The following is a 72,089-nucleotide window of genomic DNA, read 5'->3' as shown; positions in this document are numbered from 1 at the left end:
TTTTAAGATGATTTTGTACAACCAACTCATCCTAGTGGCACAGACGGCCAATGCTAAATTGTGCCAAAGTTGTTGACATGTAAAATAACTAATAACTAATATAGAGTGATCCCTTAAAAAGTGCGTCGGGCACAAAAGAACCGCAATACATTGTGGGAATACTGTAAATAGTCATATCCAATCTAGCCAGCACTGCTGAGATTGAGCTCTGAATAGTGAGCTAACACAAAAGTATGAGTCATAAAATGGTTCACATCTCCATACCATTAACCTTCTGCTCCGTTATTTCTTATATGGACTCGTGATTCATGCATGGCTGTGGTCAAGTTGGAGGCTAACAAGCAGAGGCCACGGACATACGCACGCGCACGCACGCACACACGAGGCGAGGCGAGGATATGAATCACACTCCTGTTGAGAGGCAGCGTGGGCGTGATTCATCCACATCCTTGTGTGGCATTCAAGCAGAAGCTGTTACAGTGTTGAGTGGAGAGCCCAGCTTAAAAAATACAAAAACAAAAAACAATGCTGCCCATAGCTTCAAAATAAACCGTCATCTCTCTGTGACTGCTTGTGGGGTAATAACGTGAACCCAAAATGGCAGCAGTACGCAAGTGACGAGATTTATGTCATTATCGTCACGTGGTGATTGTCAATCGTCTGATACTGCAGAAGATAACCTATTTGAGTTCCATTTGAGTTCTTCAACATAAGAAGACAAAACCTGGATTCAAGAAAAATCACAATTTGGAAATTGACTGCCCATCTGAAAAATTCAAAAACACACAACCAAGGCGATGATATTGCTATCTCTAAACTGACATTCAGTTGAGTGATAATTTGACAAAATAAAAATCCTGCATCAACCCTTTTTTGTCAAGATCCATAATGATTTTTTTCTTCACGTATTTCTGCTAAGAAACAAACACAAAAAGAATAAGATGTGTTCATAAAAGTCTTGATCTGGAACGTACAGCACCAAACATTTCAATTTGGTAAGAAAAATGCCCATAACGTTAAAAACCTTTTTTTTTTATCCAGATCTGCAGCCAAACCTTACATATTCACACAGCTATGTAGAAAGCATATAGTAAAGATTTTTTATGTAATCCTGTTCCCAAACAAAACATCTTTATTTTAATAAGCATCAATGTAATTTGATAAGGAAAACAAACAGAATTTTACATCCACGCAAAATTTCACCGAACAACACAATAATCACAAAACTCGGTCACAGTTAATCTCTAATGCTACCAGGTGACATTTTACAGTACATTAAAATTGTGATTGTTTTACCACTGATGCTTTTCAGGTCTTTGTGTTAGACATTCTTTTTGTTCAATAGTTTTTGAAGCACTTATTAGACGATCGCACCGCAGTGCCTGCGAGCTTTGTCTTTTTTTTTGGTAGTTTGTTTTCCTCTTTTTGCTGAATGTGCATTTTGTTTACATGGATGGGAGTAAATAGAACATGTCATGTGACTCTTCACTGTGATTGTCTCTCATAGTACAGTATTAGAATTATTAATGACCACAAAGGGATATTTGTCACTGTACTGACACACTAATAATGTACAATGCTTTGTGTAAATGTGAATTTCTTAGAGTTGATATAAAAAAAATGTATACAGTGTGCTCATGAAATCTGAGATGTAGAATAAATAAAAAAAAGATGAGGTTCTTGCATAATGAGTCGGCTGTGTTTTTTTTTCGAAAGTGAAAAGTCGAGCCAACAATGGGATAAAAACACCATACACGCATTTTTCCTCCGTCTCGGCTTTTTGGGAGAATTCCCACAACCTCCGAGAGAGTCCGACGGGCCAAACCACAGTTCAAACGACAAACACGTGTTTAAAGGCCCAAAATATTAGAAACAGCTCTCCGTACTTAGCAATGGCGGTCATTAAATGCTGCAGATGTACTATTGAGGATTTTGCCACAAATTGCAGCTCTAAATTTGTGCAAAACCTCACAATTTGCAACTTTTGCTCAGACTGACAATCCAATTGAACTGACTAACTTGAGTTAGCATTAATCGGATCAATGACTCAAGTTAGGTTTGTGGAAACACATTGGACTCAGATGATTCAGGTGACTGAGTTGTTGAAACACTGCAGACTGAAGTGATTCAGTTGAATTGGCTGACTGATATAAGTTAGCGGACAGATCAGAAACACCACCGAATCAGATGATCTCTCGTAAAGTTCACTGATTCAGTTGACGATGGAAACACTATGGATTGGAAGACTGACTCAAGTTTGACAACTCCTGCAAAGCTGACTCTGGTGACTGATTCAAGAAACGACTCAGATGAGTTGGTTCACTAACTTGAGTTACAGTCCTGCCCGAAAACACCACTGACTCAGATGACTCTGTCGATTGGTTTGATTTAGCAGTACTCAAGAGACACAGTGGACTCAGATGATCCAGTTGAATCAGTTGCCTGACTCGAATTAGCGGACTCAACAAAAATACTGTCAACCCAGATGAGTCAGATGAATCAAACAGTCCTGTAACCATGTGCAAAGAGCTCTTCCGAGGCAACTCTGCTATTCTTCATCCTTGTCATGTTTTAACAAAATCATGTCCCACATTTCATATAGACACCTGGGAAGTGTTGTAATAAGAACTACAAATAACATGTCTTCTTTAAAACAAACTTATCCCTTCTTGAGGTAACCAAAGCCGATGTGCTGACACATCGTCAAAGCCTGTGTCAAGTTAGGGGACGGCACGGCAAATGGTTTCAATCAAGATGATGAAGCCACAAAGCAAGATGTCCTTCATCACACTGAGTCAGCATAATCCACCTCCACACACGCTGCATTCTTATCACAGTGGGAACATAGAACCTACGGGGTTGCAGATGTTTGGTCGGTTCCAAGTACATGTGAACCTGATCTCACCCGCCCAAATTGGAATGACATAAAAGCCGAGTACAACACACACGCTCACAACAGTGTGTAGTTCAGGTATAAGTACGTAAGCGTATATAATAGGCATTGTGGTGCGTATCAATACATCAACATCACATGTTGTGATTTGATGTTTCAGCAGAAACCAAAGAAAAAATATGTAGTTCAGATTAGAGGAAGAAAAATCCACACAAAATTTGGAGATGCGTGAAAAATCTAATGGTAGGTGTGTGTTTTCATATCAGGGAAAAAAATCAGTACTTAAAAATATGCAAAAAAACCTATATTATTAGAGCAAAATTACTTACACTTTTAGATGTATGATTTATTATTTGTTTGTGCTTTTACAAAAAACAGGTCGAAAATTGAAGATCAAGAAAAAATACATTCTCATTTCTAGGTAAAGAGAGGTCAGATTTTGTCAAAAGATGTGTGATTTATTATTTTTATATTTCCAGATAAGAAAAAAAAGCATGATATTTTTTTGGTTGTGGTAAAAAAGGTCTATTTTTGTATTTAAATGGATAGTTTAATTTTGTTTGTGCAAAAAGAACTGCCCCAACCAATATTTGGAGATATGTGGAAAAAATGTTTTTCAGGTGGCCCCATTTTTGTCTTTAGATGTACATTTATTTATATTTTGTGTTTTCATTAATATTTGGAGATATGCAAATAGCTACATTATATGTGTAGCCCATAGTCAGTATCTAATTTCGAAATGACTTAGTCAGAACCACCAAAAAGCCCAAAACGGGTCACAATACTGCCTACGGGTTAAAACTAACTCTATTTTTATAGTCAGGTATAAGATTTAGCAATTTCTTGTGTTTCCACATAGTAAAAAAAAACAAAACAAAAAAAAAACACAAACTCATCTCAACTCACATTTAAAGATATGCGAAAATGTTATCAATATAACTATTTTTTTTTTAAAATCCCATATTTGATTTATTATTTTTTTGAATGCGTTAAATTCAGCAAGCAAAAGTTACTGGCTTTGTGAAGCAGCATGTGGCTCCTCAATACCCGTTACAACTAAACAACCGGGTTTGTGATTACGGTGCATAACTGAAAATATTGACACATCATCAGCGCAAGATGCAAAACATGCACTCGAAGGAAGAAAAAGCAAAAGGCGCGATGGCGTCCAGCTGTGTGAAGCGCTGTCACACTTGAAGCGTGCGCTACAACAACAATCACACATGCTTTCATTTAGCGTGCTGACCTGCCTGTGCACTGACGCACAGAAAATTACTTTTTTTGGTAAACATGAGCCTCTTGTATCCCAAAGTATTCCCACCTTTGGACAAAGCCATTTAGCAGCTGCATAGAGCATGCCGAAGGACACCTTTACTACACCGTAATGTATCGGACAATTTAGCAAAATGTGGTGAACTACTGTCAAATCGGTTATAGCTCGTGGGAACACAAACATGCACATGCACAGCATGCAACTTACATTTCTGAGCCAACACTTTCATTGGATAATCCATTCATTTTCATAACCGCTTTTTCCTCACAAGGTCGCAGGGTGCTGGAGCCTATCCCAGCTGGCTTCGGGCAGTAGGTGGGATTTCACTGGAACGATATCAAATTAATTTGGGTCAAATTTAAATGGAATAAGTGGTGATACACAACATTTTGGTGTAAGGACGTCTGATTCAAAGCTTTTTTTGGGGGGGAATAAAAATAAATAAATTTTTTAAATTGTAATTTTTTTTTTTTAACTCATTCACTGCCTTTGACAAGTATACTTGTCAATTGTATTTTTTAGAGCGGTGCTAAATGGGGGCGAATCTGAGCATGCTCCACTGTAAATATCAAACTTGGAAACAACTTTACTGATGCCCAACCACCGGTAGATGACATCATTGCCCCATTTTATAGGAAATAAACACAGTTTCAGAGTCCATGGGAGAAATGGCTGTATTTTGGAAAACCAACATTTTTCTACTGTCAATTATAAAAGAACGGGACGGGACAAAAAGTAAGGAGTCTATTCTGTTATTTGGTAGATTCGGCTCATATATAATTATTGAATGTAATATTACGTGAGTATTGACAATTTTAAAATTTTCTAAAATGACTGGCAGTGAATGAGTTTTTTTAATATACAAAACTATTACCTTTATGGTATATTACAATTTATGTCCAGTTAAACTGGAAATCACATCTGGAGTAACATGGGACAAACAATGTTGTGGAGCGACTACATCTCATGGGCAATGATGTTTTGTAATAATATTAAACAATGTTAGGTGTATATTACAGTTCATGTCAAGTGGGACTAGAAACCGAAGAGTTCTGCGAAATACTATGGGCACATGCAACGTTATGGGGCGACAATATGTCAGACTCAATGTCTTAGTAATATTAAACAAATTTGGCAGCAAATTACGTTTTATGTCGCATGGAAGTGGAAACCATAAGTGGCAGAACAAAAACATGCACACACACCAAAAATTGTGGCGCAACTGCCAAATACCAGCACAACTAGAACTCGCTCTCTATTCTCTCTGTATTTACAAAGGCAGATATTTGCGTTGGCCATAATGGATGTTGTATTGCGCAGGTGTACCTAATAAAGTGTCCAGTGGGTGTATGCCACATATGGATCCTTTCGATGTGGATGTTTAGCACGTATTTATGACGAGTGGGTGATTAATGTCTTTTGAGGGTTTAGGCACAAAACCGTACTATTGAGGGAATGCTGGCGTGCTTATAAAGCATTACAGATGACCCATGCTGATGTATTCATTGGAAACAGATGGTGTGAACCACAGACACATACTTTAATTCTTCTTCGTTTATGTTGGTTAGTTTACATTTGGGTGGGTCTCAAATTACTATGCGGAGGACCGTGGATTATTTTTTATTTTTTTTCTGGGGTTGATTAGAATATTTGAGTGGTTGAAATACGTATGCGGATGATTGTCTTCTTTAATGCAAAACCTGTATTATCCGTCTGAGTTTATTATTATAATTATTATTATTGTTATTATTATTATAATATTTATTTTATTATATGTTTATATTTTTCTTACATTTATCCAGCATTACACATTTTTAATTGCATTATTTTTATTTATGGGGGACACACAGGATATAATTTATAATAATAATAATAATAATAATAATAATAATAATAATAATAATAATACATTGACATTATTTGGGGAGTACATATATCTGCTGTTTGAAAGCGCTATATAAATAAAGAAATTGTCTTGGGTTAGTTTTCTTTTTTGCAGGATTCATCTGACGATTTAAACGACCGCAGAGCTTCTGCTGCTGGATTAAGTCCGCTTTATGAATACTTTTGAGCATTGTTTGAAATAACTTTATCATTGTTTTGCAAGGCAAGGCAAATTTATTTGTATAGCACATTTCATACACAACACAATTCAATGTGCTTTACACAAGGAAAGACACATCAACAAAGATAGCCGTTAACAACACTACAGAAGAGGAAAAAAAGTAGGTTATAAAATGTACTAAAATAAAATACATTGACAATGTCAAAACATTATACAACAAACTTTTTAAAAAATTAGTGTAAGGAAGTTTTTTTAAAATAATAATAATAATAATAATAATAATAATTAAAAGGGAAAAAACATGATGAGGAAAAAAGCAAAGCTTTCAACCTGGATTTAAAAGCATTTACACTTTACAGCATTTCACTTCTGTTGGCAGCTTATTCCATTTATGTGCAGCATAACAGCTATATGCAGCTTCACCATGTTTGCTTCGAACTCGAGGTTCCACTAGTTGGCCCAAGTCTGTAGATCTCAACAGTATATGATGATCAATCGTGTCAAATGCTGCACTTTGGACTGAGCACTGAGGATGCTGCACCAAGACGAGCACCACTATTGCTCAATCTTATATCATTTGCGTCTTCTTGCCATCTGTAAACCCAGTTTTATACAACATTCCTCTTTATAAAAGTGGATGAAAGAGCCGGCTGGAGGGCTTATGGAACGTTTTGTTTGTCATGGCTGCTCTTCCATTGCACTTGAAAAGACACACAGTCTCACTTGGCGAAATCATCAGTTTCCTTCAGACTGCATTGATCCCATAATGAAACCTCGAAAAAAAGCCGACATCTGGATATGTGCTTGCTTGTCAAATCAAAGGCAAATGTTTGCAGTTTTGCCTAACAAGCAAGGCATTTATTGTGCTTAACCAATAGTCATTTGCCTCCCATCACATCACCCCCACCAGTCTTACTTCTTCACTGCCATGGGGGGGGGCAAAATGTACTGTCACTGAAACAAAGAACCATCTGCGTCGTTGACGTGACCTCATTAGAAACAGCACACAAGCACGCATGTTAGCAATATCGCTAGGCTTTGTTCATTAGCAGGTTGCTGACCCGAGGCCTCTCGAAAACTATTCTATTAAAAACATACTCGGTAGGGAGACATCTCTACGATAGCCACACGGTGCGTAGTGTGGAGCCACTTAAAGATTCCTAAAGATTTGATTGATTCCTACTTTGCAGCATCAATTTGCTCAGGAGGAGCCATTAGTCAAAATGGCATACAGACCAGACAGGACACTTGTAATGGATAATTACTGCGGGATAAAAACCACGTTTGCGTATTGTTGCAGAGATATTTCATAAGTCATTCTCCGCCCCAATCCTCTGCTGACCGCTCGCTGTTTGCTGACTCTTCTTAACGAGATAGAGTGGTGATTAAAGCTGAGGCAGGCTGCGGGCGCCATTAGATGGAGAAGCAGAACATGATGGTCTACATGCGGCAACTTTGAAAAGAAACTCCTCTCACTTTTACAAGTACATATTTTGTATTCTGTTGTGTGAGAAAATGCTGCGTTTCATCTTTCTAAATGCCGATAGTGTATATCGCTGATCCTGCAAGTCTCAAAAGACTTTGCAGTGGACCTAAAATGCTGCTCCTCGAGTGCTGACTACATCTTTTCACTACCTTTCACTAATTTAAACAGTAACTCCTCCAGAATTTAAAATACAAGTAAAAAGACTCCCAGAAGAACGTAGCTTTTGTGAAAATAAAAAGTTATTTCTATCCCAAAAGGCTGTCTAGGAACTAGATCATATTTCCCCCACACTAGCTTTACAGTACAGTGGTCGAAAGTTGAGGGCTGTGTAGAGGCAGAACTATACAACAGTGAGATCATGTTTTTTCAGTGATATCTTCTAGGGCAAGAAGATGGATAGACAAACAAATGGAAAGTTGTTCTATCAGGTGTTTAGAAACTAGTGTTGGCCCCCAAGACCACACTATCCTAGACCAAGACGTGTCTGAGACCAGAACTAACCGAGACCAAGACAAGAAAAAAAACTTTGAGGAGTCAAGGCTGAGTCGAGACCAAGGCTGAGACAAGCCGAGACCTTTAAAATTTGATCTCCAGTCTCAAGTGTTACAAGACTGTGTAAAAAACCCTCCAGTGAGTCTAAAATTCGACCTCTCCAGAGCTGACATTTTCCTAGTATTGTACTAGCCTCACTGGTAAGCAGTAGTAAATTGACTTATGGATAAGGAGTCACTCTCTCGTGGGTCCAAAATGCTGAGGTGTGCTGACGAGAAGAAGAAGATCATATTACTCCAGTTCAGCTTTGACTGACTGCGGGAGAAGATGAATGGCTGGATAAATGGAGAGTTGCTCTATTGAGTGGCAAACAACCCTCTAGCGCAGGGTTCACCAATTCCGGTCTTCGAGGTCCTGCAGGTTTTAGATGTTTCCACCCAATCAGCTCATCAGCATGCCTTTATAACAATCCTGATATTTAGTAACAGGTGTGTTGGTAGGCGGAAATATCTACTTGTAAAACTTGCAGGACTCCAGCCCTCGAAGACCGGAGTCTTGAACCCTGCTCCAGCAGGTACAAAATGCTGCTGCTCAATTGCTGACTAGCAGTAGGAAAATATTATTTTTCCAGTATTACCCATAAGCAGGAGAAAACGGAGTGGAAGAGAGAGCTGTTCCATCAAGATCTAAAATGCTTCTGCTCGAACCTTGACCAGAACCCAAGCTCATGCACATACTGCACACTTTTGAATTCTTAATCTTTGGACCTGTACAAGCCCATTTGTCGGTTGCGCTATTGCACCTGTGTTCATGTACATTTAAAACGCAAACATCTGCTTGAGCGTGCTCTACACTTACAGGATATGGCAAATTCCACCCAAGGGGATGCCGGCAAACTTGAGACGACCCACCTCAAAAAACAGAGGTGACTCCCGAGTCATCAATCAAAGCGTCAGTTATGAAGATGTGGGAGGCTGCGAAAAGCTGACATGAAAGTCATTACAAGCTGTTTTGCCGGCCCAAAAACCAAGTGGCTGCTCACCACATGCTGATAAGTGAGGCTCACATCTCAGGTAACGTTTTGGAGCTCAAGGAAGTGGACACAGGAGATAATACAGAGTTGGTGTGGAGTGTGTCATGTTAACTCCCACATGGAATCATCCATCAAGCCTCAGAGAAAGTCCCGACAGCCACTAATTAGGCTTGAAAGCTAATCCGACCTGGCGGAATCGCACTGTGAGTGAATTAGTGAATTTGCTTCCTTTTTCTGTCATGTCTTCTAGTGTTCCTTCACAAATCCGCAACCAGGCCCGGCTTCCCTGCGTGAGGCCTTTAACACATTTGTCGGGAGATGTTAGTTGGGCTGACCAAAGAATAGCATTCGATTAACAATCTGACTGGATGTTTCGTCAAGTCCTTTGAGACAGTGCCAATGTTGGTCTTTCTTTTGAATCAATTAAGCAACTGTATGATTAAGACAGCTAAACTTAATGATAAGATAAACTAGATTTCGACAGAACACTTTTTCTTCTTTTATTATCTTAACTTTCCTCTTATTATTGAAATAGCCCAGTATTTGTGATATTGTAACTAGTGTTGTTCCGATACCGTTTTTTGGCCCCCGATACCGATACCCAGCTTTGCAGTATAGGCCGATACCGATACCATACCGATACTTGAGTATTTTTTTCCTCAATATGAAAAAGCTGTCCTGCCATTGGTTCAGAGTATTCAAGGGCCAATAGGATATATTAGATCGGCATGCAGTGAACATATCAGTGAATGTCGTGCACCAGCAAGACACAAGATGCTGCAACCAAAATCCTATGTTAGTGTTGGAATTAATGGTATCGGCATGTTACTTGTGAGTAGTCACCGATACCGAGACCACTGTTTTAATGCAGTATCGGCACCTCGGACGATACCAGTATCGGTATCGGAACAACACTAATTGTAACCCTTGTAAAATAATTGCCTTTTTTTGTTTTTTGCCTAAATCATCTCCTCGTGATGCAAGTGGTTACATTTTTTGTGTTTCCTGAAAATCTGAAAAAACGACTTAAGGGATTTTTCAAGAAGGTATTCTATGTGTTTTTGTGACACTCATTTCACCGCAAAAAGTTGTTAAACCAGTGCGGAAAAGCAGATTAGACAATGTTTCATTCTGTAAAAGGTAAGTTAAAACTATAGGCATATAATGATTACATTTAACCTTTGACACCATGACAATGTAATTTTTTAAATGCAATATTAGGTGTTTTGCTGGCTAGTTTTCTAACCCGGAAGTCAAACACCCAGTTCAGTAAAACCCTGCCTCTCCCCCTTGTGATTGCCGTGCCCCTGGCGAGCCGACTGCAGACTGCTGTTGGAGACGTACATTGAGCACTGCTCTGAATGCAAGCCATCAATTCTTCTGCCGCGAAAAATTGTTGGAGGAGGAAGGGAAGACAGGGAAGAAGGGAGAGGAAAAAAACAACCAGAACTGGTCTTGTACCAGGGACTCGCTGCTTACAGAGGTAGCACACTAACCATTATACTATTCATTCAGGTGGTTTACAAGCAGTGTTTTAAGGATAAGAAAACCTTTTTTTCACATTTTGGTCAAATTTAGAAATGCTGGTACGTACTGTGACTGTGTGCTTAAAAAGACTGAATACTAAAATAGTGATGGACATTTTTTTTAATCAATGAAATATAATAGCTGATCTGTCCCCAATAAGAGCTACACTTCTGTTCCTAGATTGAGAGGATCACTTGTTTGATCTTTTTGCCATGAAAAAAGTCCAACATTTTAAAACTGTTACACATATTTCTAGCTCGTCTATCCCCAATTAGAACCTCGTTTCTGTGCTATTAAGAATATTAAAAACAAACAGAACACAGACTAGATATAGACAATATTTTGGCTGCAAAAAGTATTATCTAACCTACTCTGATGAAAGCTATATTTTGGTTACTTAGATTCTATTGGAATCAGTTGAGCAGTGGTGTAGTGATTAAAAACACTACAAATGAGCTGTGGAAAAATCATAAGAAATACTGGATACAGTCAACAACTAACTTTTTGCTGAAACTTTTGGTCTTTGATTCCATTTTCATCAACTGAGAAACGGTGCTATTAACATAGCTAATAAGTAGAAGAATAATGAGGAAAACTAGATACAGTATTGACATTTTTTATTTTTATTTTTTTTACTGCAAAAAGTAACAGCTACACAGCTAACCTGATCGAAACCACATTCGGACCACATTCTAGTCTTTGATTACATTGGAATCAATAGAGTAACACTGATAATTATGAGCGGGGGAATTTTTATGACTAAAAGTAGAAATCGATATATGACAAGTTGGATGGTCCATAATCTTGCCTTTCATCGAGTCTTTTCTCAGAAATCGATAACAGCTCACCTGCTTTGAACTGGCTATTATGCCATTTAAGGCCTCCTGAGCTATAAAGAAACAATTTTGCATCATTTTCTCTCATGTCACCATTTTATTTTATTTTTTCCCTTTTTTTTGTATTTTCATTCAGTTTTCATCAGTCTGACCGCAGGTTGTGCAGCCAGTCAGCAATTCAGTTTTCCATGGTAAACACAAGCCTCCTCCTGGATGCCAAACGCCTTTGGGAAGAAAGTGGAAGCTGAGCTTTCTTTCCGGAGATTTAGAAAAATTTGAAAGTTAATAATAATAACAACCCAGGAACATGCCTGACAATCATTACAAAATGAGCAGATGCAGCCTGCCTGGTGGGATGCTACTAAACCTTCATAGCATTGGGGGCATCCATTGTCCTTGTGATCAATGGGAGTTCATAACAAGCCTTACACTCAGGGGTCTTATTTCCTCCGCATTGAAGTTTATTGGAAGCCATTAGAGCAAGGGAGGGGGGGGGGGGGGACAACATAAACACTGGTAGATTTTTATTGTTGGAGTTAAACTAGCACTTTGAATCAACAACAACACACAGCAGGAAATTGATGTCAAAGAAAATGGCTTGGACGTCAAGGATGACGAAAACAAGTTGAGCTGAAATTTGTTGGTTTGTTTTCTTCTTATAAAGTGTTTGATTTGTAGCTAATGTCAGGCCTCATTTCTTTTTTTTTTTTCATGCTCCACTACTGCAGGGTTTGGTGCATTGCATAATTTCATTTGAGATAAAAACTCTGCGGTCATAAAAGCAGATGATAAACAGATTGTCCACTGCAGCGGATCCACACAGAGAAGCTTTTCCATACGGACACAGACCTATTATTAGAGTCTTTTGTACAACTGGGCATTTATAATTATACTTTTTGTAAGCAGCGCAACTTTTGGAGGTTTTACAGTAGTAATGTTTTAACCTGTGCAACTTTTGAGGAATTTAGTAATACATACACACCCCTACATCCCAGCTTGTGATTGGCTCTTCGACACATGATGATGTTGATTAGATTAGAACAATCTGGGAATATGAAGAAAATAGCCCATACACACCCGCGCAAGCGATAGGGTGGCCATCTTGCTCCTCCCATCTGGCAAGCAGAATACTGTATAGACTATACGGTATACGTACAGATTGGACATAGACCCGAATATTAGCTTTGGCAGATACATCTTTTGTTGAATTACATTTATTATTCTTTAATGAAAAAAAAAATACAAATTTCCCCCTGTAAACATCATTAAGCGTATAATTTATATATGTATTTAAGGAAAGTTGTAAAATGTCTGAAGTTCTCTTGTTTATGTTTAACAAATTTAAAACATCCTAAAGTACTGTCTCAAATGTTCTCCAATTTCGATACTGTAAATAAGTAAGATTGTATGCCAAAAAAAAACGTTTCTTGGGAGGAGCAACATGGCGGCCTCGTGGCTTCAAAAATCTTGGCCTATCGGCTATCCTGTCATATATTCACATCAGTGGCGCGGCCACTACAGAGGATAATTTGAATTGAGAAGAAGATTGCTGCTGACTGCCAGTCAACAATATAAAAGAAGGTTCAATATTGTCAGCGAGGAGTGGACCAGCAACATGAGCGAGTGATACTCAACACTGCGAACTTGACGCAGGGCAAGTCAGAGACAACTAACCAATGTATCCCCATTTTTGCTCCATTCGCTAATATCTTTCAAATTGACGCAGGAGGGAACATCCGGTAAAATACTTTTTACTTCTACTAGTCAAGTTCATTTCAGAGCCTGTACTTTAAAAAAAATAAATAAATAAATATTTGAGTAACTATTTGAGTGTGCACTTTTACCAAGGTTTTTTTTTTTTTTTTTTTTAACACAAGTAATTGTGCTTTTACTCAAGTAGAGAATATCGGTACCTTTTCCATCTCATCTTATTTTGACCTGCGCAACCTTTTTTGGATTTACGGCAGTCCTATTTCAAACTGCACAACTTTTGGGGGACTTTTTCCAGTAGTCTAACCTAAAGAACCTTGGGGGATTTATGCTAGTTGTATTTTAAATTGTTTTGGGGGCGTTACTAGGGTGATCAGATGTCTCAGTTTGACTGTGACAGTCCTGTTTTTGAGCGTTGGGTTCCGTGTCCCGGCAGATTTCACCAAATTCATTGTCCGGTCCCGTTTTTTTTTTTTTTTTTTTTGCCTTGTATATTATCACACAGTTGTCATAACGATTTATGCGATAAACGCATTAACTCATTTGGTCCCAAAAACAGGTGGCAGCAGAGTATAAGAGACCAACCAGGGCCATGTTGCAAAAGGCTCTTTTCCCCACTGTTTTAAACGGATTTGTGAATAATGGTGAAACTTAGCTATATTCTAATGCTAATTGCTGCAAAAGGGAACAGGTACAAATATATATTTTTTTCCTAATGAAAGAAGAGACTAATCTTTCTTTTGGTAGCTTCCATGTTTTGATATCAATATTCTGTGGGCCTTGCAAAATCACTCGAAATCCAGTAAAACAGTGAAGGGGGTTGCTTCAGTGAAAATGGTTGCGAGTGAATGAGTTAAAAGGAAATTTAACTTTTGAATTCCTTCCAATTTACTTCCAAATTCAAGTTTGCATTCTCATTCGCATCCGCATCTATATCAGTAGTAGGCCGGACTTACGTAGCAAGTGGAGAACTACTTCCTGCTTCTGCATCTAACAATCATGGGAAATGTAGTCCTCCTATCCAGTGCTGTTACCAGCCGCTTGTAAGCTGGGTTTTCTAGCGGTATATTTTCAGTGTTACAATGCGTGACCGGAGCGAGGTAAACAGCACAGCCAGCTTTCAATTGCTGTTAGGACGGGGCAAAAAAAAGGTTGCATAATGGTGAGTGTATTGACCTGCATAGCGCTGTTGAACAGTCAATCAAGAGTGCATTTAGCATTAGCGATTGATGCGCATGTCAGCCGTCAGCACTACATCGCAAACAAAGCAAACAAGGGCTTATTCACAATCCTAAAACAACAATATTCATTTATCATTCGGAAGCGAAGTACATAAAGTGACCTTCACGTGAGTCACCATCAGCTTCATTAATCCACTCCCTGCCTTTTCATTATCCAGGGGATTTATTGCGGCGGTCAGGCAGCCACTCGAGCATCCTCGTGGGGTGAGGAGCGAGTCACAATTGCTGTGTGGTGTGAGTACAAGGGCTCTCGGCTCATTCAAAAGAAGTTGCCCCCTCGCTTGGATGCATCCCTTAATTAAATGTACAATGACTAGATCATCTCTTTATAATACAGTATTTCTATGTCAAAATGACAAGAGTGGAGGGTGTTGCCACGGATGTATATCCATAAACTGTCATAAAAAATGTCCTTCTGTAGAAAGTAAAAAAAAAAAAATCCAATCTCCATCTGGTCGATAAGAGATACAATTGATGCAGTAGACACATTGAGACAGATTTAAAGTTGGGCTACAGGATGCACAAGTCATACCATATCAACAGAAAGCTAAAACAGCTGTAGATACAACTGATACAGATGGTGTATTATAGATACAACACAGAAGCTTAGTGTTTCAGTTGGCTAGCATAATGCTAATGCTAAACAGCATCACTGGTGCTTTAAGCCAGTGTTTCTCAGCCTTGGTCCTCGGGGCACACTATCCAGCCTGTTTTCCATGTCCCCCTATTCCAATGCAGCTGATTCCAATGACAGCTCTGTAGAAGCCTGATTACAATCCTCAGCTGCATTGGAATAGGGAGACATGGAAAACAGGCTGGATAGTGTGCCCCGAGGACGAGGGTTGAGAAACACTGCTTTAAGCAATGCAAGCAACATGTAGACAGTCAACAAAACAGTACTTGGTAGTCACATATTATTTATCCTCTGCGTAGAAAAAAAATGATATCAATGCTGTACTGACAAGCTGAGAAAGGAGTTGAGACATCTCAATGAACAGTATACCCATCTGTCAGTCATATACTTCTCTAAGGTGGCCAAGGTGGGCAAACCGAAAGCAATACAACAGCCATTTATTTGATACAGAGTTAAAAAAAATAAAATAAAATCATAACTTCTTCGCCATTCAATTTAATTATGTCATTATTAGTGTATTCTTTTATAAAGGAAAATATTATGGAGTGCTAAATTTGCAGACTCATTTATTAGTCTGTAACTGTATATAGATATTAATAGCTATAGATACAATAGAACAGGCAGACAGTTGGTAAACAGATACGAGCTTTGTATATAGATGCTTACTTGGATCTTTGTTGGCATGTATGCAGGATGTGAGTGTCTATTTTGCAGACAGGAATCCCATCATGGAATGTGTGTGTCTCATAAATATTTTACAATGATGAGATGACTTGTCTCAGTAAGTAAATGTGTATAAGTCATCTTTATGCGTGTTGCTCTTAACGCTTTAACACGTGTAGACGCGGTTTCACTGAGCAAACTCACACAGGTGCTCTCGTAAAAAAGACTAACCGGCAGCTGTGGTGTCCACTTGTTGACCTCGCTCGCCGGCGCCTCCATTAGCCAGAACACTGCGCTGTGATTTCATTACATCAGACCTAATTGTGTTCACGGCGGGGCGGAGTGGATGGCCGGGCTTCTGCACGCCGGATTTAGAAAACAACGAGGCTTGCTGAAGCCAAACGTCAACATCCGAGGAAACAAACCCACAACAACAACAACGACCAGCAAGTCCGTCATTGCGTTCATTTCTTTGCTTTTAAAACTCAGCAAATATCATCTGTCAGAGTCGTGATGATATCACAGATCAAACATGTGGACCACTTTTAAGCAGACAGTAAAAAAGTGATGTTTTGGAAGTCATTGTCTGCTTTCCGGTCTTCAAATGTACCGTTTTACGTCTTTCCACAAAACAAGCCATGTGGTCTGGAACACAAAAGGAACGCTAGCCGGGATCACACAACAGAATCAGATTGGATGCAACCTCATTAGTTTTGATGTTACTTTTATTATCAACATCTTGATCCCTAAACTAGATAAAGCTTCCTCTTTGCTTCACTTGGAATATACGTTTAGTACCCGAACCCTGCATGCTGAATAAAGATGTCGACTTCATGTTGTCTTGAGTTACATACCAGGCGAGCAGACGGCGAAGAAGAGGGCGGAAGCGTGTCCTGTAAATCAGCCGGCTAAATTTAATCAGCTTGTGTTTGATGAACAAGGCAGTACATCAGTCGCCGGTAGCCTCTGCCGCTGGCCGCCTGGGCGGGGGTACGACACAATAGATGGGGGTCATAAATCATACAACATTGTGTTCATTTTAGTTCTGTGACCATTACAAATGAAAAAAATCAATACATCACACTGTGAAGGAAACTTTAATCACATTTGTCAGCGTTAAATAATTCAATAAAATACTTTTTACTGCAACTTTGACTGCCCTTGTGGATTATTTGTAGTCATATTTATTTTTATTGTGCAAGTTGACCTATAGCATGAATAACTGGTGAAAGGAGGAATCACTTTAGATATTAGAGTTCACTGCAGGTATTTTGACTGTTATGGGAGTTAATTTTCTTTAATTCTATTACGCAAGATGGCTTTTATTGTAACTTAATGGTAAGAGGAGCTGTCACATTAAAGCGCTATAGTAAATTGCAATACTGTGTGGATTGTTTCTAGTCTTTGTGCTTAATTCTATTATGCAAGATGGCTTTTATTGTAACTTAATTGCAAGAGGAACTGTTACATTATATTACAGTAAATTGCAATGCTGCGTTGATTATTTCTACTCTTTGTCTTTATTTACATTTCACAAGATGGAAATTATGATTTAGTGATAACAGGAGCACTTGCATTACTTATACTATATCATAGTACATTGCACTTATTTGGACTGTGTGGATTATTTCTCGTGGTGTTTCTTTTTTTGGGGGGGTGGGGGGCTATCACGTAGAGCTGTCAAGATGAGGCATAACAATAATGTTGCTGAATGCAGAAAATTGAATTTCAAATCGCTACTCAACTTAGAAAGCGCTTTAAAAACAGGCATTGCTGTATACAAAGTGCTGTACATGAAACAGAAATCAGTTGTGCAGTAAAGAATAGGGGAACAAAAACAAGAACATTTTGAAGTGAATATACAATTTATTTATTTTTTTACAAGTAAAGAAATTTTACATCAGTAAATTAATAAGAAGTAGGCGAGTGAATAAAGAAATAAACAAATACACAGATAAATCAAATTGGCTACAGCCACCTGTGGCTGAAAAATAAAACTGCAGACTCCCTTCTTCACTAGGCAAGGCACACATGATGTCACATCTGCAGACAGGGGGCGGGAAATTCGAACCAGTCTGAAAACTAGAGGCCAGCGGCTTGCAGGAGTACCCATTGTGAACAGCTGAGGTGATAATCTTCTAATTACAAATATGTTTCAGTCATAAATGGTCAAATAAAAAGGCTATTGTAAATATATTTAGGGCAAATTGTTACCTAAAAACCTGCGATTGGTTGGCAACCAGTCCAGGGTGTCCCCCGCCTACTGCCCAGAGCCAGCTGAGATCGGCGCAAGCAGCCCCCGCGACCCTTGTGAGGAATAAGCGGTCAAGAAAATGGATGGATGGATGTTACATAAAAGCAGCATAAGGAAAAGTACACTGGGTGAGTGCGATGGGTTTGTTTTTATTTTGTATTTTTCTAGTCATCTTTATTTCTATTGTGCAAAATGGTGATTACATGTTGCAAGAGGAGAAATAGCACATTCATTACTGGACATATACATTGTGCATGTGTTTTGCATGACTGAGCCAGCTGTGGACATTTTTTGACTGTGGATTATTTCTAGTTATCCTGTTTATGTCAGTTGTGCAAGATGGCTGTTATCGGAATAACTGCCAACAGGAGCCAGCAGGTATGTGCCTGTGCAAGATAGAGCAAGTCGTAAATTCAGTGGATTATTTCTTGTACTTCTGTAAATTTCTATTGTGCAATGTATCGTGAATAAATTTCAAGGAACGATCACAAACGTTGCATAACAAATGTCTCAGTTGCTCTCACACCTGCCCATGTATGACCCAGCAACTCATGGACTTTTTTGACTGCATGGATTATTTCTACTTGATGGCAACGGTCTGCTTTTATGCTTGCCTGTGTCTTTGTGTCCGCAAGACAATGTCTGGCACGCATCCCGGCAAAGCAGCTGCTTGGTCTCTGCTGTTTTTCCAATTCCTGTAAATTCTTTTTCTCTTCCAGGCGAGGCGAGGCGGAGGCGACCGCCGCACCAGTTGAAAGACCCTCGTGGTTAGCCCCTGACGCTAATCTATCAAAGGCCAATCTAGGGGGCCTGATTTGACGTTTACGACGCGGAAAGTATTTGATTGAAATAGCACACGGGGAGATTTGAATCGCAATTCCTTTTGTGTGGCCGGTTGTGTTCAAGTCTTCCGAAGGTTCCAACTCACCTTTTACTGCCATGCACACTTCCCTTAATAGGACACGTCCTTGCCTATTATATACACTCCACTTCAATACACTCTGATGCACTTCATTTATTTTACTCGTAGGGCAACATTTACAAGCAACACGTGTCCACTCAACACCCGCACGCAAGCATCCCATTGATTTTCAATCATAATCTTGCATAAGAAGGCTGAGGTAGATTAATGCCCAGCTCAAACTACATTCTCTCAAACTAACACTTTCTGTACAGTAACCGTTACAATGTTCACCCTATCATCTTCAAACCTTCGCACAGAATTTCCCAATGTCAGAGCAAAAATCCAACTGACTTGAAATCATCCTGCATAAGATGGCTGAAGTCAAATGTCTGGTTGGTGGTCAGTGAGTGGAAAGCGGCTTCTTACTGGTGGAATCACCTGAAAGCACCTCATTGTCGTGGCAAGCCCGTGATGGCCCAAAGGGATATATTCCAACCACCAGCGGCTTTAAACAGATATTTTTGTGGCTCGCAGTTATATGTAAGCATAAGATAGATGCTCGACGAAGTAGCATCCATTTTTCCAGGTCGTAGAAGTGTTATTTGATTGACAGTTGACAGCTGAATGGAGTTCTGTGGTGTGTCCAATTAAGGTGACATTTATTTTCAATTTACAGGGATGTTGAACATGAGAGAGATATTGATTTTCAATTACACTTTATATCCCAAATGCAGCTGCAGGCATCTTTCTTTCAGTTTTTCATGTCAGTTTTTCTCAGTAACTTGACAGGGCTTTTTGAGAATTTTCCGAAATGATCATGTACTTCTTCCCCCACATGGAAAAACAACTCCCACAAGGAGGCAAGAATGATTTATGCAGCCATTTCACACTTTTACACTAGAAAAAAAAAAAAAATCATCTTTTTTTTTTTTGTGAGGGACGGCCTCATATGGAAGTAAACATTAGGGTTTTTGATTTTTTTTTTTTTTTTTTTTTTAATCACATGACAGCTGCAACAGACGTCTGACTGACAGTTCACAAAAGTGCAATAAAAATGATAGTTGCAAAGTAAATGGAAGTAAGAGTAACGGGTTCTCGGATTGATAACACCTGTTGTATTTTCCCCTCCTTCAAAAATCTAATCGAGAGGACACAAATGCAATTAGGGGCAAAATTGAATCCACCCCGTTAAGAGGCACTCCGGAGGGTGCAGGAATCCAGGAAAGGCAAAACACTTAAACAGCTGATGGAGAGGAGCAAAGGTGCTGTCCACGGGAATGCCATCCAATGGGTAGATAGAAGGGTGGGGGGGATTTATGGAAACACTTAAAAGAATGCGATCGATGGGGGTAGGCGGGGTCGTGAAGATAGGGATTTAGCAAAGCTGAACCAATCAGGATCAACCAACAAAGAGATCAATACGATTTAAACTGCATCGCTGTCACTGGATCCACCAGTACAGTTTGGGGATTATTTATAATTACATTCATGATACCTCAAATTGGATTACATTCAACTTTTACATTACATTACATTTTTTAATTGCTGATTTATTTACTTTCTTTCTCCAGATTTTCCAGAGTTGTTTCCTAAAAGAAATACATCCCGTGCATTTTGCTTGTTATATGTCATGGGACTATACCATGTGATTCTACTTTTGCATATTTTTGAAGGAAACAACAATTGGTGTACTTAATACGACAGCGTGGTGAGCTGTGCATTTGATACCTGGGCGTTCTGTGTGGGCTTACCCAAATGAATGCATGTTGTAATACCACTACAGTATTATCAGATTTAATTGATAGTATTGACCAGGACTATACAAAAATGTGATATAAAAAGTACTCACCTCTTCCATCATCTAGAACATTTCAGAAATAATATTTATCTAATAACATGAAAAGCATAAAGAACACATCATACTCATCAGGGATGCGGATTACTAAATGTATAAATGTGTGCATATCGCTACAGATGTGTTTTGCTCAAGGGTGCAAGTGGCTAGAATTTCTTGCTGGAACTCCCTGACATAAATGTCACTGTGCAACTTTTTATTTTTTATTTTTTTAATTATTTATTTATTTATTTTATTTTATTTATTTTTTTTTTGGGGGGGGGGGTGTATTGGTTTTGGCACAGTTATACCTATAACACACTGTAAAACACAACAGGTCTTACACATGCGTTAGGCTTCTGCATTGCACTTATTGTAACATGATTGTAATTTGTAGCAAGGCATACATGAGAAGCTGATTTTCAAATTTTTTATTTTTTCAATGATGTGCAAAATAACAAAAACACCAATAAACCCAACACCATCTCCTAATAATCGCTCTTTTTCTCTTAAATATTTGATCAACTTTCTGTTGCATTGTCCTTTTTGATCGCATTAATTCAACAAGTTGTTCATTATCTCTCATCTTTTTCTTTTTTTCAGAAAACACATGCACATTTGGACCAATCGGATCTAACTATCCATGCTGATCACTTGTCAATCTGTCAGCCAATGGAACAGACAACCGAGTCCAGGGTGGTTTGCTGCGCACGCATGCGCACATCGACGTGACTCGTCAAATATACTGAGACGAAGCCGGTGGAAATAATAAATATTGGTGATTTTATTAGACGTGTTTTTAATACTTGTAAATGTGACATTTGTTTTCTTTTTGGAGATGCGTGTGTGGCACCCTGGTTATTATTATTATTATTTAACATGGAGTGGGCGGCACGGTAGTCGAGTGGTTAGCACGTCCGCTTCCCAGTTCTGAGGTCTCCGGTTCGAGTCCAGGCTCGGACCTTCCTGGGTGGAGTTTGCATGTTCTCCCCGTGCCCGCGTGGGTCTTCTCCGGGTACTCCGGTCTCCTCCCACATTCCAAAGACATGCATGGCAGGTTAATTGGGTGCTCCGAATTGTCCCTAGGTGTGCGTGTGAGTGTGGATGGTTGTTCGTCTCTGTGTGCCCTGCGATTGGTTGGCAACCAGTCCAGGGTGTCCCCCGCCTACTGCCCAGAGCCAGCTGAGATAGGCGCCAGCAGCCCCCGCGACCCTTGTGAGGAATAAGCGGTCAAGAAAATGGATGGATGGATTAACATGGAGTTTTGACAGTTGCCGTCATATTTTCGGGACCGAAGCATCGTACCAGAATGATCCCGCCCCGAATCTTTTACCGGTACCAGACCCGTTCCTGCCCACTTTCATCCCTGGTTTTGCTCCCTGAAGTTGCATGTAACAAGTTTTGCTCTGACCACACCAACTAATTAGGCTGGCCCTCAAAGGGCATATTTAAATATTATTTATTAAAAAACAAAACAAAACAAAAAACTGCCCTAATATGGTTTAGTTACATCAGCCAGCAAGATTGTTTGCGAAGGCCCTTATCAGGTTAGATGAACATGGCTGCCATGGGAAACGCTATGAAATGAAAAGAATAAACTATTGGGGGTTCATGTTAAAGCTATTTTACAAAAACAAATATTAGAATATACAGTAGGTTTAAAAGAGTTTGTGATTTTTTCTGTTTAGGACAGCACAGTGCGCCTTGCTAACCACTGATATGAAACATATTGCAAATTATACAACAAAGTAATTGATTGTAACTGATAAATGGTTAGTGTTGTGTTAGTAAGTCATTCCACACAATAATACTAAATGCTTCGTCAGCAAATGAGCAACAAAACCAGCTGAAGCTGCAAGTCAATAACAGGAATCCGACACGCGTCACAAGTTGTAAAACAAACTTTGCGGACATTATAATCTGCATTTAAGCCACAATTACACACAAAGCCGCCAATGTTAGCTTCAAGCGCCGATTCAGGCCTGTTCATCCAAAAATAACATTTCCATGATGGCTGTTGAAGCACTACACTCGTCTTAAGTGCTCAAAGTATGTCATTAAAATAAAGTCACTATTTGTCAAGTGTTTCCAAATGTGTCGTCTAACATTGCAATCAGCACACGTTTTTTTTGTTTTTTGTTTTTAATTCCCCCTCCCCCAACATTCCAACCACTCACTTTATGGACACCACAGAGAATTACAGACGCCCCGACAGCGACGATGCAAGGTTCCAACCCTCTTTTTTTGTGCTTTAAGTAGCTACGTTCACATAATTGGCTTATTAAAAAAGTGGCAGACATGCCAACACGCAGCCTGTGGTTATGACAGCGTTAGAGCTAAAGTGGCCACACTAGCGCTCTTTGGACAATAAGCTGAACCCTCTTAAGGATTTGCAAGTACTGGAAGCACCCCAAATTTGAAAAAAAAAACCAAAATGCTGGCTTAATGCTAACACATAATGGGAAACTAATATAGACAGGCTAACGGTTAGCATCCATCTTGTTGTGTTATAACCCTTTAAGCAAACACACAACATTCACAGGTATGATTATACACTATGTGCTCTGCAAAGAATGCTTAATATTACTGTCGATTACTGAGGACTGACATTCCATATAATGATCCCTATATCTTTATTATTGTGACAATAGGTGGCCAAGGTACACAAAGCAGAAGGAGCAGCACAATGTCTGCTCCATTGAATCAAAAAATGCGGCAAAAACAGTTTGCTGTCTTTACATTCTATTTACATTTGTTCTTAATGTATTTTTTTGAATGTTGTACATATAATACACGTAGATTTGATGATGCAACTATGATGCAGTAATTTTAGGGCATTTTGAAGGGTAAGAAAAAAAATGCATAATTGTGTGGGGCCATTTTGGAGGGTCCCACAACTTTAGACCTCTTTTTGAGGGTCAAGATTTGGTTTTAGATTTTAGGTTTGAATTGGGTTATGGTTAGGGTAAGGGTTGTGTTGAGGCAATCATTTGTGATAGTTGGGGTTAGGGTAAGGGGCTAGGAAATGCATGTTGTCAATGGGATGGCCCCACAAAGATAGTAGCACAAACTTGTGTCTCTTATTTTATGAAGTTTACCACCCGGCATTCTCCACAAGGAGTCTGTTCTGCTCTACTCTGTGATCATGTGTATTATTTGGTGAAGCATCATGTGCCTCAGTTTAAATACCTTGTTCCGAGAAACTACAAACATTGTGTGTTTCTTAGCATGAGTTGGCTCCATGTATGCTACCATTTTTTTCCACAAGGAATTACAAAGGCAACTCTTGGTGTGTACTACGGTGACATAGAAAATATTTGCTTAATATAAAGTTCACTGCTTGTGACTTGACATGTGATCGTCAGTCTGGCGTCTCAGTTTACCCGCACTGTTTTCCTTCTCACCGTCAATACGGTTGACAAGTCAGCTCGCATTCATTTTTTTCCGAGATGATTTAAAACATTGAACAAATATATGGAAATATTGCCCAGATTCACGTGTGAAAGTGTTTATCATGTGTGACACTTCCTGGCGTCAAGCAGACCATGTCAATCATTTCAACAAAACTTTCATAAGCAGGCCTCCTGTGAGCAAAGACACTTGCAGAAATAGGAGTCTATTTTGTTCTGTTCCAACATTTTTTTGTCATTTGATTGTTTTAAATTTGTAGCTTAAACATTTTTTTGTAATTATTACTTTTTATGATTAACGTGATAGACTAAGGCACGTTCTTACTTAAAAATAATTTTTTTTTAATATATATATATATATATACACACACCAGGTTACACCAGCACTGTTGGAATGGAACTCGTAGGCGAAGAATCGTGAGAATCTGTTTTAGTTGACAACGTGGACCTTTAACTACTCACAAGAACATTTTTCAAATGTATTTATAGCTTATTTAGACAGAAGAACAGACACGTAAAGAGCCCAATAAAGTGCAAAGTGTACCATTTCCTGTGCGAGAGGTCGGTGTCAGTAACATACTGCGTTTGTCAGCCCGGAGTTACCTGTCGGGAGCGTGTCATCACGTTCTGGCACCCTTTGTAAGACAGGGAGCGGCTGTCGCGGGGCTTTGGGGGGTCATGAGGAGGGGAGGATCCTGACAGTTGAGGTTTCATTTGTCTTTTTCCGGCTCCACCGGGACAACTCTGGGTCAAAGCAATCCGAGGAGATGGGAGAGAAGTGCGTACAGCTTCTCCATTCCCGCCAGCCTGACTTCATTAGAGTTTCAGTAAATCTTAAAGCGCACTGTCACCTTGTTGTACATGCGGGCCAGCTCGACAGGAGCGCTAACGCTTAAAGATGGTTCTGCGAATGCTATTAGGAGGTGTGGCTGACAACAGTCAGCCGCTGCCTGGCCCACATCAGGCTCATGCTAATTACTGGATTGGACTAGGCCCTGCTACTTGATCCACAGCCAGACGTTACAAGGGGTAAACCAGGGTAAGAGATTCAAACTACAGGTACAATTTCAAGCCGGAGCTGAAAATTCAAAGGAGGGTAGGGCAGGGGCTACAAGTCAGGATTACCATTTAAAGTAGGTTTTCAAGCCTTGACTGGGGTAGGGTCTTTCAGCTAGTATTAGCAGTTAAAAGGTGAATCAAGGCCAACAATATGTTGTATGTGCCCCCATTAGTCTAAACACACCATTCTGATTAACTCATTAGCTCCCAAAAACATATAAATATGTCATGTTTTAAATGTTTTAAGTGTCCCAAAGACGTATTTATACGTTTTTGTTGTTGTTGTTGTTGTTTGTTATGCCAGAGCATAGAGAAGGCTTTCATGCAGTCTCTCTACTGCAGAAAATGGTTGAGTGGCAGCAGAGTATAAGAGATCAACCAGGCCATGTTAAAACAAGTTGATTTCCCCACAGTTCTAAGCAGAATTGTGAATAATGATGAAACTTAGCTATGTTCTATTGCAAATTGCTGCACAGCGGAAACAAGATAGGAATATATATTTTTTCCTAATAAAAGAAGAGCCTCTAATCTCTCTTTTGGTAGGTTCCATATTTTTATAGCAATAGAACATAATATTTCACGGGCCTTGCAAAATCCGTCAAAATCCAGGAAAACACTTCACTGAAAATGGTTGGGAGTAAATGAGTTAATATTGCATTTGTGGAATATGAATTAAGCAGCAAAATCCACCTGTTTTTATCCATCTCAGGGGGCAGCCATTTTGCCACTTGCTGACAACTTAAAATGCCATCACAGTTGCTCATATTATATGTTATCCATTATCAGATCTTAATCTTTCACTGTGCACATGTGAAATACCTACTATTTGGAAATGTGCATGTATTACTCTATATAAGGGTGGTGATGAGTTAGAGCCTAATAATTATGACCTATTTCAATGTTATGTTCTATTGTGAAAGTATTTGAGAAAAAAAAATCTTTTATCAACTAAATCACTATCTGAACACTAACAATATTTTTTCTCAATATAAATATCACTCCACAACCACTGCTCTCCTAAAGTTTTCTAGTGATGTATTTTCAGCATCTGATCAGGGTTTACTCACTGGGTCAATTTTTGTTGATCTTAAAAAAGCATTTGATCTTATAGATCGTTACTTGTTGCTAGATACGTTGTATGGTGTTGGTTTATCTAAACATGCTATATTATGGTTTAATTGTTATTTACATTGTAGAAAACAGTGTTTCTTTGAAAGGATGTAAATCTGACTTATTAGTTCGACCGAGGTGTGCCTCAAGGATCTACCCTCGGTCCACTTCTTTTTTCTATTTTTATCAATGATCTTCTCTGTATTTTTTTTCTGTTTTCTCCGTTACAAATTCAAGAATCATTACAGCATGACGAACATTTTTCAGACTTGGCTTTTTGAAAATAGACTGTTACTTAACCAAAATAAAACATGTGTAATTCCCTTTGGTGTAAGGCAAAAACGTAGTTATGACGTTAATGATTTATTTTTGACATATACTGATGGTAGACCTCTTCCAAAAGTTGATAAATGTAAATATTTGGGAGTTTGGGTTGATTCAAAACTAACTTTCAAATATCATATTGAACATATTTTGTCAATTTTGGTTTGGGTGTTTTGTTTCATTCGAGGCATTGTTTTACATTTAATGTTAGAAAAAATTGATTGATCAACTTATTTTGCCTATTATTGATTATGATAATATAGCTTATCAGATTGAGTAAAAAAAAGTTTTACAGCCGCTTATTGTGCCTTTATAAACTATGTAGGTTTATTTTAGGTTGTTCTTTTTTTACTCATTATTGTTTAATGTATGATAATTTGGGTTGGTTTATTTCCCTTTTATAGTAGTTTCATGCCCTTTTTAAGTTTTCATAATAAGGCTTCAAATGGCATTTCAAGCCTGGTTTAGGGTTTCAAAGTTGCGTGTTTTCAAGCCGCAGTTAAGGTTTTGAACAAGGGTTGGTTTTTCAAAATATATTTTCAGGGCATTTGTCGGGTTTCAAGGTAGTTTTTCAAGGCTGGGTTTGGATTTCAAAGTAGTACTTCAAGCTCAAACTTGTGTTTCAATTAGGATTTCAAGCTTGGTTGAGGGTTTCAAGCCATGGTAAGCGTTTCGAAGAGGGTCTCAAGCTATTGGTAAGGTTTAAGGTGGGTGTTTCAAATCTGGTTTCATTTAAAAAAAAAAAAGTTAGGGTTACAAATGAGGTTTTCAAGTCAGTGTTAGGGTTGCAAAGTGTTACTAGCTCCAATTTGGATTACAAACGAGAGTTTTAAGCCCACATGATGAGTAAAAATTAGGTTTAGTTAGGGTAATAATTTCAAAGTAAGGCTTCAAAGCTGGTTCTGGTTCAAGTTAGGAATTTCCTATTAGGATTTCAAATAAGTACCGGCTTGGTCGAATTACCGGATTGAGCTGGGCTCTGCTGCTTGATCCCGAGCCAGATGTTACAAGGTGTCGTTCCAACCCCCTGCTGTAATCTGTGGAAAGATTGCCACTTTCAAACAGAGCTCCAGTTCATTTTTTATTTGGGTGAGTTGCCACATTTCTGCGATTGGCCTGTAAATCCGCTAATGACGGAAGGCAGCACAGCGGGCTCGGGAGAGGCTCTGCATCCAAGGACCACCGGCGAGCCTCAGCTGCCGAGAAGATTTTGGGGCGGTGATGGGTAGATGGCCGATCGTCATTTGCGCCTCTGGTCCCGAGCGGGCGGCTGTGGGGCAGCTGGCGGGTCCACGACCGCCTACATGTGCGACTATGCAATTTGGGTTGCCGTTTTTGGATTGGAAGAGCGTCCCCGGAGATAGAGATCATCACACTGTCACTTAGGAAGGACAGAATCCAATTTCAGGAACATTCAGTAGTCTTCTGCCAAGGCAGAGAAAAAAGCCAGGTTGTGTTGAGTTTCTACAAAAGTGCTACATTACAGAGTTAACAGGCATTTATTCATCTGTGCCTTTCACACAACACTCAAACAAAACAGACACTGCTGCATTATTTGGGTGCATTATACTTCCTGTAAGCAGATTTGCTACCTTTCACACACATACAAAACTGACATTAAAAAAAAGATGACTTGTATTGAGGGCAGTGAGAAAGGAGCTCTGACATTTCTTCCTCCTGGTGTGATGTCGAAAATTGGAGCAGAAACAGCAATGAGGCTTGCGTGTTACATCCCACAAGCCTGCCCCTGGCTTTGTGATATTCCCTTTCACACAGCTGTCTCACCTATGTTAATACCTCAGAAGCCTGGAAATTCACCGGTCGCCTCCAACCACGACCATTCTTTGTTGGTATCTTTCATGCAGAATGATGAAAAAGTATGAAAAAGTTTGGCTTTGACAAATAAAATAGTTGTTGAATGGCCACAATTGATTTCAACACAACAATGTGGGAGAAGTGGGTGATAAACAGATGTTACTTTTACTGTCACTGTTTTACTGTTTCCATGAAAAATGTTTTTCACAAAAATAAAAGCGATATTGTAGTATTTCGATGAAGTACAATTTCAACTTGTAGGTGTTCCATTGAAGAGCATTTTGCTTCTGAGGCACAATTCTCGCAATGTCCCGTTTAACGAGATCTCACAGTTCTGTAGGAGGTGCTCATAATGTTTACGGAAGAGGGATGCCCGGAGTTGTTATACGATAACTTTAAAAAAACATCTCTCTCCCCTCATTGGGCGGGTTTGGGCATTTGGGGTTGCATCCCACTCGGGAGGTAGTTCTGACACGAAAACGAGTTGGCTCCATACTTCCTACTTTCCTCAGTGACTGGGCGCGGGTCACATGACTGACTACAGGGAATGCGAAGAAAATGTTTCCATTACACTTTTGCGAAATACTTCTATTTCAACACGTCTCAAAAACCACATCATGAGAGCGTAAAACTTTTTTGCGATATTTGAGTTTTTTTTGAAAATCATGTGTTTCTATTACCAACTTGCATTTTGCGCAAAACTTAAGGTAATGGAAACACACCTTCTGTTACGCTTCATCCCACATCAACAAGGGAAAAAGTATGGAATAGCCTGTTGGCTATCACAACTGCTTTTAATGCCTCACCTCTGTCTAAAACCTCGAAAGATTAATTTGGAAGCTAGGAAATTTGTGATTCCTCCCTTTCTGTATTGGTAATCACCTTTCAAACAGAACAGAAGGAGCCAGGAAAACAGACGTGAGAAAATTCCTTCCAAATTCAGGTGAAACTTGCGCTTTGTGCTTGGCTGAGGTATCAAGTAGATCTGCTCATTAAATGCAACAAACAAATTAACCACTAGGAGAAAGACTGAAACCTTCCTACAACCTTCCGTGACAGCTCAGGCGCCCTCAGTTTCCTGAGGTTGTGGTCCACATAACCGCTAAGCCGCATAGCCGCCCCACCTTAAGCCTGGGAAGCTTTTGAGGAAATCCGGGATCAGCGATCTGGTAGCTGATTGAAAGGAGCGAGACGTCGTCTGCGATCGGAACCCGTCGCTTCCTGCTCGGATGCCGCAACCTGACTCGACCCGACGTGGCTCCCCTGAAACCGGGAATCGCAAAATGATTAATATGTTTACTTAAGTTGATTGATTCTTTGATTGATCGAGTCGGAGTGCAATTACGCTAGTCCAAAGATCCAAAGAGTGTAAACAAGCCATTAGTCATGAGCTTTTCCTTCCTTGTGAAGGTCCCGTGGAAATCCCAGCATGACTTGCTCGCTTTATATCCCTTACGTTCCTGCTTGTGTTCCCGTTGGTCCATGAGTCGAATCCAGGTGACCTCTGTAATGGGACGAGGGCAGGCTTGACCGACTCGGCTGTCGGTTCTTCATCATCGTAGAGAAAATGACAAGAAAGGAAGTGACATGATGGAGAGACTTGATTGCTTGCACATGTTGGAGCTGTTGACCGCTGCTGGTGCCAGTGACTGTTATTCCCATATAACATCACCACAACGCACAAGAAATATGAATGGGTGATACTATAGTTCTTAAAGTCAATAGACGTCTATAGATTAATCGATCTTGTTCCGATGACATTCCAAAAAATTCAAAGAAAATCATTTGAAAGGCGACATAGGGCTTAAAGTCCCTGTAAAGCAATTATAAATGTCTTCGAAATTTGTTCAGAGTTCTGCCAAATGTGAAAAATCTTCAAAGCTTCATTATTATCGAAAAATCAAGCTGTTCTTTCTATTTTGTGCCAGCTGAATGTGCTGAAACCACAGCTCATTCAACTCAACTTTGTTGGGTAACTTTCTTTAGCCTCCATATCCATAAATGTTTGAGCCACCAGAACTAGTGGATGCCCCCGCTTCTGGTGGATGCCTGGGGCCACTGCCCCATCAGCCCCACCCTTTGCATGCCCCTGATGGCACCCTGCTAAGTGCAGTGTGAAAAGAGCTTTAAAGATCATGTAGTGAAGAAGTCATGTCACACAGAAGTGCCAAATGTTTCGTGCTTGAGCACAGCAGCAAGACACACTTCAGGGCTTCTTCTGGCAACCATCTACTGTATGCTCATAAGTGTGGAAGAAAAATCTCGAAGAGGCTGTCACGAGAGCATTTAATAGGTTCAACTATCTGCCATCCCTCCAATAAGGCCCTGTTTCCGACTCGTCTCACAAGACATTCCAACATTTTGTGTTTCATATGCAGACTTGACAGTGTGTCAAGTCAAGTACAGTGTAGCACTGCATCAGCAAAACAATGTCGCAAAACTACAACTGCAAAATGATGTCTGTTATCTTCTACACCGACTGGCACAACAGCATTTGTGCTATTTTAAACAACCGCATTGCCGTTCGCCTGTGAGTGAGTAGAACTGTGATCACCTCACACTTGTGTCATCGTTGTGCATGTGTACGTTACAGAGGCGCATAATGCTGAATGACGCCAAGTGTCTATGATAGGATCCAAATGCAAGCTACATCCACTAACTGTCTGGTAAGCATCAAAACCTGAAAGCCATGAAAAGAAGAAGAACGCTGTCAAAGGATTATCATTCAGATGGTGTAAGAAATAAGACAGTTGAACCTTTTGCAAACAGATGGGAGAAGAAATTCCAGCTGTGTGCATTTTGTGTTTTTACTGTACCATTATTTATTACAAATTCAAGGATGTTTGTGTTTGATGTCCAAAGCAGATGCCTCATTTTATTTGCAGAAAATGCAGTTGGGTCCCACATGCGAGTTTACATGAAATCATAAGCGTGTAGCATCTAGCAAAGGGGGTTCTCTCTTCTTGGGTCCAGTAATTAAGCATAACTACCACTAACTCCTAAATTTCACAGTTATTGAAATGGTGATTTTATACATCAGAAGTACTAGAGATATGGTCTTGGTTTTGGTGAGTACTCAAAGAAAAGTGGTATCAAACTTCTCTCATAGCTACAGTATATGCCATGATATTGTATACAATTACGACATGTTGAAACTTTGGCAAATGATTTTCATGTCATCCTTGCTGGCAAGCAAACAAACAAAAAAACTGGACAGTTGTTGTTCTTCACATCTGCTTCTGACAGTCTGGCATCTGGGAGGTCTTCAAATGGATCATCGCTGAACAACTTCTACACCGGAGACCCTCCATCCCGTGGCGCTCCGTAGACACACCTGCACTCGCAGCAGGAAGTCACCCGAACATGGAGAACACTTTCACACACTGGGGTGGGGATTTCCAGGTCAAAGAGTCAGCGAGGCGCTTAAAATCAATGTCGCATGTCATTCCCAGATGGACTTGATTCTTAATCCCAAATGATTCCAAGAACAAATTCCCAGTTTTCCTTTTTTACCATATGATTCCAACAATAATGACGTTTGATCCTCAGCCAAAAGACAACAAGCAAGCACTGTTGCTTCAATGTCAACTGGGGCTTTCTATCATTATTGTCATTATTATATCGAAAGGTATAATTACAGTCGGTCTTGGAAGCAATGTCTGAAATGCTCACATAAATGGATGATGGACAGATGAGAAATGTCCAACAATTTCAAATAATTGTTGCGTTGTTGAAAGAAAGCAATGATTTCCACCTGTCACTGAAGGCAACAACAGACATACAACCCCTAGCAAAAGATATGGAATCACCAATCTTTGGGCGAGCACTCACTCAGACGTTTGATTCTGTAGATCAAACTCAGATAAAAAGCATGAAACAGTCGTAAGGTCATTCCAAATTGCAACATCTTGGCTTTCAGAAATACTAAAAGAAATGAAGTAAAAACATTGTGCTGGTCAGTAAATGTTACTTTTATAGAGCAAGTGCAGGGAAATAAATATGGAATCACTCCATTCTCAGGAAACAAATATGGAATCATGAAAAACAGAACAAGAAAAAACAATCAAAACACATGACTAGTATTTAGTTGCACCACCTGTGGCTTTTATGACAGCTTGCAGTCTCTGAGGTATGGACTTGATGAGTGACAAACAGTATTCTTCATCAACTCTATTTGATTGCAGTTGCCAGATCATCTTTGCAGGTCGGAGCTTTGCTGTGGAAACTTTTTTTTTCAATTTCCACCACAGATTTTCAATTGGGTTGAGATCTGGGCTATTTACAGGCCATAACATTGACCTCCCATTTCTTCTTCATTTGTCTTGTTGTGCATTTTCTGTTTTCAAGACATATGGCCTTTAGTTGTTTGTCTTGATGCTTAGATGTCTTCCTTGGTCTACCAGTATGCTTGACTTGAACAACCTTCCCATGCTGTTTGTACTTGGTCCCGATCTTCGATACAGCTGACTGTGAACAGCCCAAATCTTTGGCAACCATACGTGTAGTTACCTTCTTCAAGAAGTTTGATAATCCTGTCTTTGGTCTCAAAAGACATCTCCCTTGTTGGAGTCATGATTCTTGCCAATCCACTTGGTTCAGCAGCCCTCCAAGGTGTGATAACTGCACTGTTAGTAACGGCTGACTAACGAGCAGATGCGGCAGGTGCCCAATTAAGAGGAAAAAAATGACTGGGCGTATCCTTATTTTCTGCTCAAAATGGAGTGATTCCATATTTATTTCCCTGCACTTGCTCTATAAAAGTAACACTTACTGACCAGCACAATGTTTTTTCTTCATTTCTTTGAGTGTTTCTGAAAGCCAAGAAGATGCACTTTGGAATGACCTTATGACTGTTTCATGCTTTTTATCTGAGTTTGATCTACAGAGTAAAACGTCTGAGTGAGTGCTCGTCCGAGACTGCTGATTCCATACTTTTTGCTCGGGGTAGTAGCATAGCTATTTAGAAAGAGACAGGCAGATTGATAAGTCAACACCTGATGTTAGCTGCTAGCACAGTAAATCAATGGATAATGAGAATATTAGAATAACAGACAGGCAGATATATACAGATAGACAGGTTAAAAATTATGGGACATTTGGGAACAATCGCTCAATGGGGCGGGGAAAATGAGGATTCATCCCTGACGACATCAGAATTTGCCAGCTATTGGGGAAGCACTTTTATGATGCCATCATTATGGGTGTGCATGTGGGTGTCATCTCAACTTTCTCGCTGCTTACCCATCGTGGTCCAACGTAATTGGATGCGTGTGAAGGGAAATGGAGTTGCGGTGATGCGACTGGGATCGATATTGGCCGCCTGTGGTGCGCCCCTCTTCTTTGTTATTTTCACAACCTCATCACCATCATAGATTCTGTGTGTGAAAGGAAGTGTGTGTTTGTGTTAATGTGTGAATGGTGGGAGGTTGAAAGCAGCCATTAGAGCAGACACCCATGCCTCTCAGACACCATACACACTGTATATAAACACACACATGTAGTATCCACTTCAGTCTTATATCATTTCTGCAATTTTTATTGAAGACCATAGGGGTGCACTTGCTGAGGTGAAAATTAAGTGAAGTCAAAGCTTTCTTCAATCATCATTTCAAAATGGACGCTTCCGTTGAAGATGATCACTGATTGTGATTATATATCTTTTAAAGGTTTGTGCCTCATTGGTTGTCTGTGCTCAAAGGAGTACTATTATTTTAGTTAATGTGGGACCGCCATTAGTGTAGTACCAAATTTTACCAAATGTGTTAAAATACTATATTCATTCTAGAATTATTAGTTGTTGTTTTTTTGTAGGATTCTAAAAGGCCTTCCTATGACAAAATACTAACAGAGTTTCTAAAGTCATAGATTCATTGAAAATAATGTTATCAGTTCTCCGTGTGTGTGTTAGAATAATAGTCAGACATGGTTTACAGATTACCGGTAAGAATGAACTTAAGCGATTCTAAAATGGATGTGTCAATGACAGTTTGAAAACAGAAAAGACATGCATGTTTTTCATTTTCTAGACAGTTGGGGGAAGTCGGGATTGCAATGCCTTAGACCTTTTTCACAAAAAACAGAAAATATGTCACCATTGAGCGTTTCAACTTCCGGTCCTTAAGCTATATTAAGCGCTAGAAGCAAGATGGATCTCAGTGTATATTGTACATTATCTCAAATATTTTACAAAAATCAACTTTTTGGCGTTGTAGAAGCTAACATCGCCCAAGAAAACTCCGTCACGAAAAAAAAAAAATGAAGGCAGGGTACACAAACTACACATTTTGAAAGAAAAGGCTGCTTTAATTAAAGTTTAAAACACAGGAAGAGCATGACAGTAAAATACAGAGATTTTTATTTTAAGCCTGCGCCGTTGTTACGGTCGCTGTGAGCCACACCGGAAGTCGCAATCCGCAACAATTACGTATTTCCGGCAAAAAAAATGCGTAAGTGTGACAAAGGTCCTTTACTGCCACCTACAGAACAAATGGAAATTTCCGTAATAAAAGAAGGCCATTTACTTGAAAACGGAATTCTACAAGTAATGCTCATTTCCACCACCAACAGAAATGGAGTATAATGGCACATGCAGCATTTTTTATTTATTTATTTGTTGTAATAATGAATAACAAAGCTGAGCCTTCCAAATGTACCTTTGAAACAACCAATATTCCATATTGTCTACAAAATTACAAAACATACACAGCAAAATCGCCAGTATTAACACTACTACCCCTAGCAAAAAGTATGGAATCACCAGTCTTGGACGAGCACTCACTGAGACGTTTTATTCTGTAGATCAAACTGAGATAAAAAGCATGAAACAGTCATAAGGTCATTCCAAAGTGCAACATATTGGCTTTCAGAAACAATAAAAGAAATGAAGAAAGAACATTGTGCTTGTCAGTAACTGTTACTTTTATAGAGCAAGTGCAGGGAATTAAATATGGAATCACTCCATACTGAGGAAAAAAAATGGAAATAGGATTACATACAGGAAAGCTAAAAGGAAACCATCATTGACGCTTAAACAAAAAAGAACAAGACTGCAATGGGTTAAGGAAAGCCAATCATGGACTGTGGATGACTGGATGAAGGTTATCTTCAGTGATGAGTCACAAATCTGCATTGAACAAGGTGATGACGGAACTTTTGTTTGGTGCCACTCTAGTGAGATTTACAAAGAGGACCAGTGTTGCCACAGTTACCTTGAAAAAGTAACTTAGTTACTTTACTGATTACTTGGTTTTAAAAGTAACTAAATTGCGTTACTGATTACTTGATTTTAAAAGTAACTAAGTTAGATTAAAAGTTACTTTTTTAGTTACTTTCAGCAGCTGCCGATAACACCATCTCAACATAAAAATAATGCAGTAGAAACGGAGTTCCAAATACTTGAAATTGAAAATGCATTTTTAACATGAAAATAACGTTTTTTTTATGAAAAACAAAATAGGCAGTCTCTCTTGACTTCTTGTAACGTAAATACTTTTTATAAAACAAAAAATAAAAATCTATCCAGGTTGAAAATGAAAATCCCCTAAATTCCTCTATTGTTTGTTTGTTCCGCTATTCCAGTGTGTACACATGTATCAGTTTAAATATTTATTAGTAGTTATTGACAGTTATAATTGTTTTTTGGTTTGTTTGTTTTTTCTCTTCAAAATAAGGATCAGGAAAACAAAAGGTTGATAATTTAATGTTAAATATAAATATTTAACCTTTAGACAGACACCAACACAATTAAACAGAATATTTGCACATTGTGAAGTATTTCAGAAACATAAATTTAAGACATGAAATAAACCTACTGTCCAGCCAAAAGAAATATGAAGCCACCTTATGGAACAATAAATCTATCAAACACATTTTAACCACTTAATATATGCAAAAATATTTCCAAAAGTTCATTTCCCTTTTTAATCAACAATTTTTGTATTTAACAATTTTGTTTTCTTTTGTCATCACTTTCATTTTTGGTTAATGTATGACATCTTTTTTTGTTTTTTTAATCTGAGACACGATGATGACCACAGAATCACTACTGTTTATATTTTGTTTTTTGGGCTGTCGTAATCGCGGGCACGTCTCAGTTCTCCTATCTGCTGCTCATGCTAGTTGTAGACATTGACAGGGAGCCACAAACTGAGAAATGAGATACTTGCAGTGTGCTTTTAGCTTAGCTGGTGTGTTGGCTGTGGGACATACCTGTGTCGTTTGAATCCATGCATTGGATCGTCACGGGAGTTATTCTTTTTGGCTCGCGCGCAGTACCAACGCCGGCCCGGGACATACAAGTGCACCGAGAGGACTCGATAGCCATGGGAAATACCGAGATGTACGGCACCGGCTTCTGCTAACTGTCTCCATTTGTATGTTGTCACTCGTTGCGCGCGCGCGCGCCGTGTCGCGAGCACGGAAACACGGAAGTAGCTTGAATGGTGATGCTACTGAAATGTAAACAAAACAAGTAGAGCACGGCGCAGAACTCTTGCTATTGTTATGAAAACCATAAAGCCTCACTCGCAACCGATACGGTCGTTTAGCTCCCCTTGACGAACGATGGTTCGGTCGAATCGTTTTTTTGTTCCACCCCTACTGAAAACTTGTCTGACGTCACTCCCCCTGGCGAGAGGGCGGAGACGACTTCATCCCATAATGCTTCACGGACCAGTTGAGGATGGAAATAAATTATTTTTTTTACCACTTTTATGGTCCATAATGCACACTTTTTTTGTTGTGTTGTGTGCCTGTTGGTTAATAAAACTAGTAGTAAAAGTATCATCACTTTTGTTTTGAATGTGCAAACCATTCATGACCAGACCATGGCTGAATTCAGTGTGGTGATCAATGACTTCTGCCTCATCTTCGTCGTTAGCAGTAGTTGTTTGTGACTGTTACAACAGTGAGATAGTTTGCCTTCTGCATGAAAATGTGGAGTAACGCATTGATTCTCTGGACAGTAACTTTAATCAGACTACTTTGTAGAATAAAGTAACACGTTAGACTATTAGTTACTTTAGAAAGCAACTTTTTTGAGTAACGCGTAACGCGTTACCGGCAACACTGACGAGGACTGCCTAAAGAAAACATCAAAATTCCCACAGTCCTTGATGATATGAGGCTGCATGTCAGGCAAAGACACGAGGGAGATGGCTGTGGTTAAATCTTCAATAATTGCACAAGTTTACATTGATTTTGGACAGCTTTCTTATCCCTTCAATTGAAAAAATGTTTGGGGATGATGACATTTTCCACAGAGCAAAAACTGCGAAAGCATTCCTTGGAGAAAGACGCATCCAGTCAATGTTATGGCCTGTAAATAGCCCAGATCTCAACCCAATTGAAAATCTGTGGTGGAAATTGAAAAAAAAGTTTCCACAGCAAAGCTCCGACCTGCAAAGATGATCTGGCAACTGCAATCAAATAGAGTTGATTAAGAATACTGTTTGTCACTCATCAAGTCCATACCTCAGAGACTGCAAGCTGTCATAAAAGCCACAGGTGGTACAACTAAATACTAGTCATGAGTTTTGAGTGTGAGGGATCACACTCCTCAGCCTCCCTGGTAAAGTCTATTCAGGGGTGCTGGAGAGGAGGGTCCGTCGGGAAGTCGAATCTCGGATTCAGGAGGAGCCGTGTGGTTTTCGTCCTGGCCGTGGAACAGTGGACCAGCTCTACACCCTCAGCAGGGTCCTCGAGGGTGCGTGGGAGTTCGCTCAACCAGTCCACATGTGTTTTGTGGATTTGGAGAAGGCGTTCGACCGTGTCCTGTGGGGGGTGCTTCGGGAGTACGGGGTACCGGGCCCCCTGATACGGGCTGTTCGGTCCCTGTACGACCGTTGCCAGAGTCTGGTCCGCATTGCCGGCAGTAAGTCGGATTCGTTTCCGGTGAGGGTTGGACTCCGCCAATGTTGCCCTTTGTCACCGATTCTGTTCATAATTTTTATGGACAGAATTTCTAGGCGCAGCCGAGGCGTTGAGGGGTTCCGGTTTGGTGGCCTCAGCATTGCATCTCTGCTTTTTGCAGATGATGTGGTGCTGTTGGCTTCATCAAGCCGGGATCTCCAACTCTCACTGGAGCGGTTCGCATCCGAGTGTGAAGCGGTTGGGATGAGGATCAGCACTTCCAAATCCGAGACCATGGTCCTCAGTCGGAAAAGGGTGGAGTGTCGTCTGCAGGTCGGGGATGGGATCCTGCCCCAAGTGGAGGAGTTCAAGTATCTTGGGGTCTTGTTCACGAGTGAGGGTAGGATGGAGCGGGAGATCGACAGGCGGATCGGTGCAGCATCTGCAGTGATGCGGACTCTCTATCGGTCTCTCGTGGTAAAGAAAGAGCTGAGCCAAAAGGCAAAGCTCTCGATTTACCGGTCGATCTACGTTCCGACCCTCACCTATGGTCACGAGCTGTGGGTTGTGACCGAAAGAACGAGATCCCGGATACAAGCGGCCGAAATGAGTTTCCTCCGCAGGGTGTCCGGGCTCTCCCTTAGAGATAGGGTGAGAAGCTCGGTCATCCGGGAGGGACTCGGAGACGAGCCGCTGCTCCTCCGCATTGAGAGAGCCAGCTGAGGTGGCTCGGACGTCTGGTTCGGATGCCTCCTGGACGCCTCCCTGGAGAGGTGTTCCGGGCATGTCCCACCGGCGGGAGGCCCCGGGGTCAACCCAGGACACGCTGGAGAGACTATGTCTCTCGGCTGGCCTGGGAACGCCTTGGGATCCCGCCGGCGGAGCTGGTTGAAGTGGCTGGGGAGAGGGAGGTCTGGGTTTCCCTCCTAAAGCTGCTGCCCCCGCGACCCGACCTCGGATAAGCGGTAGTAAATGGATGGATGGATGGATGTTTTTTTTCTTTGTCTGTTTTTCATGATTCCATATTTGTTTCCTCAGAATGGAGTGAGTCCATATTTATTTCCCTGCACTTGCTCTATAAAAGTAACATTTACTGAACAGCACAATGTTTTTACTTCATTTCTTTTAGTGTTTCTGAAAGCAAAGATGTTGCATTTTGGAATGACCTTACAGTTATTTCATGCTTTTTATCTGAGTTTGGTCTATAGAATAAAACGTCTGAGTGAGTGCTCGTCCAAGACTGGTGATTCCATACTTTTTGTTAGGGGTTGTAAGTGTTAAATCTAACACTAGAAAAAGTGTTTATATGTGTCCACACCAATTAATGTAAATGTGACTCTTTTCAAAGTGTTACTTTATTCACACTGAACCAGTGCTACTCCAACACTGTATAGTGTTAAAAATCTACACTTAACTCTGGTGTTTAAACACTTGTGAGTGTATTGCACTAGTGTGAGTGTTATTTTATTTATTTATTTATTTATTTTAACTCAAACTACACTTTACTCTGGTAAATGTTACTTCATCTGTGTAGTGTTTTCCCTCCTACAAGGCCCTCAAAGTGCTTCAGATTTTGACTACTGATGACACGGCCTCAGGAGTGTGGGTATTCAATATTTTGCTCAAGGATACTTTAACATATTGGCCTGGGATTAAGCAAACGCTCTCAGAGTTGCGAAACAAACCACTCTACCACTGATCCATGCTTCCCTGACAACAGAAACTGGATGTATCGCTACTGAAATGTCGACAGCGCGCTGGAAATTTGGAAAGTTTTCTCCTTCACCGGAAATTAGGGTGCCTCAACATCCGTCATGGGGCTTTTCTCAGAACCAGAACCTGTTACATGCACAATTACAAGCCAGGCAACAGAAGTTGAACCCTTTGTGGGCCAGTCCAGATAACCACATTATATGTTCTCACCTATATATCACACAAGTGTGTCTATTGAAAAGTAATGTCGCCCCAGTGGGTCACACCATATGGGCAGTGTGGTTCTGTTTCACCATCAAAGTGGAAGCATGATCAGCTGGGAGGCGTCAGAACCGCCAGGCAGGGTCAACAGCCAGGAGGGTGTCCGACTTCAAGGCCTCGTGCAGGGGAGGTTTCGCGCACTATTGTTGTGATTCAAAGACTAATGCCGCCTTTGAAGCGGGTGGGTTCTTGAATGGGACCTACGCCTGAACCTCACCCTCCATATCCCCCGTGCTTCACATATGGACACCTCGGGAAAAAAGGCACCCCATGGGAAACGCTGGTAACCCGATAGTATATAGCAGCCTGTGGCCTCCCCTCGTCGATGGATGAAGGCTTCCCATTGGTGTGAACAGGAAGCCGCCATGAACCCACCGGGGAGGGTGGGCTCGGAGGACGGATGGGTTCCTCTATTAGCGGGGTGACAATAGGATTAGTGGCCTGGAAAACAGACACATTTACAGCACTGAGACCTCATTCATCTTAAAAATTGATATCTCTTGCATTTTTTTGTTGCTTTATAGCGACCAATCAATACTTTTAAGAGGGTGACTCATATTGTCTGCTATCTTTAGCCACAATTTATTTGTTAACTTTTAGTACCACACACACACATGCACACACAAACACATCATTTTTAAGCTTGACTTTAACTTTTTGGCAAAACTGCTACATCTCCATACTGAAGATCATTCAATGACTATGGAGCCACTTTGCTTGTTTTGAGTGTACTGCATGCATCCATAAGCATGCGTGTGTGCAGACTCTGCACAATGCCATCAAATCGAGCCAAGAGACAGACCCCCCCCCCCCCCCCCCCCCTTCCTCCCTTTAATGGCTGCCATAATTAAAAAAGCTTTTAGACCAAGGAGGAGGTAAGCCACCTAAATGGGAAGTGAGGTGAGGCGGGTGGGCTTTGATGGCGGGATGGCCTGCCAAAAAAATGTAATAAATGTAATGTATTCTTACTCGTCCCCCCGCATATTATTTTTATATCCTTGTATTATTGTCACATCACATAGGAATCAGATGGATGCTTATTAATGTAACCTCAAAGCTGTCAAGGTCGTACAATTTGGAAATGAGAAGTTCCCTGTCGTAGAATTTGATTGAAAACGAGCATACACTCATACACCCATATATATATATATATATATATATATCATCTTCGAATTTTGATTAATCACACTTAATCACCTAAAAAAAACCTTTTTATCAACTTTTATTAATCCACCAAATTTGAAGAGCACCTGTTTTGTGTTAATTCTTTTGACATTTAATCTTAGGAGGACATCTTCAACATTTTTTGATCCACTGCACACTCTCATCCTCCTCTTTTTCTAGTCAGTTAATTACTTGAATAATTTAAAATGAAATTAGGGCTCAATTTGTATGTGTATTAAATGGAAATGGACATGCTGGGTCATCGTAGATATCTAAAAAGGATATAATCACACTCACTTATGCTTATTCAATTATGTTTTATTGTAATAAAGTTTTATTTATTTTGTCGTTGTAATAGTAGCGCTTTGACAAAAACAAACGTGTGGAACCTAGAGAAATAAAAGGTGATTTTAAAACACAGGTTAGTGTATATGCACTGTTTTTTTTGTTTGTTTTTGTCGTAGAGACAGAAGGTAACGTGATAACGCTGCAGAGAAATCAAATGTATACACGCAACTTAAGATGGCCACTGCAAATACAAGTAGTTCCTGGACTCAAAACACCAAGATGGCCAGAACACAAACCCAAGTTCTGCTTACAGGTGCTATACCAGTATATATGACCAAATATTCTGGTTAGAAAAGACATAACCCAGGGACTTTATTCGAGTTTTTTTAAATAGCATATTTGTGATTTTGCACGTGTTCACATGGCCTTTCAAATCTTGAATATTGTCAATGTTTGGGAAAGAGAGATATTACAGAGGGCTGATCACATGTCCTCTTTTACTAGAACAAGTCCACTTCTTTTCAAGTCAAGTCAAAAGTGAGTTTCTAAGGCTACCCAAATTGATTTTTTATTTTTTATTTTTTTTGCCCAAATGCGACCTGTATCTGTATTTTGTATATCAGTGCGAACGGCTCAATTCCGATTCTTGCATATCAAACGTGGGTCACTTTCATAGGTGGTCCAAGATCAGATACGTAACCGAATTTTTGCAATGTGAACGTAGTATGAACGGCCAGATCGCATATATCCGACCTCTACGTCATCAATAATCCAATATGCACAAGGTGTAATACTCGTGAGGCGTATGTGAATCAGAAAAGTTGTTTCGAGTAACAATTGTGACTTTCTATATGACATTGATTTAATCCCAAATGAAACATGAAGCTTAAAGTTGACATTTGTAGTCACTGGTGATAGTATTTTAGCCACACAGATTACTTTTTATGTTTATTACATGCGGCAATGACATAACGTCTCTGTGAAATGAGGAGCTCGAAAAGGCTCACCTCATTTTCCCAAAATAATATTTCCACCTCCTCCCGCATCACTCCTCCCTATAGGAGATGCGAAAAAGATGAGGCCCGATGACGGATTTATAAAAGTCCGTGGCCGTGACACACTGGACCATACATATTAACTTCCACAAACACAACGTTATGAGTGACGTTGTGTCTTCTTCTGTGTGTGCGGGTCACTTTGCAGATGCAATTAATAGGGTCACAATTAATATGTAATGTGAACGCTTACTCAAAAAAAATAAATAAATCTGATTTTACCAAAAAAAATCGGAATTGAGCACTTAGACCTGGAGTGGGAACCGAGTCTAAGGTTGTATGATCGCAGTGGTTGGTATTTTATTCTCAAGAAGGAGAGACTTAAATTATTACAGCTGGGTAACTAAATAGCCTCGATCTTTTGCTAGTGCAGTATGTCTAATTTTGGTTGAGTGTAAGACAAAACTAAAATATATTTATGAAGTTGTGGTGAGAGTAGACATTGGTGTTGTATAAACAACACTGGGTTTTTAGTTCTGATCTGCAACCAAGCAACTTGAATATTGTGCTTCTTTAAATGAGAAACAGGCATTCACAGATCTTTACTATTTTGGACTTTTTTTTTTCTTTTTTTTTAAGTTTTTCCTGTTCCATCATCCACAATGCAAACATAAAGTATCAGGTGTCTCGGTGTTGTGCTGTATCGTTGGTTCCCATAACAAACATCCAAAGGGTGGATTGAGTGCGTTGGTGGAGGCTTGCGTTTAGGCTGTCAGGAAGTGGATGTGGCGCAAGTGTTTCAAGCTGTGCGGTAATCCTATAAGAGATGTCACCTGGAGGTCCTCATTTGCATGATGCAACGTATTCATGCCATTATAATACAATGCCAGCGTTTGCTCCTCGGGTAAAATGCGGCTTAATGCAGAGCCCACCAAATGAGAATGGAAACAATTACGCGTCTGCTACGGGGCCTCCAGTGATAGCGCTGTACTGTAATCCAAACGTGATGGCGTGCATAAATATTGCGAAGAGCCACGGGACACATGAAGATGCTATTAAATCAGTTTTGTCTTTAGTTGGTGAAAGCAGGGGATGTTTCCCTTCAGTGATCACATGTGCTCTTTTGCCAATACAAATCCAATTTATGGCTAAGATTTAAAAAAATAAAAATAAAAAAAAAGGCTGGGATTTATAATATTTCATTACCTGAGTTTGAGGAAGCACAGATGTGTGGTGGTTAGCATCACCATTCTGAAGTTCTGGGTTTGAAACTCGGTTCTGACATTCCCTTGTGAAATTATCCTTGTGCTTCTATGGGGTTTTTTCGCCGAGTTCCTTGACTTCTGCTCTTTTCCAAGAAACCATGAATTAGAACTTTATGTTTGTGATAATGAAGTGGCTCGGCACACTGGTGTAGTCCAGGGCATACGCGGGTAGACGGTGTTTACCCACTTCTTTTTCAGTCGGTTTTGCATCTACCCACTTCTGAATCCTCCTTGAAGTGCAGTCTTTGCGCACCCGCCCATGTCCCACCCTCTGCCGAATCTAACTGGCTGGCCTACACTCGCTGTCTAATTGATTAATTAAAGCCATGATGTGCCAATCAAAGAATGAGGAGGGCGGGTCACGCCGAGGACTTTGTTGCTAACGTGTGGGTGCCAATGCCACGCCAATTGATTGACAGGTCGCTCCGTCCCCTGCGTGATGATGTGAGCTCGGCAGAAATAAATAAACGTCTTTTCAGTGAGTGACGGCGTGTATCCAAAGAACATACTGTACATACGATGAAAACATCATTCACAGCTAAGTTTTAAAGTTGTTTCCAAATAAAATGTTTAAACTAACTGGCGATGTCACTGCACCACAATGTTCGGCTAGTAGGCTAATGTTATGAAATATAACATTATCCTAACGTTAGCATCTTAGCCCTAAACTAGCTAGATTAGGATCATGTAGGGCAGTGGTTTTCAACCTTTTTTTCTACCCCATGTGAAATATTTTTTCAGCCTAGTACCCCCAACCAACACAAAGCATTTTGGATGAAGAAAACAGTGCTACGTGCTATTATGTGTCTGTGAGTTTGGGAACTGGTTTTAACTTGGACCCAAGTCCCACTATGTATCGGTTAAAAACAAACAAACAAACAAACAAACAAACAAACAAAGAAGTCATTATTTTAATAGTAAATAAATAATTGTGCAACAATTATCAAAATAACGTGTCCTTTGGGATCATGGTACAGGTTGGTTTTCAAAACAAATAGTTCAGTTAACTTTAAAATAAAAGCAGAAACTGGGAAAAAAAATCAACATGGTTTCTTGCATGTATGCTCCTTTTAAAATATATTTTAAAATCCCACGTAGGCCTACCCCAATTTGAGGACCACTGATGTACAGAATCTGCCTAATTGTTTCAGTAATTGTATAACGAACCCAGTTTTCAAATATTGTTATGGCAGACTGCAATGTTCGATGAATGAAACTGTAATAAATGACCAGACCAGAGATTATCTAGTGTCTATGAAGGCTCTCCCCTTATTTTTATGTCTAAATAACGTTAACCAAGTTATTGTATACTGTAGACAATAACTTAAAGTATTATAGCCCTTATATGATGTAGTTTAATTTTATAGTAGGTAACATGCTATTCACGTTTACCTCAAAATAAATACATTTTATATTACAAACTGCTCCTAATTCATTCATGATAATTTTATTATTGTGCGTAATTACAAATGACGACTTTTCCCTCACGTCACCATTTCTTAAAGAGGGTTTTTCTACAAGCAACACAAATAGATCAATAAATAAAGGGTAGCATGGTGGATGACTGGTTAGCACGTCCGCCTCCCAGTACTGAGGACTCAGGTTCGAGTCCAGGCTCCGGCCTTCCTGGGTGGAGTTTGCATGTTCTCCCTGTGCCTGCGTGGGTCTTCTCCGGGTACTCCGGTCTCCTCCCAAATTCCAAAGACATGCATGGCAGGTTAATTGGGCGCTCCAAATGTCTCTAGGTGTGCTTGTGAGTGTGGATGGTTGTTCGTCTCTGTGTGCCCTGCGATTGGCTGGCAACCAGTTCGGGGTGTGCCCCACCTACTGCCCGAAGCCGGCTGGGATAGGCTCCAGTACCCCCACAACCCTTGTGAAGAGCAAGCGGTTAAGAAAATGGATGGATGGATAAATAAATAAATAAAAATTCATGTAGAGTATACCCACTTCTTCACAGACCACTACACCACTGGCTCGGTGTTTAGTATCAGTTGGAAAGCAAAAGACCTTGCATATGACATTCATGCATTTACTCATTACAGTTTCTCCCATTTCCTGCTGAGATAAATTAAAAAGATATTAAACGCCATTCATGCATTGAGGTCATAATTCCCCCCAAACTCCTTTTTTTGGATAACCAAAACATGGTCAACCTGTTCACCACACAAGGTCATATTTAAGTAATGTGCCTCTTGCTACGTGTGCTGTGTTTCATACAAACCAGGTGTGTGTGTGTGCTGTAAGTGTATCTCAGCATGTAGGCGTGTGGGATCATGTCAGGGTAAGCCTGGAGATCCGTGCTAATCATTAGCAGGGCGTTAAAACGCTGGCAGCAGGCTGTGAAAACATTTGCAAAACACTTTTCATTTCCTCTGCCTTCACTTGTGGCAGCAACACAACACGCACACACACACAGCCAGAAATGACTGCTTTAAAATAAAATGGCTGACTTCCTGTTACAAATTGGGCATGGAGCCTTGAGCCTTTTTTGTAAATTCTGCCATGATAAAAAAAATAATAATTTCATCTGTTTTGGAGAAACTGGTGACGGGACATCATGAACATGTTTCCAAGACGGCTTGATTTTACTGCAGAAAGTGAAACTGTATCGTCACTAGGTGCTACAGTTTCAGTTGGCAATGGTGTAAATTCCATTTCTTTAGGACCTTAACTCATTGACTGCCATTGACGGAAAAAGACGTCAAATAATGCATTTTTGCTGGGCTGGCAGTGAATGTGTTAAACACAATGTGCCAATATATTTTGTGATTATATTGCAGCATCCTTTTTTCCTTTTTTTTTTTTTTTAAGGCAAATGTTGCTTAAAAATCCATCAATTTTGGTTACATCTCATCTTAAGTCATTGACTGCCATTGACGGAAAAAGACGTCAAATAATGCATTTTTGCTGGGCTGGCAGTGAATGTGTTAAATGATTCTCACACAGTAATTAAATTCGCATTAGCATTGACTTGAACTTTTGGTATTGTGTTGTGTTGGAGTGGCCCTTTAATATTCTTGCGTCGGCTCGTTACGTTTCAAGTGAAGCTAGCTGTGCTGTTCCAATCTATGTAGCTATGTGGACAGCCTCTCTGAGGAATGGCTGAGTCCCAAAAAGTCTGGAGGGGTTTGGGGAGTCTCCGGTGCTGGATGTTCAGTACGTACTGGTGTTCAGGAAGTGAGCAGTCAGGATCTGAGCAATGCCTCGATTTGGGTTACATGGGAGCTATTTATTTGACGTGTGCCTCTGCGGAAACCCAATAGCGCTCCGGTGTGTGTATTTACCCTGCGGGGGGCGCTGATGGCAATGTCAAGAAATAAAAAATAGGACACAAGCGGACAAAAAGACAAATGGCAGTTTTCAAAGTGAAAACTTTGCAAGTTTTTCTGTGGACTTTTAGGTGCTGAAGAGGATGCGTCCTCTACGAGATTTTTAGTGTCTTACTGATCACAAAGACCCCCTCTTATTCTTGACAACGCGGCAATGAGCACAACGCATACTCTTTGCATTGCATCATATGTAGAAACAATGTCAAGCGAGCCAATCACATTGCATCATTTTTTTTTTTTCTTTCGGGAGTCAATGACTCAAACATCTTGTCTTGTCTTATTACATACTAAAACCAGTGTTATATCTCTTTCATATGTGGTCACAATCAAGTCAATTTGTTCATGTACGATTGCTGGAAGAGGCTCAAATTCCTGAAAAATGATATTGTCAAACCAAAGTGTTGGCTCTTTATTCATCTTCATGTGAAATGGTTCGCTGGAAATGGTTGGAATGACCCTAAAATGATGAATTCAAACCAAAATGTTAGATTTCCCGTCTTTACAGTCATGGATTCTTGAGACTTCTCTGTGGGTCTATATTCTTATTAGACATGTCCACCAAATGTCATGTTGCTAAGTGAAACTGGCTTCAGCTACTTAATTAAAATTAATACATCACTAAACTTAGATTAAGTATGTGTTTTCGGGTATGGCTTCTTCAGGGTTTTTTGTGGGTCTACTCATGATCAACAAGTCAGATTTCATGTTGCTAAACGAAACTTGCTTTGGGAGCTGAAATAGGAAGCGTTTTTACTTGAATTACAAGTTTCCTAAAATGGCAGCTTCAAACCTGTTTTTTCGGTGATGGCTTCTGCAGAATTTTTTGTGGGTTTTGCAAAATAAATCTGATTTGAGGGCTGAATTTTCTCATGTTTTCCTGTTTGGATTCTTCTGTCCGTCACTTGGCTTGCAATCAAGGACATTTTCATGTTCCATTCATGTTCGAGACACACAATCTCCATTAGTACTGGAAGTTGAGCATCAGCATCACCATTACATGTAATAGTACGAATGAAGCAGGAAGTTGGAAGGTAAGCAGGTCTCGTCGCTTATTGTGGTTTATTTTCACACATTTACACCTACTGCACTTTCACTCGCCTGTTTGCTTTCCCATCACTCGGCCTAAGTGGCCTTGACTCCATCACGAGGGGCTTCTTTTTCAGGGGAGGAAGCGAGCCCGGGTGGCCGCCAGACGAGAGTTTGTTTATGAAAGCGACCGGCCAAGCGACGGCCTGTGGGAGCCGCAATTTGTCCCGCTAATTCGGCTCATGGAGATTGTCGTCGCCGTGACGCCTCCTCGGCTCCCGGCTTCACGTTTGATTTAATGAGCCGACTCGAGTCCTGATTGTGGCGTTCACGCACAGATGCAAAGAAAGAGTGGAACAAAAATAAATATATATTTTTTTATTCACGGCAAAACAGCCTATTTTCAGCCTTCGATTTTCTTGTTTAGTCAGAGGAACAGACACCCAAAATGACAAAAATAAAAAAGTACCTTTTGTAATCTTGATAATAATTATAAGCTAATGTTAGTTGAGATCAATGTTCTCCCACATGTAACTTCTAGCTTTATGTCAGCAAAGACTCACTAAAATGTCAGTTCCTTCTTAAAAGCATTCAAGAGAAATGCCTCACATAAAAAGCACCTTATGAAATGGCATCAAAGACGTGTCTCCTGCGTGTTCACACATTGGAATAAGAGTCTCCGTGTGATGTAGTGGAATGACCCTCAAAGATGTTTTCACTTTGCCCAGCTGTCTCCACTCTCCTTGCTCTGCTCACTGCATTCAGCAAGCATTCAGACTTTTCAATGCCTGCGCTTTGTTTACTCTCAAATTTGTCAATTGGACGCAGGGATTACATGGCCAGTTATCACTTCTGAGACACGTGCTACAGTTTTCTTCACCATAGCTCTCCACCTGGTAGCCCACAACTGCATTTGGTACTGACAAAACAGGAGAATGCCTGAACGCTGACCAATGGATTTTTTTTTCAAACTTTAATGACTGACTAAAAAAGTACAAAAGTGACTTGACTTGCAGATTTTCAAGGTACAAAATGTTTGATATTTTCTTTGTTTTGCTAGCAAAAATGGGACAATCAAGCACTGTATGGTGGTAGGGAATGCAACTTAAATCATTTTACAAGCAGAAGTTTGGTGAACAATTCTTCAAAAAAGAGGCTTCAAGTTGTTTATTGCCACACCCAGTTAAAGTTTACTTTCAGACTAAACAGAGAATTGAACGCTCCATAATCCCTCCCCAAAAAACACAGCTTCGTTTAGCTACGTTAGTTCAGCTAAATAACAATGCAGGATAATACAATAGGTGTTCGAACCCTTAAGTGATGGATAGCTCAACTTTTTACTGGCGAGGTGGTTGCTATTTGTTCAGCAACACTATGTAAACTTTACAATGATTCAATGCTACCTGTAAAGACCTTTAAGGTCAATCGAAGGAGTTTTTAGACGACCTTTGACAACTTTCGATGGCAAAAATGTCAAAATACGGCCAAAGGAACTGCTCCTTCTTACAATGCAGTTCATCCTGTTCTTCCTGCAGTTCCTGCATCCTCGCCAAAGGACGCAGCTGGCAGCAGATGTTCTTATTGGTGATCAGAGAGCCCCTTAATGGAATAGTCTTCTTAATCAAGTGAGTGCCCTACTGCGTGATCCGTCAAATAATTTGATTTATCTCTATTAGAAAAAGGGCTCCCAACCAGACACTGCATGCACACTTTGAAGCATCTCAGCCTCAAGCTTTTTGTGTGACTTAGTGAACATTTGAGGCCTTTTTTTTTTTTCCTATTCAAGACACTTTAATACATTTTGAACACCCCCCTCGTATGTTGACAAGTGGTGTCAAGCTGTTATGTTCCATCATAGAGGTGAACCTCATGTGGCTTTTTCTCTTTTTCTGTTTGCATTTGGGGGTTGATGCACTTAGAGGTTTTATGCGCATCACATGTTAAACATCAAACAGTTGCAGTTACTTAAGATTGTGTTTTGCAGGTTTTTAGGATAGGTAGGCATGCATATAATGAGTAGACCCACAAAAAGGTTACAACAACAACAACAACAACAACAACAACAAATCATGCTTGTAGAGACAAAGTCAGCCAATTAGATTTTTTTTTTTTTTTTTTTTTTTTTGTGGAAAATGTTTCACTGAGGAATATTAAATCTCATAGGCTTATCTATCATGAGTGGAACCACAAAAAAAGTCTCAAGAAGCTATGGCCAAAATGACAGGAAGATTTGAAGTGGAGTTAAGTTTTTAGACTGAAGATTTTTTGTTTTTACAGGCTCAGGTGATTAGGCACACAATAAATACAGAAAAAAAAAAAGTTTGTCCTTCCATTTCCAGAGTTCCTCCAAAGAGAAAATGATCATAGAAATTTCTTCCCATTTCTACAAAATTTGAACTCCATCCAGTGTATTAGACAGAAGGTCAGTATTAAATTCTCCTCCACCCCAAGAGATATGTGCTGCCAGAGTCTAACTTCTTTGTCATCTTCATTCGTCTGCACTGCCTTCTCATGTCGCACCCTGGACAAGAGTGCTTTTATTCTATCATTTTGTCCGAGTGATGACTCATCCCTTTGTGCTGTGATGATGGCACGGTAGTTATGGTTCTGTTGGGACCATGACGGGATGACCATCGTGTCAGTTCCAGACAACTTTTGTGATTCTTGGTCAAAAAACACGAAAAATTGCTCATGATGATTACCGTAATTTGTCTGACGCACACAAGCCCACTCTCGGCTCCCTCTAATTCTTTTTCCCATGAAATTAAACGGAGTTCCATGTTGTTGGTCACCATGGTGACTTCCTTAGACAAACAACCAAGAATGTGACAAGTAGTCTCTCTTTGTTGACATTAGCAATCACGACGTCACACTCTCAATTCGCCAGTGTTTGAACTTTCACCCTTTTGCCTTCTCTCACAACAAAATAGTATCCTTGCTGGGGCCTCTTAACCCCCCCCAACACCCCCGTCACCCGCAGGTTGTCTTAGCTCTCAGTGCATTGTGTGAAAGTAGATGTTGTAGTGTGATAAAGCACACATGTACCTCATTAAAAGCACCATCTCAAGTTAATCAGTACTGTTAATCAGGTAGTAAACATTATCATGTAAAAGCCGTAAACATTAAAAACTCGCCTGACGTGGTTGAATTGGTTCGTTTCTCCCCTTCTTAGCTGTCAATCATACCGCTGCATCTGGCTAGCATCTCGTTTGCGATGCAAGGCTTGGACTCCTTTTTGACGAGTATTTCAAGCAGCACAATAACATTCATACTAAGCCATCGCCCACTTCCCCCCTGGCCTTCTTGAACCCAGTATACTTGCAAAAGGGGGGTCTGTGTACGAAACAGTATTTCAATGGAAATAAAATGAGAAATTCACTTTCAACAAAAGGAGCATGTGAGGAGATCAAAGTCAAATCAGGAAATAAATCTCAGACCCAAAAAGTTTTATGACTATCATCTGTTGAGCAAACCTGAGAAATACATAAAACAAATCCTGTCATGAATTTGTATATCATTCAAAGTCAAGGGTCTTGTTGCTTTTGATATACTGTCGGACTAGATCGCCCCAAAAAGCTTGAACACTGGTGACAAGGAGAAAGTACTGATTCCACATCTGACATCAGATATCTCATCCATCTAGTGTTGGGTGGTGTTCAAAAGCACTTGGGTTCTTGCTGTGATGCGGAATTCTAATCTTTGCAAACTGGTTGACTGATGGAGAAATGTGACAATAACCACCCAGAAAGTGTGAAGAATATTAGTCACTATTATGTACTGCATACTTATGTGACTTTAATCACAGACATCAAAACTCCTAGTAAAAATACATTGGGGCCTATTCACTAAAGGTTTGCATCGCCTTTGCACTGCACTAACCGGCAAAAATGGAGCAATCCAGGAGCGCCTAATTCACTAAACACACGCAGATGGGGAAATCCGTCACTAAGTGCTCTGCTGAACAGATTATGTCACGGTGCGCCGGTGTTATTTGCGCGTATGTAAATGATGGTAATTTGCATACATTTGACGCAAAATATGCCCACCCCAATGCAAATGAGACTCATTGATATGCAGCGTCTAATTCACTAACGCCAGCGCAAATAGCAACACCTCGTTTGCGTGACGGAAATAACGTTTCTGGAAATCATGTATTAACTGCTGCAATCTCGATAGCGGGATCATGACAGCAGGGCATGCCATTTGCGGCACAACATGCACGGCCCTCTCTGATCACGCAGAGACGAGAGAGAGAGAGAGAGAGAGAGAGAGAGAGAGAGAGAGAGAGAGAGAGAGAGAGAGGGGGGGGGGGGATTTTTCTTTGTTAGTTTAGGACACATAACGTAACCCGGGATGATCGGCAATGGCGGGGAGGCATTTTACGATCATTCTTACGTGCCAGATGCATACTGTACGCCCACGTCAACCTCTGAAAATATATTTATTTAAAAAGGATCGCACCAATAATTTGTACTTTATGAATGAATGACGTCGTTGTCGTCCTCTCTGCTCTGTACAGCTTAATGGCGCTACAACCGCTAACTCTCGGTCTAACCTCGCTTTCTGATAATGTCATCTTTCTCGCAACTGTTACTATTAGTGTTGTTCCGATACAGTTTTTTTGGCCCCCGATACCGATTCCGATACCCAGCTTTGCAGTATCGGCCGATACCGATACCATACCGATACCTAAGGGTTTTTTTTTTTCCATCAACATGAAAAAGCTGTCCTGCCATTGGTTCAGAGCATTCAAACGCCAATAGGATATCTATTAGTATTATATATTATATATTAGTGTTGGAATTAATAGTATTGGCATGTTACTTGTGAGGACTCACTGATACCGATACCACTGTTTTAATGCAGTATCGGCACCTCTGCCGATACCAGTATCGGTATCGGAACAACACTAGTTACTATAACAACCATGTTGTTGGCGCAAATCCCTTGCCATGTGTGGTAAATCAGGTGCAAATTTGCTGCAAGCTGTCAGTTTTATGGGCGTGTTTGCGCCGGTATATGATCAGAGCAATATCCTTAGTGAATAGGTTGGTAACTGGGCGCAGACTGCAGGTGCAGTTGTGGTGCAATATTTCGCGCTATTACCGGACGCAGCGCATTGTTCGTGAACATGCTGCATAGTGTTATTGCTTTGGTAAGTGGAATAACTGTTGGAATTGGTTGACTTATCAACAGAGAAAGCTTTTAATGTTAATACCGGTCAGAAAATGTTAGTTTACGTCACAAATCACCACCACATACTGTGTCGGTTGAGTTAAATTCAGGGGAAAAATACTAATGTGAATTACAGGACACATTGATCATCGACACTTGGAAGTTTTAGCGCACGTCGTGTTCTGAGCGTCACTTCCTCATTGAACGGGAGCTCCCCCTGCAGTTGGGGCTGTCCCAGGCTGGTTCGACCTCCGTTCCCCGGGGCACCTCGCGGATGCCGGTGGAGATGACCCGTTCTCAAAGTGCTTTACATTTAACTACTCATTCACATACTGATGACCCAGCGTCAGGAGAAACTGGGGGTTCAGTATTTTGCTCAAAGTTACTTCGACGTGGTCACAGTGGCACTCTCTAAGGAACTCTCAGAGAACTAATCAACTGCCGATGGAGGACCCATTGCCCCGCGCGCAGCCCGCAGCCCAAGTCGCGGCCCCTGGGCTCGAGTAGGCGGCGGCAGATGTCTCCCGCGCACCGACCGCCTCCCCAACGCTTAACCTCTAACCTCAGATCAGATGAGACGACTTTAAGCATCTTACTAAGCGGAGAGTGGGAAAAAAAACTATTCAGTAGTGGGAGCAGTGAGTTAAGAGGGAAGGCGCCGTTCGTCTTTGGTTGTTCCCGGTCCAAGGCGAACACATTAGCTAGTAGGCTATATTGTTGTTCATCTCTTTTTTTGAGTTTCCACTAAGCTGCGGTGGCGCAGTGCTGCTCACTATCGGTTTAGCAGATTAGCATATGACTTACTTGTAATGCTGCGTTCTCACCAAAAGCGAGGGACGGCGATTCGGCGGCGCGTTTGCATTGTAGTCAATGGAGTTCGCGCGCAACGGAACGAAAGTGCGTGGGGCGGCGCGGAGGACGCGTTTCGCGCATTGGGACGCGGTGCGAAGCAGCGAAAATCCGCACATTCGCAACGAAAATCCGCACATTCGCATATTCGTCTAAGTTCAAAAAATTTAACTTTTTCGCGTTTCGCCTCGCGGTAGCCAATTCGGCTTTGAGTACGGGCCACGTCACACACAGCGTCCTTTCTATTGTCACCCCGAGCGCAACAACACGGCCAGCCGTGACAGAATGATGATCAAGAAAGTGCTGGTAAGTCTGTTTACTTGCTTTTGAACTGTACCGAGTTAGCAGCAGTGCTTATTATTAACGGCAAAGCTATTTTTAGCTCAAATGTCGACTGCCCGAATTCCACGAAAAAAGCGAAAGTGCTATCACGTACCTCAAAAAAGGAGAAAATAGTGCCACGGCTGTAGTCCCAAGAAAGAAGTTAAATTAGTTGGCGGTGCTCACTTTTTGTTGACTCGCTAAAGTGCTCCACTTCCTTGTTCACCAAGGGACACGCCTCCTCCGCTCCGTTGAGCACGAAAGCGCGAATAAGCAACAGCCGTTCCAAAAACACTCTACGCCGTGAACCGCTCGCGAATGAAGCGTTCCAGTTCGCCTTTTCGGATTTGGTGAGAACGTAGTATAATGCAGACGGAGGTGCACGCTCTGCACAGCAATGCATGGTATCTAAAAGTATCGATACTCACTTAATGGATCGATACTATGGGTCGAAACAACAAGTATCGCGATATATTGTGAAACGATATTTTGTCCCAGCCCTACAACTTTACATGTAGAACGCAGGTGACCAGAGTGACTACAGATGTTCAAACTTTTTTCTTTCTGTTGGAGCAGCCCCTCCTTTTCTCGGCTTGAACCAACTCCGGTGTAGTCACCCCAGCAATCAAAGGCATGCGAAACACGTTGCGCGTCATGATATTTCAGGTTTGGCCTGAATTTAGCATCAGTCGTCAGCTAAGACTAAGAAAGTTCATCGGTCCTGACCCTGTGCACTTAATCCATCAGTTTTTCGAATTTTACCGTTATTTGTCATCATAACGGACTTACCGTTTGCTATATATATTTTAACTATTAAACAATTGGAGTCAGCGGGTGCCATATCCTAGCAGTTATTCATTATTTACAGTAGGGCTCAGTGCCTAACCTTTGCGAATAGATCTGGTTTACTGTAGTTCCCAGAAACCTATAGGACACTTTCCTTAGTATAGTATATATACAATCTTTAGAAAATTGAAGCTTGATTGACCATTTTGACTGGTATTCAATAAATAATGCTCCAAAAGCTAGACCCAACAATATCGACTTTCTGATTTTGGTTACTTTACCTATGGTCGGGATTGTGGAATCCAGCTCCAGAAATTAAAACAGTTGGGCTTTAGCTCAACAGGTGGAGACGTGCTCATTCACCTACCAGTTTTTTTTTTTACTTTCTGGACCTGGATTCCTCAAACCTGCGACAACCAACTGTGAGATATAATTAACCAACGAAGAGGGTTCCTTTGGGAACATCTACCGCAAGACCACACTCTGTTGGATATCATTTAGAATGAATAGAATTCTTGCCTAGAATGAGGATACTAAATCCTTGAAAGTTGTAAAAAGATAAACTTCTCAAACTTTTGCCCGCGTGGGTGCTCTCAGCAAAGAAAAAGAATAAGAGAGTGCGACTTCCGCAGCCCCCGGTGGGTTGACTGCGGTTATAGATTTGCGCTGCGAGCTTGTTAAATTGCTCTTTTTTTGGACGTTGGTGCCTGACCTCCTCCACGGCCCACAATTACCCCGGACTGCTTTTCCCTCGTTAAGACTCCTGTGGTGGTGCTTGTAAACAGCTGCAGCTTCCACTTAACACCGCACCTACGTGGCTGTGAGCCACCTCGCCGTTTACGCCTGCACCATGGCACCTAATGGAATTTTACACCTTCAGAGCCTCGCAATCAGTGAAACTGGAGATGATGGATGCAGTCCCAGAGCACAGGTCGCTAGCGCCTGGGGCGATGCGCCCACGCCTCAACATAAGCCACATCAAGTAGTCAACGTGACACATTGTTACTCACGACTAACATGGCAAAGCTTTCAGAACACAATCGTCATGTCTTTTGTCCTCCAACGCGCACACTCTTTTGTCCGTACAAGTACAACGTACATACAATTAAGTAAGTATGACAAAATGCTATTCACAATTGTCAATATGATTTATTCATGATAACTCATTTGTTCACAGTTTTTGCATATAACAAACAGCATAACTTTATGCCCTTTAAGGGCCACCATAACTTCAAATTTCTGTACAAAGTAGATCAAGTTGTCAACACAATGCAGTTATCCATAATTAAATATGTCACCGTGAAAGTGTTATTCACAATGACTCATTCAAAGTCTTATTCAGATGACTCACAGCTCTTAGAATGTAAACACCACTTATTTTTGTCTCTTTAATGCCACTGTATATTCCCTTATGTGCAACCATGTGGAAGAACAAAGATGATAGTCTTCAAAATGAGACATTGTTTCTCACGACTAATTGGACTTACTATTAGGGATGTAACGATAACGGCAATATCGTGAGATTGCGAAACTGTAATTGCCACAATAATGTGCTCGTCATGTCACAATATTTAACGCAGCACATCTGTTAAAAAGGAAATGTCGTATTCGATTTGTAAAGTTCTCGCATCCTCTGGTAGTCAGGTCATTAGTGCAGTATAATTTTAATTAGGCATGTTTTCTTGCCACTGCGGCGGTTATCACTCCTATAAATAAGTCATAACAGCAAATATTTTTCAACATCTATCAAAAAACAAAAAACAAAACATACTTTTGGTCGGCTTCAGTCAAACACAATATTGTGAATTACCGGTACACAGATCATAATACTTTATGCCGCTGAGCCAACAGGAGCACATGACAAACCAATTTCTCCGTCATTTCTGTTATGCACACAACATAGTGCTTTTCTTTCTCAATATGAGCGTTTTTTTGTTTGTTTTTATACAATATTGCAAGTTCTTATACATTATCATGAGCTTTTTTTTATGTCGCCAACCACCCACAATATCATGATCATTGTGATTTTATGGTTATTGTGATATTTATTGTATCGTGATATTTGGATATCCTACTATGTCAGTGAAACAGTTTTACTTACTTATTCATAACAACTCCCTCACAGGTTTTAGAACACAAACACTTTACTTACCACCGTAAATTCCCTTTCAAAATTCTCAAACAACCTCTTCGTTATTGTTCACAAAAAGCTTCTCTCGCACTACATCGGAACCTCTGACGTTCCACGCCAGTCATTTCAGGATGTTGACTGATTGAACCACAAAAAGCCAAAGCAGACGTCAATAAAGAGCAGATGAGGACGATCGATACGGCGTTTTAGCCGTAACGCACCATTTAACAAAACCTTGTTAGAGCTCATTGCAAGTTTTTTACTGCCTGATATAAAGACAACTCATTAGGATGACAATATTGAGTCTTGCGCCTGTGCATCACTATGGGCTGCTCCAGGGATCACCCTCCCCCACTCCTCCACTTCTCACTCCCTGATTGATGGGGTGTGTCTGAGTGGTCGCAGCTCCCGAATGGCTCCCAATACGACCTGGGTAGTCGGACCCACATTATTAACTTAGTGTGTATACCACTAAATTCAATTTGAAACTGAATCCAAGGTGCTGCCATCGATCTAGGGTGTACTTTCCCAACCCAATGTGCTTCCCTCAAGGTGAAATATTGCCGGGTTGACTTCATCCTCCATTCCAAGTCAGTATCTTTCACACTGGGCAGTTTGAAACGTGCTACAGTGGTCCAGCAAAATTGTAACCTGGCAATAGCCAGATGGATATGTAAACTATGGTACCTCTCCACAGTAATTTCGTCGCGAAAAGGTGTGACATTCTGTACTATGATTCGAGCTGATTGGACGTTGCGACATTCTGCACGTTTGTTTTAACCAATTTCGTGTTCGTTCTTGTCGAAGGGGGGAAAAGCATGAACATCTTACCAGCTAGAAATACGCAAAGCGCCTCTCGCTGTTCAACATTCAACAAGGAGACGGTGAGTAATTATGCGAGAACAGAATTAATTGTAGTGTCCATTCGTCCATGTTGGGTTTGTTTGTTATTCCCTGCGTCGGCGCTGGCTTCCTGGATTCGTCACAGTTGCATGTCCCACCCCAAACACAATGTCATTCTGTGATTGGTCTGAACCACCAGCGATTCGGAACGGAGGTTATCTGCGGGAGCGGTACAAGATGTATTCTCCGGAGTTTGTGAATTCACAAATACCGCGAGAATTCATCTTGCGAGAGCAAGGTTAGCAAAGGTCAGCAAAATTATATATCGTCATTTTTCCACATTTGCCTGGCATGAGATATTTCTGATCCTACTTGCTATATTGTTGTGTAGCTTTAAGCAACATATTCACATAATTACGGTCACGTTTCAAACTTGTACAACCTTGAGACATTTAAACTACAGTTTCACCTTTCTCGGCTACAGTAATATCTGTTTTTTAGCGATCAAATCCCCAAGCCACTTAATTTTATTCGATATAGATGTCAGCAAGCTTTGTCAGGGTTAACATCAAGAAGTGATTTAATGGACAATGTCATGCTATCGCTAACCCACTCAAAAAGTCATTCCCAGGACGGGATCGCGAGAACAGAGACTATTGTTGCGGGGATTTTTTTTCTGGATGAAACACGATCCCACTGCTTTGGAATGGTGGACTTGGCTTTGCCCTATGCCTCCCCCGTGATCTCCCTTTTGTGTTCGCCGCTTGACATGTGTTCCGTAGCACTCGCTTTTGGATCTTTATCGCTTCCATGTGGTCTGTGGAAGCCTCCGCTATGCGCTTTATACATGGAGGGATTGATACTGAAAGAAACAGCCTGCTTCAATTCCCCCATGCGGGCTTGCCCAATCCCACCGGCAGGTTTTCCAATATACCAGGGATACCTCGGGGAAGGGAAGCAGACATACAAGTACCTTGGAATCCTCTAGCGACGAATCCTGAAATCCAGAGACTCCTCAAGTCATTTTGTATTGGCAAAGTCAAGTCAAGCCAAATCACTGTTAGCTTACATCAAATCCTACGGAAGTCAAGTCAACTTATTAATGCAGTCTGGTTTTCATTAAGAGAGAAGAACAATAAGGTCAGATATCGGTGTGATAGGCAAGAGTTGACTGTTGTTGACTTGTCTTTTAGTTTTTTTTCTCAAGTCATAAGTTATTAAAATAGTGACTCAGGTCCAAGTTGTAATGGCTCAAGTCCCCACCTCTGCCAAGATCCATAATGTTGGAAAACCCGCCTTTGACCCCTCTTCCATGATTATTGGAAGCATCAGGGATTGCATTGTTGGGAGGAGCTCATTTCCGGGATTAGTCCTTGATTTACAGTGAGGAAGTGATAGACTTTAACAAAATAAGAGGAGGGGTTTGGTTTATCCGCCTTTGCACTTGCCTTTGTTCCCATTCCCGTTCGTGTGATTTATGTCTCGGCTGATCCGACTCAATTGCAATCTGGGAAAGACGTTTTCAGCCCCATCGTAGGCTGTCAAGGAGGAAGAAGGGGGTCCAGCTCAGGGCCCGACATGGTTCACTGGTGGTCGGGTACAGTGGGTGGAATAATGGTGGGGCTTGGTTTATTTTTACGGAGCGTGGCTGCAAGGACAGGTGCTGCTTCACAGCTGCCGACGGAAAATAAACATGCTTTGCCGAATGCTCCATCACAGGCAGCAAGGCCGTCCAGCACGATTAAATGGACTGGCCACTCTAAACAAAGAGCCTGATGAAAGCTAACGAGCTAACCCAAGGAAATGGATTGCTCGTTAGCACAACTATAGACTGCATTACCGTTGGAGAAAAATAACCTCAAATGTCAACTTGAATGACACGGCAGCCTTTGATCTTTTTCAGACTTTTTACTGGGAGGCTGGATTTACGCCAAATGGTTCAAAGTTACACAATTCCGAATTTTTGCTCTCAAACGACACACTTCTTATAGGTGTACTGTAGTCAGACTAAATGGGAAAAAATATATATATATATTTTCAGATGGAAATCAGGCACCTCCCAAGTTTAGATAAAATTCAGGTAAGTATTGGATATAGACCACCAAAACAAATTTTTCACAAAACGTATATAGCCAATGAGGTAGGGAACTGGAGTCACATGACTTGATTTAAAGCCCCAGTGTGTAGCTCACGACCGCCATCTATCGGTCAAACAAGATAATGCAATGATTTTAAGCACACGAACTACGGCGTCTCAGAGAGACCCTACTTCAACAGCCTACCACCAATTTCACCGGAACAGAACGCAAACAACTTCTGGTATTCCCTCGAGTGATGACGTAAGTGAATTGCATTTGTTAGACATACTGTACAGATCCCTAATATTTGTGATTTAGTCATTTAATTTCAGAATTAATATTTTTGTCGGCATTGTTAGGAAATACTGTACGTCAGCTAATGATAATGGCTATCTATGTTCATATTTGTTAGTGCAACTAAACTATGCAACAGAGAACACACAGTTATGTTATATGTTTTATAGACATGTGGACCATCTCAAAGAGGGCGAGGGAGACGAGGAAGAGAACGCGGAAGTGAACGCGGTGTCTCGTAACGTACAATTATGTCATCATGGAAAAATAATTCCATTCGAGCATGCATGTGAATGGCTCAAAACATACCTTTGCTTGGAATATGTGGTATTTAGATTACATCGTTTGCTGATATGTTTAGTATATCGTGCAAAAATAATGGTGTTAACTGAACTACACATCTGCAACTCAGACTCGTAACCCCCCCGTGTCTTGTTGCTACTAACCACTCAGAAAAGTGCTGCTTACAAAAACATTTGAAACCCTTTACTCAGATATCGATTTGTCACCATGTTGAACAATTTTACCTAATAAATATCACTAAGCAACTTAATTAGTTTTGATTGAAGATACAACAGCTTCCTTGTACTTCGATGTGCAGGAATTTACATGGCTTTCACAAATAGTCTTGCTCATGTAATAATGTACTTCATTGGCTCAGTGACTTTCAGTTCATTGTTTGGTACCTCATCTGACATACAATTGTTACCTTCTTGCAGAGACTCGTACAGGAAATGACCATGGAGGAACATGAAGATATCCAAGTCCAGCTGATAGACTGACACCAAGAAATACTTTTTGACACATTGCTGACACATCAGCACCACCATGATTTCCTGTACCTGGATCCCACATCAGCACCACCATGATTTCCTGTACCTGGATCCCAGACTGCAGCACCTTGGTGACTTGTGGCAAATAAGTGACACTTTCCCAGATCCTCGAGGACAATACAAAGGTTTTTTACCTGGCATATAATTAGTCCATGTCTGACACTTGCTGTAGTTTGTATAACTTGTATATTGTTGTTGTGTGTTAATTTGTACATTTTGAATAACTAAAAAATACTATTTCCTTTGGCGTCAACATGCAGTGTTCATTCGACACCTAACCTAACACTATTTTACATGACCAGAAATGTAAAACATCAAAAGCCTGGAGAATTATTATAAATGCTTGCAATGACAAGCAATTCTTCATTGGCCAATGAATGTAAGGTACTGTACATGAAAATGAATAAATAAAATAAAGTAAAATAAAAGTCTACATGAAATGAACATATTAACAAAAAAAAAAAAAAATGCTGTTATAATATAATGAGCGACATGAATTGCAGTTGATCCAGAAATTTACCAATACGCTGTGCATTTCAAAATATGGAAAATAGACATACAGGTTTGGGCCAAAGGTAGTGTTACAGAGCAGGTATGTGTTGTACACAGCTAAAATATCTGATTAACTCAATACCATGATGGGTTTTTTTTTGTGTGTGTGTGTGCTGACATTGTCCCCCATTAACATTGCAACATTCCTCAAACTCTCCCGAACACACAGTATGATCTGTAACACTACTTTTCGCCTACTCTATGATGTTATTGGGGCAAAATCAAGGAAGGCTTGTCCATTGATTGTGTGAACAGACTGCAGTAAAAATGAAGTCACTTCAATGTTTGCTGGTTTTATTAAGTTTGACATGCTCCTTGACTGCACAAGTACATGTTATGGAGTGAGGGCATGTTCCCACCAACGATGATATCATATTCTTCAAAGGCTTGCTGAGGAAAGTGAGGGAGGAGTCACTCCATGGCTTCAGACACCTGGTCAGCAGGTCCTGTGTAAAACAAGTGGTGCTTGTATATGTGACCATTCCGTATTGCTTCACACAAAAAGTTCATGTAGTGTGCAATGCCGTCCATATGTAAATGACATACCAAGACGTCGGCTGACTTCAGTTTGTTGCAGCTCAGATATGGTAGGTGGAGATAATGGTGGTACAACACCGAAGCCTTCTGGGGTCCTGCATTCAAGTGTCCTCATTTGGGACATTCCAATTTGGCTGCTGAGGAAAGTGAGGGAGGAGTCACTCCATGGCTTCAGACACCTGGTCAGCAGGTCCTGTGTAAAACAAGTGGTGCTTGTATATGTGACCATTCCGTATTGCTTCACACAAAAAGTTCATGTAGTGTGCAATGCCGTCCATATGTAAATGACATACCAAGACGTCGGCTGACTTCAGTTTGTTGCAGCTCAGATATGGTAGGTGGAGATACTGGTGGTACAACACCGAAGCCTTCTGGGGTCCTCCATTCAAGTGTCCTCATTCGGGGCATTCCAATTTGGCTGCTGACTCTCCCCTTGATATTTTTTTTTCTTGCAGGTCGTTGATGTATTTAAACGGTGCATGAATGCTTGTATACATCAGAATATGGTTCTGGAACCCCTCAAGTTTGGCTGTTGATCTAGTGTGACACAAACAAAAACACAATTATAAAATAAAATAGAATAATTGATGATACTACTATATGTCACCAACTTTCCAACAAAGCCCCCAAAATAGAGGTAAGATCTTTAGTTTTTGGGCCCAAAACATTGTATTAGCTAGATAAAAGTAACTTGACTGCATACTGCATAGAATATGCAAAGGCTGCTTGCTTGTCGAATTTCCGTGGAAAACGTGGCAGCCTGTAAATTCTTGTGCACCCAATTACACAATGGACCAGTACACACTTGAGTGAGAGAGTTCAGACTCTAGCAGTGCTTACGGTACAGCCAGCATTTAAGTCCAGAAAGTTATTCCCTGCCGAAAATTAATTTCGAGAACACTATTTTCACCAACCACAACGAAAATAATTTTCAACTCCTCCACTAATACAGTATGCTTTAGATTCTCCATTGAAGTTATGGGCAAATATACCTCCGAAATCACAGTTACATTACATTACACAATAACTTGCGCATTTACTCTAAATATAACGTGCCAGCGGGAATCTTTTTTTTTTTTCAAAGCAAGTAGCTACATAACGAAATCGTTCGAGTGGTGCGGAGTTGCTAATCAACAGCTACAGTGATCGTAAAACAAAGGTACGAACATCGTATTAATTAGTACAGTGTATACTTTTTCTCTCGCTCTCAAAACGTAAACACAAATGTACTCTTACTTACCGGTCAAGTAGAAAGCAGTCGAAGGCACCGGCACGTCCCAAACCTAGTCTGTTCCTCATTTCTCTCCATCTGGCAAATGCGGCTACAATATAAACTCTTGTTTTGTCGCGCTGAAATAAAATAAATTCCCAAAGTAAGTGTGATGCTTGATAATGCTCTCTTCGGGGACCGGAAACTCTTCTTCTTCGTGGAAATGCGGTCGCCATACAAACCGGAAGTGCGTTCCAAAAACGCGTTAAGAAATGGAGCGCTGAAATTTGTGTTTGACGGCACCCGTAGCAGAAAGATGGCGGCGAAACATGGCGGACACTAGAAGCCGCGGCTCGGACATGTAAGATAATTTGCGATTTCTAGACTAACCGTTATATTTAAAAAAAGTACGTTTATGCGATACAACATATCTTTTTACATACTACTAACACAAACAATTGGTTTTTTTTTCCGAATGATTTATTGTTTCACCACTAGATGCCACTGTATAATACTGAGTGTACCTTTAAGTCAGACTCTCGAGTTGCCAATTTAAGGACTTTGTACTTGCTTGGCTAAAAGGTATGAAAGCTTCAACTTGACTTTGACTTGGTATTCATACGACTTGACCTTGGTTTTAGGGTAAAATAGACCTAATTATCAATATACATGCACCTGCACCCCACTTTGCCTAACATTAACCGGGTTTTGACCCCCCCACTGACACACCCCCACGCCCACACCCACACACACCAAGGACTACGTAATTTTCTTTGAAGGTTTAAAAACATTGTAAGATTCAACAGCTTTTCTATGATGATGTTTAGGAGACAGTCGCTCATATTGGATTTATGAGAAGAAAATATCGAAAGGGTTTAACATTTACAATTTCAAAAGTGCAAGATAATGGTTTAGGATAATCTTTTAGAGAGAACCACTAATCAGGCCTTTGCTGACTTTAATTGGAAGGGTGAAACTGGCCTCAGTGTAATGTACAGGACTGTCTCAGAAAATTAGAATATTGTGATAAAGTCCATTATTTTCTGTAATGCAATTAAATAAGCAAGAATGCCATACATTCTGGATTCATTACAAATCAACTGAAATATTGCAAGCCTTTTATTATTTTAATATTGCTGATTATGGCTTACATCTTAAGAAAACTCAAATATCCTATCTCAAAATATTAGAATATTTGCTCAGACCAAGTTAAAAAAAAATAAGCCATAATCAGCAATATTAAAACAATGAAAAGGCTTGCAATATTTCAGTTGATTTGTAATGAATCCAGAATGTATGGCATTTTTGCTTATTTAATTGCATTACAGAAAATAATGGACTTTATCACAATATTCTAATTTTCTGAGACAGTCCTGTATGTGAACCCGACTTATGGAATTAATATGGCCACCACTAAATTTTAAGACAAGTTTATCGTTGGGTGTAAATGGAGCTTGGTGGCAAACTATTTGCCATGAAATTCTCGTCATTTGTTTGTGGAGTTAGCACTCTGGGTGGCTTTTAATCAAATGCAGAAAGCGTGAAACTGTAATCCCTCATGTGTTTGATGAAAAGAAATACGACTATGTGACTAAACTGTTGAGTCATTGTTGAAAGGACCTCTTGACTGTAAAATGATGAGTGTCATTTGATCCTGATCTCGCTTCATCCTTTTAGCGTGTCCTTGTTTTCCCTTTGCGGAACGGGCCAGGCGTCTGGCGGCTTGGAGAAGGACCTCTGCGAGCCTCCGCTCTCATCATCCACCATGATGGCTGCCATTAACCAGCAAGTGTATTATTAGCAGCATCATTGCAGAGGTCAGGATGAGAAATCACTGCGGCCAATGCACATGCTCAGTCCGACATCACCTGCTCGCTAATGGCGGGTCACACCCAGGTCATGGATGCATCATGTCGTGTGGGACAAGTTATGTTCAATAGTCAATAAGAATGACATCCAAGTTTAAGACAACAAGCAATCAAAACATTACATGACAATAACCAGAATATTTTTAAAGCCTTGCTACTCCAGACAGGAGGTCCTTAAAGCAATTAGAAGAAAAACAAGTCACCTGCCAAGAAAGATACTTGGTGGGTGGGGATGGGGGGGTTGGACCCCTAAAATCAAAGTTGTCTTTGCAGGATTAAAAGACAATCAAATCAAGTATGCCAGGGAGGCTCCCTAATGGCCAGCTTCTATTTTGCCATATTATTTGATTAATCCCCCTATGCTGCCTCTGACTCATCTGCTGCTGGCAGACCCAGGGGGGCACTTGATGGCAAGTGGTGGTGGGGTGCTCACGACCCAGAGTTGAGCAAGTCACGACCAGTGTTGGGCAAGTTACTTCTAAAACCTAATATATTTCATATTACTAGTTACTTGCATTTGAACGTAACAAGTTTCTTTACAATGTTACTGTCTGTGTAGAGTAATGCGTTACTCAAGTTTAAGTTACTTTTGAGTTACTTAAAAAAAAAAAGGGGGGGGGGATTAATTTATTTAAAGCCCCAGTGTGTAGCTCACGACCGCCATCTATCGGTCAAACAAGATAATGCAATGATTTTAAGCACACGAACTACGGCGTCCCAGAGAGACCCTACTTCAACAGCCTACCACCAATTTCACCGGAACAGAACGCAAACAACTTCTGGTATTCCCTCGAGTGATGACGTAAGTGAATTGCATTTGTTAGACATACTGTACAGATCCCTAATATTTGTGATTTAGTCATTTAATTTCAGAATTAATATTTTTGTCGGCATTGTTAGGAAATACTGTACGTCAGCTAATGATAATGGCTATCTATGTTCATATTTGTTAGTGCAACTAAACTATGCAACAGAGAACACACAGTTATGTTATATGTTTTATAGACATGTGGACCATCTCAAAGAGGGCGAGGGAGACGACGAGGAAGAGAACGCGGTGTCTCGTAACGTACAATTATGTCATCATGGAAAAATAATTCCATTCGAGCATGCATGTGAATGGCTCAAAACATACCTTTGCTTGGAATATGTGGTATTTAGATTACATCGTTTGCTGATATGTTTAGTATATCGTACAAAAATAATGGTGTTAACTGAACTACACATCTGCAACTCAGACTCGTAGTTCCCCCCGTGTCTTGTTGCTACTAACCACTCAGAAAAGTGCTGCTTACAAAAATATTTGAAACCCTTTACTCAGATATCGATTTGTCACCATGTTGAACAATTTTACCTAATAAATATCACTAAGCAACGTAATTAGTTTTGATTGAAGATACAACAGCTTCCTTGTACTTCGATGTGCAGGAATTTACATGGCTTTCACAAATAGTCTTGCTCATGTAATAATGTACTTCATTGGCTCAGTGACTTTCAGTTCATTGTTTGGTACCTCATCTGACATACAATTGTTACCTTCTTGCAGAGACTCATACAGGAAATGACCATGGAGGAACATGAAGATATCCAAGTCCAGCTGATAGACTGACACCAAGAAATACTTTTTGACACATTGCTGACACATCAGCACCACCATGATTTCCTGTACCTGGATCCCAGACTGCAGCACCTTGGTGACTTGTGGCAAATAAGTGACACTTTCCCAGATCCTCGAGGACAATACAAAGGTTTTTTACCTGGCATATAATTAGTCCATGTCTGACACTTGTTGTTGTAGTTTGTATAACTTGTATATTGTTGTTGTGTGTTAATTTGTACATTTTGAATAACTAAAAAATACTATTTCCTTTGGCGTCAACATGCAGTGTTCATTCGACACCTAACCTAACACTATTTTACATGACTAGAAATGTAAAACATCAAAAGCCTGGAGAATTATTATAAATGCTTGCAATGACAAGGAATTCTTCATTGGCCAATGAATGTAAGGTACAGTACATGAAAATGAATGAATAAAATAAAGTAAAATAAAAGTCTACATGAAATGAACATATTAACTAAAAAAAAAAAAAAATGCTGTTAGAATATAATGAGCTACATGAATTGCAGTTGTTCCAGAAATTTACCAATACGCTGTGCATTTCAAAATATGGAAAATAGACATACAGGTTTGGGCCAAAAGTAGTGTTACAGAGCAGGTATGTGTTGTACACAGCTAAAATATCTGATTACCTCAATACCATGATGTTTTTTTTTTTTTTGTGTGTGCTGACATTGCCCCCCATTAACATTGCAACATTCCTCAAACTCTCCCGAACACAGTATGATCTGTAACACTACTTTTCGCCTACTCTATGATGTTATTGGGGCAAAATGAAGGAAGGCTTGTCCATTGATTGTGTGAACAGACTGCAGTAAAAATGAAGTCACTTCAATGTTTGCTGGTTTTATTAAGTTTGACATGCTCCTTGACTGCACAAGTACATGTTATGGAGTGAGGGCATGTTCCCACCAACGATGATATCATATTCTTCAAAGGCTTGCTGAGGAAAGTGAGGGAGGAGTCACTCCATGGCTTCAGACACCTGGTCAGCAGGTCCTGTGTAAAACAAGTGGTGCTTGTACATGTGACCATTCCGTATTGCTTCACACAAAAAGTTCATGTAGTGTGCAATGCCGTCCATATGTAAATGACATACCAAGACGTCGGCTGACTTCAGTTTGTTGCAGCTCAGATATGGTAGGTGGAGATACTGGTGGTACAACACCGAAGCCTTCTGGGGTCCTCCATTCAAGTGTCCTCATTCGGGGCATTCCAATTTGGCTGCTGACTCTCCCCTTGATATTTTTTTTCCTTGCAGGTCGGTGATGTATTTAAACGGTGCATGAATGCTTGTATACATCAGAATATGGTTCTGGAAGCCCTCAAGTTTGGCTGTTGATCTAGTGTGACACAAACAAAAACAAAATTATAAAATAAAATAGAATAATTGATGATACTACTATATGTCACCAACTTTCCAACAAAGCCCCCAAAATAGAGGTAAGATCTTTAGTTTTTGGGCCCAAAACATTGTATCAGCTAGATAAAAGTAACTTGACTGCATACTGCATAGAATATGCAAAGGCTGCTTGCTTGTCGAATTTCCGTGGAAAACGTGGCAGCCTGTAAATTCTTGTGCACCCAATTACACAATGGACCAGTACACACTTGAGTGAGAGAGTTCAGACTCTAGCAGTGCTTACGGTACAGCCAGCATTTAAGTCCAGAAAGTTATTCCCTGCCGAAAATTAATTTCGAGAACACTATTTTCACCAACCACAACGAAAATAATTTTCAACTCCTCCACTAATACACTATGCTTTAGATTCTCCATTGAAGTTATGGGCAAATATACCTCCGAAATCACAGTTACATTACATTACACAATAACTTGCGCATTTACTCTAAATATAACGTGCCAGCGGGAATCTTTTTTTTTTTTCAAAGCAAGTAGCTACATAACGAAATCGTTCGAGTGGTGCGGAGCTGCTAATCAACAGCTATAGTGATCGTAAAACAAAGGTACGAACATCGTATTAATTAGTACGATGTGTACTTTTTCTCTCGCTCTCAAAACGTAAACACAAATGTACTCTTACTTACCGGTCAAGTAGAAAGCAGTCGAAGGCACCGGCACGTCACAAACCTAGTCTGTTCCTCATTTCTCTCCATCTGGCAAATGCGGCTACAATATAAACTCTTGTTTTGTCGCGCTGAAATAAAATAAATTCCCAAAGCAATTGATAGCTTGATAATGCTCTCTTCGGGGACCGGAAACTCTTCTTCTTCGTGGACATGCGGTCGCCATACAAACCGGAAGTGCGTTCCAAAAACGCGTTAAGAAATGGAGCGCTGAAATTTGTCTTTGACGGCACCCGTAGCAGAAAGATGGCGGCGAAACATGGCGGACACTAGAAGCCGCGGCCCGGACATGTAAGATAATTTGCGATTTCTAGACTAACCGTTATATTTTAAAAAAGTACGTTTATGCGATACAACATATCTTTTTACATACTACTAACACAAACAATTTTTTTTTTTCGAATGATTTATTGTTTCACCACTAGATGCCACTGTATAATACTGAGTGTACCTTTAATGACAATTTTGAAATTAAAAGAAGAAAATGCAAAATTTACAAATGTGCTAGCACATGCTGGTAAAGCTAATTTCTAATGAGAATATTTGGTCCAGTAAATAAATAAATAATCCCACACTCCACCATAAATAAAATTCTCAACGTACTCAAATTAATTTACACACGGGAAAGATGAGTTTATATTGGCAATGTGTGCGCAACATTTTTTTTATGTATTAAAGTAAACTTGATCATTGAGCTAACAAATAATGATGAATTAAGTATAATTAATTGATCAATGGTCTAACAAAACGGATGGATGGAGTGAATGTGTATTAACCCCTTATCATACGAGCAATTTTGCTGAAAATTCTTTAAAAAAAAGTTGCATTCAAAGTAAGTTTGAAGCTGTTCCTGAACCATTTAGAGTATGCAGTAGTAGAGTAGAGAATGTTTGCCCGTAAGAGACCATCCGAATTTTAATTAAAAGCAAATACATCTATTGATAAAGAGATCTAATGGAAATAAAAAAATAAATAAATAAAAAAATAAAAATAAAAAACAAGCTCTCCAGGCTATGTTCACGCTCCAACCCAATTCGGGTTTTTTTTTGTGTAATGACATGACACAATCTCTTTTTTTTTTTTATGCCTCATTTTCAATTCATTTTAAATGAAATACGTATATCATTAGAGATGTGTTGTTACCTTCTCATTTGATTGAATGGGGATTTTGCTGACAAGCTTTTGAAACGGTGACGACTCAACTGTAGAAAGAGGCAGGGCATCCTCCACGATATACTCCGCCACCAGCCTTCGCACTTCTCCTGGGTCAAGCATCTTCACCTCTGGTCTGGAGAAATCCAACTTTCGTTGTTTTTGTTTGCTCGCGCTGTCATCTCCCGTCTGATTGCTAGCCAGCGATGGTTTAGCCACTAGCTTTATGTTGCTGTGCAGTCTTTCCAGGTGTTTCTTGAGGTTACTAGTACACGTAGACAGTTCCCTCGGCCTCCCACCAATACATAAAGTGCACCGTATTATGATGTTCTTCTTATCCTTTTTTTTCGATACATTCAAAATAGTGCAAATACAACCACTTAGAAAACGTGGAATGATATGCTGCTGCCATCTCACAAACTCCGAAACAAACCTCTTCTTCTATTATTTTAAAAGCGTCGTTTTCTTCTTCTCTTTCTCTGGGTCACTGATCTACATACGAATGGATTCTCTGTCAATGCGCTATCGACAAGCAGCGTTGATAATCCATTCATATGTAAGTCGGTGCATGTCGTGTAGACTAAACATTTCCGCCTTCAGAGGACCTAGCTTTGTGAATTTGCAGGGAGAATTTATGTCTGGTGCATGTGCAGTATTCCGCCTGTGCGACAGCTCGGATTGGGGATTGGAACGCGTTACCGGACTCAGTAACTGCAATCATATTACAAAAATAAAATGAGGAACGCATTATATTACTATGTTACCGCCAAAACGTAATATATTACTGTAATGCGGTACTTTTGTAGCGCGTTACCCCCAACACTGGTCACGACGCTGTACGGTGGCGGGGCGCATTCATCATGACATCACCTGCAACTTTCTGGATGCATAGTATCATTTTTTTGCCACCTACAACGTTAGAAAAAAAGCATTGTGGTTGAAATGCAGTCACAACCATTCTTCCATATGGCAAATGGCAAATGGCACTTCATTTATATAGCGCTTTTCCACCTTCAAGGCCCTCAAAGCGCTTTACATTTTTGACTACCCATTCACCTACTGATGACGCAGCATCAGGAGCAATATATATATATATATATATTTTTTTTTTATGACACTTATCCTGTACAGGTTCAAGGGAGCTGAAACTTACCCTAGCTGACTTGGGGCCAAAGGTGGACAACACTTGGACTAGTTGCCTATTAGTTGCATGGCACATACTGTGTAGAGTAAGACAACCATTCACTCTCGACAGTACACCGTCACTGAGTTGGAAATGAACCCACGCTGCCTGTGTTGAA

General features: G+C 40.4%; 3 long non-coding RNA genes across 5 annotated transcripts; 1 reads left to right on the top strand and 2 right to left on the bottom strand.

The window, feature by feature from the left end:
• Positions 1-31,466: 31,466 nt before the first annotated feature.
• On the bottom strand, positions 31,467-71,200 carry LOC144000484 (uncharacterized). 3 transcript variants are annotated; one of them, XR_013278260.1, is made up of 3 exons: positions 70,780-71,200; positions 33,805-33,938; positions 31,467-31,946 (listed from the first exon to the last, which is right to left on the bottom strand). It is a non-coding gene; the product is annotated as an uncharacterized LOC144000484 (long non-coding RNA). The 3 variants fall into 3 exon arrangements; XR_013278263.1 differs by having other exon boundaries at positions 31,467-31,897; XR_013278264.1 differs by lacking the exons at positions 31,467-31,946; positions 33,805-33,938 and adding exons at positions 68,382-68,550; positions 68,651-68,894.
• Positions 60,732-62,004, top strand: LOC144002252 (uncharacterized). Its single transcript, XR_013278700.1, has 2 exons — positions 60,732-60,897; positions 61,101-62,004. It is a non-coding gene; the product is annotated as an uncharacterized LOC144002252 (long non-coding RNA).
• LOC144002205 (uncharacterized) lies at positions 62,593-64,588 on the bottom strand. Its single transcript, XR_013278693.1, has 4 exons — positions 64,093-64,588; positions 63,146-63,389; positions 62,862-63,045; positions 62,593-62,761 (listed from the first exon to the last, which is right to left on the bottom strand). It is a non-coding gene; the product is annotated as an uncharacterized LOC144002205 (long non-coding RNA).
• Positions 71,201-72,089: the final 889 nt, after the last annotated feature.

Source organism: Festucalex cinctus, chromosome 1 (genome assembly GCF_051991245.1).
Source record: "Festucalex cinctus isolate MCC-2025b chromosome 1, RoL_Fcin_1.0, whole genome shotgun sequence".
In the NCBI taxonomy this organism is placed as follows: Eukaryota; Metazoa; Chordata; class Actinopteri; order Syngnathiformes; family Syngnathidae; genus Festucalex; species Festucalex cinctus.
Note: the sequence above shows the minus strand (reverse complement) of the source record. Positions and strands in the feature narration are given on the sequence as shown.